Source organism: Halichoerus grypus, chromosome 2 (assembly GCF_964656455.1).
Source record: "Halichoerus grypus chromosome 2, mHalGry1.hap1.1, whole genome shotgun sequence".
Classification (NCBI taxonomy): Eukaryota; Metazoa; Chordata; class Mammalia; order Carnivora; family Phocidae; genus Halichoerus; species Halichoerus grypus.
The window spans coordinates 184,176,637-184,239,954 of record NC_135713.1 but is presented as its reverse complement, the minus strand read 5'-3'; the positions used below and the strand labels follow the sequence as shown (position 1 = coordinate 184,239,954).

Below are 63,318 nucleotides of genomic sequence, written 5' to 3'. Positions count from 1 at the left end.
AACCCTGGGGTTGGGGGGGTGGGTTTTGCGTATGTGTGGTGTGTGACAGCCACAGCCCCAACATCCAGTTTCAGACCTCTGTCCCAGGAGTCGTGGGCAGAGGCTTTCCAAGCATTCTTTACACGTGGCATAGAGCTGAGGCCCAGGGCCTCCTCTGCCACTTTCGACTTGAAACGCTTGGCGGGCGCCCAGCCCGAAGATGTGTCTTTAATTTCTGCAGCATGACAGTGAGAGGAAGAATGTGCTTGGGGTCTCCTCCCAGCCTGGCTGGGCCTCCTTGGGCTTGAGACTTGGGGGGGGAGGGATGAGGGAGGGCGCTGAGAGAGGGGAGGAGACGCCACCTCATCTTTAGGAAACTCTGAAGCTCTGGCTTCTTGTGGAATGTTAGACTTAGTCGGGCATTTGGAGTTGGGGGGGGAAACAAAAGCCAAAATCTCCCCCCTACACACCCCCAAGCAATGGTAAAGTCATCAGCACTAAGGGAAAAAAATTCCTCAAGAAGAAAAACAGAAAGAGGAAAGTGCTGAGCTCTGAGTTCTCTCCCTCTCCAAATTTCCCCAAGTGCCCTCCCTCCATGAGAGATGAGGCAGGCCTGTGATCCCCAGTGCCCCCTCCCTCGGGAGCCCCCCACGCCCCCAGTCTAGACTCTGTGATGTGGGACTAGGGAGAAGTAGGGCACTTGGTGGTGGGGGGGTGGAGATCAGCCCTTTCCAGCCGCTCTGAAGTTCCCCTGCCCTCCCTCCCCAGTCTTGACCTTCCAGAATGCTCATCTCCCCCCACCCTGGCCCCAAAGGGGGCTGTGGAGAGAGGGTCCCTGGGAGAGGGTTGAGGAGAGAGAAGGAGAGGGGGTCTGAGAGTGTGGCTCTCAGGGATGAGGCATGAGGACAGCTTGGTCTCCACACATCCCTGTCATGGAGGTCTGCTCTGGTCCTGTTGAGGGTCCCTGGGGGCAGAGTCAGGGGCAGACCCCAAGTGTGTGCAGTCGTCTCTCCCTTCCTTTGCTCAGCATCACACTGGCTTGGCCCTTGGGTCCTCAGCTAAGTTCCTTAGCTTCCAGGCACAGCTCTGCTCTTTCTCAGCCTCAACCCAAGTCCCTCAGGCTTCAGAGATGTCCCTCTGTCTCTTCATCTTTTCCAGGTTTTCAGGGAAGATGAGGAATGAAGTTCGTCCATGTGGAGTGTTAGGTAGGTGCCTATGAGACATCCAGGCAGAAAGGCGGGGGCAACCCTTGGGTGTCTGGGTCTAGAGCTCAGAGGAAAGACAAACATGGGCCCCCAGGACGATGGTGTGGAAGAACTTGTCTCCTGAGCTTGCATGGAGGGAGGACAGATGAAGGGCCGGGACAGAGCCTGAGGACCCTTGGGGGCTGAAGGGGTAGGAAGGGGAGCAGGAGCCCCTCCGCACAGGAGACAGGACAAGAGTGAGAGTAGAAGGGCAAGGAGAAGAGGGATGGTGGGTGTCATGTAAGGGAAGAGGAGATTGTTCTAGAAGGAGGGAGAATTAGGTGCTGCAGAGAGAATTAGTACAATAAGGGGCAAAATGCTCCCTGGGTTTGGCAGCACGGTGGTGATGGATTAGTGCCCTAAGTTTCGGTGGAGTGATGGGTGAGGAAGCCAGACTGGAGGGGGCTGAGGAGCAGGTGGGAGGCCAGGAAATGGGGTCAGAGTGCACAGAGCTTGGAGGAGGAGTTTAGCTGTGAGGGGAGGAGAGTGAGAAGATGCCCCATCCTCCCTCCTGTCGGTCTTTCTTTCCCTGCTCTCCCCCACCCCCACTCCTGTCTGTCTGTCTGTCCCCTGCCCCCCTCCCCTTTCTCTCCCCTGGGACTCTGGTCCTTTCTCCACCCTTCCCTTGCCTGAGCTCTTCCTCTGGGTCCCCTGTGCTTTTGGCTCCCCCTCCTCTCGGGTACAACCTCACATCCAGGCCCAGCCAGCAGCTCATTCTTTTCTAGAGTGTGCCCTCAGGCCAGGCTCTTGAAGAGAAGGCTTTATTTCTAGTCCTGGCAGGGTCCACCCCATTCTTGGGGGTGGGCCGCGCAGTCCAAGAAGGGGAAAGTGGAGGCAGAGGAACCAGGGAAGGGGCTGGGACAACCCGGAGGAGAGAGGCTGGAGCGTGATCCATCAGTGACAGCAGGACTCCCCAGGCCCACTCCAGCCACCTCACCAGGTCCCCAGCGGGTCCCAACTGAGAATAAGGTGCTGGATGGGCTCTTGCTTCTGCTCTGTGGTGCTCTCAAGTGAGGAGGCAACGCCCATCTTTCCTGCCGGGGCGTGAGCTCCCGGGTCAGGGATCTGGCAGGGGCTTGATCGCATCTTTAGCCCTCACCTGGTCTGGGGGCAGAGCAGGTTTCGTTGAATTGCTGTTTACCTCTTTCTGGTTTGGTTCTGTTCTGTACTTGCTTTAGCCCCGTTCTCTTTCCCCACTTCCCTACTTTTCCCTATTCTTTTATCCCCCCACCACACCCCCATTTCTCCTGTTCATGTATTTTCCTTCCTTTTCTTAGATCTTTTCCTCCCCTCTCTTTCCTCTGCGTTGTCGGTCCCATTGTTCCAGCCCGCCCACCCACACTCTCCTCCTCCCTCCTTCTCTTTCTCTCATATTCTCTTCCGGTATCTCTGGCTCCTCCGTCCCTTCCTGGGGCTGTCTTCCGATGCCTCGATGCTGTGATGATGCTGCCTGCAGGCCTCCACCCGGGGCAAGCCGCTAGCCTAGGGGGCGGGGCCTAGGGGACCGAGGCTCTACCACAGCCAGATGTCAGGTCCAAGTGCCTAGGAGGTGGGTGCAAAGGCTCCTTTGAAGCTTGGATTTGAAAGGAAAAAAAGCAAGGGGTAGGGGGAACCTCTATGAGATAGAGGCACCTGTCCAGAGCCCAGCTGATCCCTTCATCTCTCCCCCACCCTCCACCACCCCCCCCCACCCCCCGCCGCAGAGAAGCCTTGGCCACAGGTGTCTGGTGTCTTCCTGTTCTACCTCGGCCACAAATTCTTCCTGGCAAACCTAGGATTCTGGAGTTTCTGGGGGTGGGGTTGAGGGGGCATGGGGGATCCCAGTCTTCTCACTTGCACCAGTCCTGGGCAGAGCACCCCTTTGGACAGAGTGTGGCTTGGACAGAGAAAGGATCCAGAATTGCTCATTCAACCATATTTATCTGTCAGGCACTTTGCTCGGGGGCCTGGCCAGTCAGTGCCTGCCCTCATGGAGCTTATGCCTGGTAGAGACAGACTTGAAATCACATAAATAAACACGTCATTGCAGCTGTAAAGGTCATGAAGGAAAGGAACGTGGCACTCTCAGTAGCAGGTACCCCAAGGAGTCTAGACCTGGGGGCCCAGTAAGGCTGTCCTGAAGAGGTTGGCAGATGAGCTAGGGACACCTTAGGTAAGGGGTAGGTGGCAGGGTGGGGGTTTGCAGTCAGTGTCATGGTAGCACATATACAGAGGCTCTGGGGCAGAGGGGAACATGGCAAGTTCTAGATGCCCACGGAATCCAAGAAGGCCAGGGTGACTAGAGCACAGGAAGCAAAGGCCGGAAGGCCAACGAAGGCACATCAGAGGGTTCAGTCCGGTCCGGAGAGGTCTGGGCCCCAGTAGAGGGTCTGAAGCAGGGAGGGGCGGAGTCAGGTCTGTGTTTGTAGAAGATGGCCGTTGTCATTCGTGGGGGTGGGGTCTCTGGTAGAAGTCAGCCGCTGCAGGGCTGAGAGACACTGGGAGCCTGGACCTGGTTGAAGGGGATGGAAACAGAGAAGAGAATAGATTCAGGAGCACTTTGGGAGGCAGATTTTATAGGCGCCGGGGTGGATGGATGTGGGAGTGTGGCAATGAGGAGCAGGGATGACTCCTGGTCTTCTGAGAGGCTGGATGGTGTGGTTCCCTGGAAGGGGGAAGATTAGGTGAGGGCCCCGTGTAGGGAAGAACATCCTGAGTTTGGTGCCTATTGCAAACACTCTAGTCAATTCTATTTGCTGGATGGTTCCTGCGGACCTCCTGGGGCCAGCCCTGTGCTGAGGAGAGCTCTGGGGACCACAGTTCCTGTCCTTAGGGAATGGGAAGTCTGGATGGGCAATAAAAGAAAGACAGAAATGTCTCTCACCCAGGGCAGTGCTGGCTGCGTGATTTTGTGTAAGTTTCTCCATCTCTCTGATCCTCATTTCCCCAGTCTGTGGAATGGGGTAGTAGTGAGACCACCTTGCTGGCCTGTGTCATGCTTGGTAAATGGAAGTCTCCAGGGAGATGCAAAGGTGATGAGAATGCCAATAGGAGGTAAGTCAGGTTTCAGGGAGGAGCTGCTTTCGAGCTGAGCCTTGGAGGTGAGTGACAGATTTTGAATGCAGGGCTGGAACGGGAGGGAGGGCACCGCCAAACCTGGGAAACCTCCCCCTGACTCCAACAGAGACAGAGGTGGTGGGGAGAAGGTATTGGGCAGAGGAAACATGGAAGATAAGGCTGGACAGGTAGGCAGGGACCAACTTCTAGAGGCCTGGAATTCTGGCAGAATATTTTAAAATCTATTTGGTGGCCATAGAGAGCCAGTGACTGCTTTTGAGCAGGGTATGGTTATGAGCCTTTTGCCAAGGACTTGCTCAGAAAACCTCTCCCTCAGTGGCAGCAGAGCTCAAGTTAGAAGGCTGGAGCCCTTGGGGGAGAGGGGGAGATGCAAGGAAAGTGTGTGGAATCTATGGGTCTCAGACCATCAAGGAAACATGGCTTGGGAGCAGGCAAAGAGGTAGACCAGATGACCCCTCCAAAGCTGGTGTTCCATTGCTGCTAGATTTGGGAACTTTACATTTTTTTAAAGTGGGAATACAATACAACAACTGATGTTCAGGTAGAATGAAACTTTGAGCTCATTCTGCCCTGTTCTCCCCGCCCTCCCCCTCCTTGCCCAGATGAGAAAACTAAGGCTCAGAGTAGGGAATTGACCTGCTTGCAGTCACACAGCTGAGATGGAGGGGTCTGAGGTAAGATCCCTGGTGCACTTCAAGATCCTGAGTAGTGGCGGCTGCTGAAGAGCTGGAGGGGCCAGGAAAGGACCTGGGGTTGGGGTAGGGGGTTGACATGTGCAGGGATCCCACATGATACCAGTCCAGGCCTGGGGAGGACAGGGCAGGAGAGTTGCTCCCCGACTCTCCGCTGAGCCGTGTGGCCGGAGGGGGAAGGGAGCCTGGTGGGCAGGGTGGAGCTGCCACATGGAAGAGGCTTGATGGGAACCATCTGGCCTGGCTGGAGTGTGGGCTGCAAGGAGGGGAGGAGCCGGGAGACAGGCCGTGGTGGGCGGGTGGATGGCGGGTTGGGGCTGGGAGTGGCCGGCCCGGAGGCCCCTACCTTCCAGACTGCTGCAGCCCAGATGCCTTCACAGCCACAGCCTGGCCCATCCAACCCGCTGACCTCATTCCCAGCTCCCTTCCCTCGCAGGCCCCCCTCTGCCTGCCACGTAGACTAAAGGCTTTACTGCCTCTTCTGCTGGGGGGAGGAGGGACTGGACACAGGCACCCTGAGCCCAGAGCTCTGCCAGGTCAGGCAGACCTGGGAGGGAGCAGTTGTATGCCCCGTACCTCCAGACTGCTCTGGGCCTCAGTTTCCCCTCTCCAGAGAGGAGGCCCAGCAAATGGAGGGGTCACAGGAGGAGCATGGCAGTGAAGGAAGTTGGAGTGGGTAGGAACATGGGGGGGGACTCCGTGGAGATCATCAATGCCATCCCCCTGCCTCTTTAGGGTGGGAAGGTGTGATGCTCAGTCCCGGGAAGGGGTAGGTGCAGAACGTTTTCCTCCTCTCAAGCCATTCTCCAGAAAGAGAGTTCCCTGAAGGCCGGGGAAGGGGGGTGTCTGGGGTAACAGCCAGCCTTCATTGTGCCTGCTGCAGCGGGAGCACCATCTGTGGCTAGGATGGAAGTGGGGAGGCCCAAGGTCGTCCTTCCCTAAGGCACCTCTCAGCGACCTTCCCTGAGCCTCTCCAAGGCTCTGCTTCTTGCCCTTCTGCCTTCCCCTCACCTCCCTGCCCCCCACCCCCCCCCACCCCCCGGGGCCTGGGTCTTCTCCGGCTGCCCCAGCTGAGCAGAGGGCTGTCCTGCCCCCTTTCGAGGCGTTCCAGGCCCGTGAGTCATCGGGAATGTCTGCTCTGGTTGCAGTTTCCCTTCCCTGGCTGCGGACCCTCTTTCCCCTCCTCCCTCAACCTAACGACGGAGGGTGCTCCTCCCAGGCAGGGGGCTCTGGAGGAGGAGCAGGGAAGCCATATGCAAGAGCCGGTGAGGCCCTGCTCAGAGAGTCCCCCCCCCCATTCCACTTCACCTCTCACGGATAGAATGTCCTGTCCTTTCTGCCATTGCCCAGGTGGGGGAAACTGAGGAGGGACAGGGAGGAGAGGGCCAGAACTTTGGTGGGCTCAGGCTCCTCCCCGCTCCATTTTAGGCCTCAGCTTTGCCAAACTGGGAATGGGCCCAAACCTCTTTCTGAAGGGCCTTCCCCACGTTCGAGGCTGGGTCAGTAGGAAGCTGGAGAGGCCACGGCTTCTGCCAGGGGCTCCAGGGGTGACACGTCCCAGCTGGCTGGGGTGGGGAGTCCACGTCTGCAGGAAAGGGGGAGGCCCGATGTTGGACTGCCCCCCCCCAGGGGCCCTGCACCCTGCGAAGCTGCTGCCCGCCCCTGTCCTCTCCTGTCTTCTGGGGCAGCACTGGGGAGACTGAGGGCAAGCGCAGAAGTTAGGAAGAGTTCCCAATCTTCTCCCCCCAGAATGTGTCTCCCTGGCCGCCTTCCTCCTCACCTTCCCCCTCCATCCCCACCCCCCAGCCTTGGATTAGTTGTCTGGAGACCAAGGGTCTCGTTCCTGACTTGCCCAGGGACTGGGCATTTCGTTCCTGAGCCAGCTTCCCCATCGGCGGCGCGGCAGTCTGGTCAGAAACGGTCCCTGCCGGTGGTGTGGGTCTGTGAATCTGTCTCTTCCCGGTCAGACGGACGCTCAGGCACACCGCCTCACACGCATTCACTCACACGCTCTGGCAAACACACTTTCACACATCCGTGTGCGTGTGCACAGGACCCTCTGCCTACTTGGGTCTGGCCGACGCCCCATTTCTATTTCCCTCTCTCTGCTGGCCCCGCATTGCTTCTCTCATTCCTATCAGCCCCCTCCCCACCAGCACCCTTTTACATTTTCCCGCTCCTGGGTCTCCTCCTCCCGAGGTCACTGGCAGGGCAAGGGCAAAGCAGGAGCAGTGGGAAGGGAGATCTGACCCTGTCAAAGCCGATCCACGCCGCCCCCTCAGGTCGCTCGCCTCCTTGTGAGGTTCTGGGTGAGACGGGGTCTGAGAGGGGGAGGAATGGAGCGCAGAAAAGCTTGCTTTTGTCCAGCCAGCTGGGGACCTGCAGAAGCCTGTCCCCCGCCTCTCTTTCCTGAAACTCACTGACATTCACTTTCAAAAATATCTGTCCCATCGACATCCTGGGCCTCCTGTAAATGTGATTATTTTAGCAGCTTGCGCTGGCTGCCATGCTTCAGGCTGCACCCTTCGAGGAACTTCTGCCTGAGGGAAACTGGTCGGAGCTCAGGAAGGACTGTTCCAGGGGATGAGCTATCTGTTGGCCAGGAAAGACGTGGGAACTGGGCAGCAGAGCGCACCCCTCCGACCCGGTCCAACTCAGGAATAACCACAAACATCTGTACCAGGCTGGGCCGTAAGCACTTTGCACGTTTGAACTGTGTCCTCCTCACAAAGCTCTCTGAGGGGGCTGCTATTATTGTCTCCCATTTCAGAGGAGGAAAGAGAAGCACAGAGAGGTTAAGTCATTTGCCTGGAGTCACAAAGCTAGGAGGTGGCTGAGCTGGGATTCACACCCAGGCAGCCTGGCCCCAGAGCCCCGCAGGCTTCACCACCACCGGACAGGTCCAAGAGACCCAGGGTGGATGCCAAGGGATGCCCTCCTGCCTTGCCCGGAGAAGTGGCTATTTGCACAAACACGCACACTCCATCTGTGCACATGTATGGGAAGGATCGCCGTGCCAGGTTTGCTGGTGGCACCTCACACATCATCTCATCGGATCCTTCTGACAGCTCTGGGAGGTCGGTCTTAACACCTCTCTTGTCCAGATGAAGAACCCGAGACCCAGAAGGATCGAGGCATGGCCCCGAGACACCCTTCCTAGAGCTAGGAGAGAACTCAGGTGCCCCGAACGCCAGATCAGGCTTCTTTCCATTGCCTCATGTCTCCCGTATTTGCAAATCCATGCAACCGCCAGACACGCATAGCCACGTACCACAGACGGGAAAGTACCACATACAATACGGGAAAGAAAAGGGCGCCTGGGTGGCTCAGTTGGTTAAGCGACTGCCTTCGGCTCAGGTCATGATCCTGGAGTCCCTGGATCGAGTCCCGCGTCGGGCTCCCTGCTCGGAGGGAAGTCTGCTTCTCCCTCTGACCCTCCCCCCTCTCATGTGCTCTCTCTCATTCTCTCTCTCTCAAATAAATAAATAAAATCTTTAAAAAAAAAAAAACACAATACGGGAAAGAATGACAGCCCTCGGTCGTGCTTCAAGAGGCAGTTGGCTCCTCCTCAGGGACAATCCCCCAAGGAAGGTCTTATACCCATTCTGTATAAGGGGCTTCTAGAGAAGCCCCTTGCTGGGGACGCCCCCAGCCAAGAAGTGGTGAGGCTGTGACTAGATCCCACGCCTGCCCAGCCTGGCCACAGAGCCGGAACTCTTCCCCACTGCTCCCCATCGCCGCCGCCCGCACTGTGATCCAGCCCAGAAGCACCCCTTGCACACACCACACCCACACTGAACGTGCATGCAGGTAACAGAAGCAGGAAAATCATACACATGCTACAGGCTGAGTTATTTGCTGTTTTCTGCATGCCTGACACTGTCCTAAGGGCCCGATAGATGTTAGCTCACTGAATGGCCACAGCAATCCTATGACATGGGTTTTGTTAATGTCCTTATCCTCATTTTTTTTTTAATTTTTTTTTTTTTTAAGATTTTTATTTATTTGCGAGAGAGAGAATGAGAGACAGAGAGCATGAGAGGGAGGAGGGTCAGAGGGAGAAGCAGACTCCCTGCTGAGCAGGGAGCCTGATGTGGGACTCGATCCCAGGACTCCAGGATCATGACCTGAGCCGAAGGCAGTCGCTTAACCAACTGAGCCACCCAGGCGCCCTGTCCTTATCCTCATTTTACCGATGAAGAAACTGAGGCTCAGAGAGGTTAAGTAACTTGCTCAAGGTCACACAGCAAGGAAGTTGTGAAGCTGACATTTGACCCGAGGCTCTCAGCACCATGCCTTAGCCCGTTCTCTAAGATTCGCCAGGTACGACTCATTCAGCGAGCCAGGAACCACTGCGGGCTGCCCTGTTGTGCCCAGCGCCGGGCAGGGCCCTCGGCACATCGAGGTGAACGGGTCCTCCCCGCGTCCTCCACCTGCCCCTGCCCAGCACCACACAGTAGATGAGGGCTGTGCCTGATCTCACTCTCCTTCCTTCCCAGGGAGCCTCCTCCCCAGCCAGCCCCGACATGTGGATTTTGGCTCTAGTCTGCATTTGACACTGGGGCGGTGCCAAAGCCTGAATGAGAGCACAGAGGCAGGAAGATGCAAATGGGGTCGGCCAGCTGGGGGCCAGGGCTGGGTCAGCTGGGGGTCAGGGCTGGGGTGGGGAGGGCAGGCGCAGGGGTGGGGTGGGGCGGGACAGGGGCTCTCTGCTTCTGCCTCTATTTTGGTCTTATGCTCACATCTCTTCTGTATCTCCCCATCTCAGATCTTCTCCTGGCGTCTCTGGCTGATTCTATCCCTATCTGTCTTTCTGGGTGTATTTCTCCCTTATCCCTCACCTGTCCTCTCCTGTCCCTTCACTGCTTGTCAACTGCTCTCAGTCCTTGTGAGGACAATGGATCAGAGGTTCGATTACCCACCATCTGAGCGGATATCCATGTCTGAGCAGGACCCACTTCCAGGGGACCCATCAGCTCAGTCCCAGGACCCTTCCTACTGGTTTCTTTCTACAAAGGGCACAGTCCTCTCCTCTTCAAGCCTTCCTCCCAGGCTCTCCTGTCCCCGAAGACCAATATCTGAAAGTCAGCCTAGACATCACTAGTCGGCATGTCTAGAATGTACCCTGCCTCCCCCTTCAGACTGTGTCCCTCCCATCAGACAGAAGGCTCCCAATGGTAGGGACTACATCTCCTCATTTAGACTGAGGGCTCCCTGAGGGCAGGCTCTGTGTTTCCCCACCACACTGCGGTTCCTTGAGGTCATAACTCAGGTTTCCTCCCTCAGACTGGGGGCCTGTGTCTCCTCCTTCCTCTGGCTTCTCCTGGGCTTAGCTTGGGCTCTGCTTTGGAGAGTATTTAGCTGGGATGAACGGACCGAAGCACAAACCAGCCTCTCGATCTCCCTTCAAAGTCTGTTCAAACTTTAATGTTTCAATCGTCCCGTCTACTCGGGTGAGCCCAACTTCAGTTCCCTCCTTCCCAGATGGGTCCTTACTTTCCTGGAGAAGCTGGAGATAAGGAAGAACAGGAACATGAATATCCAACATTCCACATAGAAATCTGTGGGCAAGAATCCTACCCAATCACTAATGTTCTGATATCCCAACCCCACCTAATAGCCAAGTTTGGCCTCTTCCTGGGAGCCTTCCTGCCTCAGCAAAGCCCATCCTTCTCCTCATCTCTGGAAATATTTAGAACTCCTCTGTCTGATGGGCTCCCAATGCAATTTTTAAAGACAACCTTTTTTATTTTGGAACAATTTTAGATTTACAGCAGAGTTGCAAAGGAAACATAGAGACTTTCCATATACCCCTCATGCAGTCCCTCCTAATGTTCATAGCCTACAGCACCATGGTACATTTGCCAAAACTAAGAAGCCAGTGTTGGTACATTACTAATAACTAAGCTCCAGACTTTATTGGGATTTCACTAGTTTTTCTACTAATGTCCTTTCTCTTTCCCAGGATCCCACCCAGGATGTCACATCGTATTCGGTTTTGTCATGTCTCCTTGGTCTCCTCTGGCTTACGAAAGTTTCTCCGTATTTCCTTATTTGTCACCAGCTTGAGGAGTTCTGGTTAGGTATTCTGTAAAATTGCCTAGTGTTATTTTTCAGCAGCAAAGCCTTTCCGCAAACAAAACCTTGTGCAGAGCCCTAGCATATGCACAGATGAAGGTAGAGCTGTTCTGGTCACAGCAGTGAAGGGAAAGGGCGTGGATGAACCTGAATATGACTTGCCATGCAGCCCCCTGAGAACGCTAAGAAACCCTTCAGGTGTCACGGAACCCCGTTTGAAAACCGTTCATTGAGGCCAAGCTCTGCTCGGGCCATGCTTTTGTTCTGTAAAGCCCTGGACAGGTCATTATAGACTCAGGCTCACATACTTCCGGTGACGGGGCCATCACTACCTTTCAAAGAAGCTCTGGTGGCTGGAGAGGCCTTTGAAATCTGCCCTGCCCCAGCCTCTGCTGTAGGCACCCCCGGGGTGTGCTGCCCAGATGCTTGCCACAGGACTGAGACACCCATTTCCCCCGCAGATAGCAACGCGGGAGGCTGCTGGCTCCCCAGCCCTCTCCAAGAATCACTGTCAGCCAAAGCGATGTTCTTCGCCAGAGGTCATGCTCCCTCCGCAGAGGCAGTCAACCTATGACCGGTTGACGTGAGGGTACAAAAGCCCCAACCCCTTGTCTCAAGGGGGCCAACTCCTAAGGGCCACCTCAGCTCCAGAGCTCTTGGTGGGATCGGCTGAGGCTTCTGTTTGGAGTGTGTTGCAGTTAACGATCTCCCTCTGCTAAGTCCTGGTTCATTCACTCCCCGACAGATTCCTGCACATAAATTTCCATTACAGAGTCCATTTCCCAGGGACTTGTCCTAAAGACAGTTGGTACCAGGAATGGTCCAAGGAAGCAGACTTTATCTTTTTAAGATTTTCTTTTTTTTTAGGTCATCTCTCCACCAAACGTGGGGTTTGAACTCACAACCCCGAGATCAAGAGTCACATGCTCTACTGACTGAGGCAGCCAGGAGCCCCAGGAAGCAGACTCTCTAATAGGATTTGGGACCTGGATCAACTGTGGGCCAACTTCACACTAAGTAAAGTAGAAACGTTAGAATTGCCGTAGCAGACACACAGGGATCGGAAGGCGCAGGGAAGTGGGCATGCTAGAATGGACATGTCCTGTAAAACCAGAGAGTCCCAGATAGCTGCTGGAGGACCTCAGTGGACACTACCAAGTAATCCCATTGCAGCTGCTGGGCCAGGTGGGATAGCTTTACTAAAGCAGATGAGCTCACCTTGGGTGTATGGTATGTGGTCATTGGTCCAGCAAGTGCATTCTTTCTCCTCCCTATCCGGAGCAGCAGAAACAATTTGCATTCACTTGCGATGGATGACGGTACACATTTGAGGTCTTGTCCCAGAGTATACTACACTCCCGCTCTCTGTGATAACAGTCTGAAGGGACCTGGATCATCTGGACATTCTACAGAATATCAGATTGATCTACTATTTTGATGATCTACGATTAACATCATGTAGAGTGGACCAGAGAGCAAGAAGTGGAGGAAGCTTTCCTAAGACACGTGCATTCCAGGAGATGGGAAGGAAAAAACGCTGCCAAAGTGTAGAAGCTCATGACATCAGTGAAGTCCTTAGGGGTTTAGAGGTCTGGGGCATGTGTGGACATCCTTCCAAAGACAGGGAGAAATAATTGCATCTTGTACTTCTCAGCACAAATAAGAAAGCACATCTTTAGGGCTTTGCTAGTGCTGGAGAAAACATATTCTGTATTTGGGAATACGGCTCTGACCCATTTACAGGTGACATGAAAGGCTCCCAAATTTGAGTGAGACCCAGAGCAGGAAAGAGCTCTGTAACAGTTCCAGGCATGGCCACTGGCACAATCGGACCCTCGGACCCTATGGTACCAGAGGTATTTGTGACATCAGAAAAGACTTTGACACCCCAATAGGAGAATCACAGTGTAGCCCCCTAGGGTCTTGGAGAAAGGCCATCTGCATTGGAGGGTTATACACTGTTTGAAAAACAGCTTCTTTTATGCCACAGGGCCCCCAGTCAAGGCAGAGTACCTAAGCAGGGACATCAGGTGACCATGTGGCGGGAACTGCCCATCACGAGCTGGGTTCTGACAGACACTTCCTGTTTCCATGAGTCTCCTTCAAACTGAGCTGCCCAGGTTCCTGGTCATTATACTGCTCTAGATCTCTCTTGGATGTCTGCTGATGTGTCCATCAGTGTTCCTCCCACGAAACATGTCACTCAGCCAAGGACACTCACTTCCAGCAGGAGGTGGCCAGAGACCGGTGGCCAGGACACCCCCACCCTCCATCCCATGACTCAGACAGTAGGCTTGCTGGCTATAGAAATTTTCCTAAAGTGTGGTCCACGGACCATCGGCGGGGTGGGGGTTCCCCTAAAAGTCTACAAGCGGTCTGCAGGTGGTGGAGATCTCCAAGGAAGAAAGGATGGAATTATTTTACTCATAACATTCAAGTGCAAAGTTGATTAAGATTTTCACAGCAATCCCATTATGTCCTTAATAGTTGTGACATTTTTCAACATTGTGCATGAGCTACAAGGTTTGCATTTCGTTGATCCATCTTGGCAGTTTGTCTCAGGCGATATATTTTCATGTCATTTATGGGTTTTGGTTATTAGTTTTGTGATGTGTAATATCCTCAACTCAAATAAGTCAATGGCTCAAAAGTGGCTAATGAAAGCTTGAGAAGAGTGATGAAAATAGTAATCCAAATACTACAACTGAACACAGTGTTATAAAAGTAAATAGTGAACAAGAATTTAGTTTGAAAAAATGTAAATCTCTAAGAACCAGGACACATGTGATGATTTCGCACAAGCAGCTGAGAAAGAAAAGTGTAAATAATGAGTATGATGTTGCATATCCAACACCGGACTTCACTGGACCATCTAACCAGCCCATCTTAATCCCCAGTGTGTTATGTGTTATGAAACTTTGTCAAATAGTGGCTTAAAGCCATCAAGGCTTTAATATCATTTTTAAACAAAGCACAGTGACCTTTCTGGTAAACCATTAGAGGGTTTTTTTTTTTTTCCCAGAACAAAGAGTAAAATAAGCTTTCCAGGACTAAACTGATGGATTTTTTTCCCCCACTAAAGGCAAGAAGAAAAACAAAATGACACAGGCAGCATTTAAAATTGCACTCCTCTTAGTCAAACACAGATACAAGTAATGTTATCTGAGAAGCTTGTGAAAGAACTGTTTATTCATGACACATGTTTCTCAGAGAGAAAGCAGAACCAGCTTTTGGCAAACTTCCTTTATCGAATGACAGTGTTGGACATCACATAGTACCAGATACACACATTATGAAAAAATAATTTGGTTTTAATAAACCCAGCCATCATACACTCCTCTCTAAAAATTGAACATTTTTGCTCCTCTAAGGTTAGGTTTGGACTATTGAAAATGAACGTATCGCCATCTGAGCAAGCTGTTTAAGATCTTAGAACTGGTCTGAAGTGGCATGATCAATGATTTGAAGAAACAGTTTCAACTCATCTCTTTTTTCAAACGTTCGTATGGGTCTGTGTGTGTGACATTGGCTTAGATCAATGATGTGCAGGGGGGCCTGGCTGGCTCAGTCGGAAGAGCGTGTGGCTCCTGATCCTGGGGTCGCAAGTTTGAGCCCCATGTTGGGTGTAGAGATTACTTAAATAAATAAACTTAAAAAAAAAAAAAACATTTAAAATCAATAATGTGCAGAATCCAACCACACTCGGCATGTGTGTGGTTCATATATCTGAGAAAAGCATTTGATAACTTTTAGTTTTATCACTAAAAATCCTTGCTTCAGGAAAAGATTCTTTGCTTACATGAATTATTTCATGAATCATGATATGAACTGAAAAGATGGTTTGAGGGCGCCTGGGTGGCTCAGTCGGTTAAGCATCTGCCTTCGGCTCGGGTCATGGTCCCAGGGTCCTGGGATCAAGCCCCACATGGGGCTCTTTGCTCAGCGGGGAGCCTGCTTCTCCCTCTACCCCTCTCCCCTGCTCATGATCTCTCTCTCTCTCTCTCTCATGCTCTCTCTCTCTCTCAAATAAATAAATAAAATCTTAAAAAAAAAAGAAAAGAGAAGATGGTTTGGCAATCACTACTGAGGGAGCACCAGGAAGGACACCCTTCCAAGGAAGAAAGAAGCTGTGCCTGAAAGCCAGTTTCTGTTTCCTGATTTCCCCCCACATTTTAGCAATGTCAGCTATTGTCCCCCAATATCCCTTGTCCCCTTCTCTCTCAATTTTTAGCAGGATGCCTGACCACTCAGAATAAAAACTACATTTCCCATCCTCCCTTTCAGCTAGATGTGGTCATGTGACAGTGTTCTGGCCAATGAAATGTGAGCTGAAGTATGACTTTCAGGTCTTTATAGGGACTGGGCATGCCTTTCCATTCCACTTTCCTTCAACTCCTGATTGGAATCTCATGTCATGGTGAGCCACCTTGGAGCATGCCAGTGAGGGCAAGACCTAAAGGTAGCAGAACAATAAGATAGAAAATGGCTGTATCTTTGGACAAACTAATGGGGAATGACCACCTTCCCACCCTGGACCACCTATCTCTGGACTACCATCCAGAAGAGCAATTGATTGCTGTCTTGTTTAGGCCCCTGTTATTTTGGATCTCTGTAATGAATGGCCAAACCAAAATCCTCTCCAATACAGAGTTGAAGGAAATAGTCAAAATCGTGACTATGATCCAATCTCATTCACTGACCATACTTCTTTTCAGCATCTTATGCCAAGACAAGGGCAGCAAGTCCAAGAGTCTACTCTTCCACCCTGAGAGATTCTAGCTTTGGAGGAAAAGGTTCCCACAAGAAGTTTTGAAAAGAGTGATGAGATAAAACCATTTTCTCGTGTCATTGATAATGCCACTTAAGACCCGTTCTAGGATTTTTTTTTTTTTACACTTTATTTATTTATTTGACAGAGAGAGACACAGCGAGAGAGGGAACACAAGTAGGGGGAGCAGGAAAGGGAGAAGCAGGCTTCCCGCATAGCGGGGAGCCCGATGCAGGGCTCCATCCCAGGACCCTGGGATCATGACCTGAGCCGAAGGCAGACGCTTAACAACTGAGCCACCCAGGTGCCCCCCGTTCTAGGATCTTAAGCGTCCTGCTCACATGGCACTCTGTTCCATTTCTGTATTGCCCAGACATCACCAAACTATTATGATGTTCATGGTTGAGGGTCAACTTAGCCACATTTCTTAAAACCAAACTGCAGTGTGACTGCTCCATTATGAGAGTTTGATTCTGTCTCAACACTTGGTGATTTTAGTTTCTGAGCAGGAGAATGGAATCAATGACATATTATTAAGATTAATATAAAACCGGGGCGCCTGGGTGGCTCAGTCGTTGGGCGTCTGCCTTCGGCTCAGGTCATGATCCTGGGGTCCTGGGATCGAGCCCCACATCAGGCTCCCTGCTCAGCGGGAAGCCTGCTTCTCCCTCTCCTGCTCCCCCTGCTTGTGTTCCCTCTCTCGCTGTGTGTCTCTCTCTCTCTGTCAAATAAATAAATAAAATCTTAAAAAAAAAAAGATTAATATAAAACCACATCCAAATATTACATCAGAACTTAAAGAATTCTTTCTAGAGTCAAATTCAACCAAAGAGAAGATTACAACTCTGTCTGCTACTCTCTCTCTCTCTAGGTGAAATACTCAGTCTTCTAACTTTTAGAAGCTTTGTCCCTGTTGACCTAGTGTCCAGAAGAGTGGAAAACAGTCTGCAGGGAGAAATGGCTCTGTGATTTCTGGATTCTTGTTTGGTCCAAATCCACAACCATCTGACAGCCACCAAACATGTGCTGCCATTTCTAATGACCTGTAATTGTGGTTTAGGATTTTCTAATTTAGTACAAATAAGGAGTAAGAAAAGAAACTGACAGGATGTGAAAACCCTTATGGCCTCTTTTTGTCAGGGCATAGATACACTGGTGGAGATTTTCAGAAGGTATCATCCCTCTCATGATACAAAACAGTTATCTTTCATATTACTTTTACAAAGTTGCATTTTTATTATTTTAGAAACACCACGTTCTTTTAAAATTTGCTTAAACGTGGTGGTTGGTGTGTGAGTTCAATGCCTATTAGGGGATTGCTGATGTAAGAGTGTGAGAAACATTCTTCCCTATTGCCTAAGACTGCCGGCACATTCCAGGGCAGATAAAGAAATCCCTAAAGCGAATGCAGGGAGGCCCCTAAGACCTGGCAGCCCAGCTTGTCCGGTGCAGGCCCGCGTGCCAGCTGGACCGACCATCCCAGTCTCTCCCAGTGGGTCACAAACTCCCGCTCACACAATGCCCCATCTGCTCCGCTCCGAGTCCAGGGTGGGAGGTATGAGTGTTCCCATTTTACAAAGGAGGACCCAGAAGCCCTGGGGAGCTTGCCTCGCAAACCCACCCAGCTTGTGGAGGAGGAGTGAGGACGAGAAGCTATGACTTTTTATGCTCCCCAAAAGGCTCTTTCTTGCAAAACCACCTAATCTACAGACTAAACATGGCTACGGTTTACTTGGGACTTACTGAGTACCAGGCCCCTTGCTTATGTTGCTCCAACCTTTACAACAGCTCTGTAAGATAAACAGATCGTTAGCTACACTTTCCAGACAAAGAAACTGAAGTTCAGAGAGGTTGGGTAACTTGCCCTGGGTTGCATTGCTGGGGAGTGGCAACACTGGTCTCAAACTGAGGTCTGACAGCCAAGAGCGGGCTTTTAACACCCCGCCCCCAGGCCGACATCTCTTGAGCTGGGGGTTCTTCTCCCTCTAAAATCTGGATCCCTGGGCTCGGACCCGCGCTGCGCTCTCCTTGGCCCTGGCCCGCCACCTCTGCGAATCCTCCTCGCAACAGCCTCCTATTCCTCTCTCGCTCCCGTCCAAGCCCTTCTCCAAAAGGCCTGGGTGGTCTTCTGGGCGCGTGTCTGCTCTTTCCTCCCCGCTCTGCCCCACCTCCCGCCAGTGGCCCCCCTCGCCTGGGCAGGGCCCTAGCCCTCGGTTCCCCAGGGCCCTGCCTCCCCAGCTCCCACGCCTCCAGCTCCCCGCTCCCAACGTGCGGGCCCCTGGGCGCTGCCCCCCTTCCCCGCCCCATCCCTCCTGCCCGCGTCCCGCCCCCCTGGGTCCCTCCTTCTTGCGTCCCCCGCCAGATTCCCTCTGCCTGCATCCTGCCCAGCTGGATTCCCCACCCCATCCCCGCCTGGATCCCCTGCTTGGCCCTCAACCCCCCACCCCCGCCTGCATCCAGCCCACCTGGATCCCCCTCACCTCCCCGCCCTCCCTTCCTGGGTCCCCGAGGGCCCGAGGCCCGGGGAATGGCCTCCCGCGGACCCCTTTCACCCCTGGGGGGATGGCCCCTCCCAGTGAGCTCCCCATGGCCCCACTGGGCCCAGCTTTCCTTGGTTTGAATCTTGTGCCTAGACGGCTCCCTTGGCTCATCACTCACACACACACACACACACACACACACACACACACACACACACACACACACGGTTCCACCACCATCACCCTGCTCTGGCCAGTCACTGTGCCCAGTCACTTCTGTAGACTCGTTTTCTTCAGTGTCTCTAGAATCCGGGGCCCATCCTGCCTGTCCCTAGGCCCCCAGTGTCCGGCCTGCATTTCGGAAATGGGCACCCACCGCCCCCCAGGCCGGCTCTCAGGCAACGCGCCCCGGGCCCGGCTGCACACAGGGCTCCCGGGCCCTCGGGGTGAGGTCCAGGAGCCCCGGACCACCGGAGGCCCGTAACCTTGCCCACCCTCCAGGGCTTCAGGGGTGATTTGAGGCCGTCCTGCCTCCTGGAGCATTCTCCTCGCCACCTCCTGGACTCCTCATCCTTCAGAGACTCACCCTGGCTACCATCTCTGTAGGAAGCCGGCTGTGACGCGCCCACATCGGGCTTCCGCAGGACCCACACTTCCCCTAGAGAGCCCAGGCCCTGCCTGGCGGATTGCCCTCCCCCATCCCACCCTCCCCACGGAGCAGCTCTGAGAGGACTGGGGCTCTCTGTCCTGTTCATCCTGGCTCCGCGGTAGCACAGGGCCTGGCGTGTAGTAGATGCTCAGTGAATCTGGTAGAATAGTGGAGCTCTTGAGAGCTTGGGCTCAGACTTCCAGTCCCAACACTAGCCCCTCCTTTAACAGCGGTGTGACTCAGTTTCCTCATCTCTAAAATGGAGATAATGATAGATCTTTCTGATGGGGTTGCTGTGAGAAGTTAAAGCACTTAGAACAGTATCTGGCATAAGTAAGCATATGTCATACGTACGTGTCTCTTCCACCAAACAGCAGGCTTCTTCCGTGTGGGGTCCAACCTAATTCTTTCTCAATTCCGGACTCCTCAGGGCCCTGCCCAGTGCATGGCATGGGGCTATACACTGAGTATTCTGTGAAGCTCCCCTACCCTGCCCCAGTCAGCATCCTGACCCCTGACAGTGTTCCCACTTGACTCCCCTCTCCTGAAAGTTCATGTGCCCCTGAAAGCCTGGTCCCCTCCCCAATCACTCAAAGGCAGTCCCAAAATCGAATGGGAAAGTTTCTGTCTTCCAACACACCTCCCATACCAGGGTAGAGGTGCCACCCCTCAGCCCCAGCTCAGAAATTCCAAAGTTCAGAGAGCTCTAGAAAGAGCTATGGACTTGGAGAGAGGAGCCCTGTCCCCTAGTCCTGGCTCTGCCACTGAACAGCTGTGTGACTTTGGGCAGGTTGCTTTAGCTCTCTGAGCCTTACTTTCCATACCTGTAAAACGGAAATCATCTGCCCTGCCGTCCTCATAGGGTTGTCCCAATGCTCAATTGCACAAACCAGAGAAAAGTTGCTTTGTAAATGGAGGCTCTGTGAAGAAATGCAAAGCAAAGTCACCACAGGGTTGGAAGTGGGGAGCAGGACCAAGTCTGCGAGTGGCTCTGGTCGGGATTGTGCCAAGGGCGTGGCCACTGGGCTGTGGGCTGGGCAGCAAGCTCTGATGAGGTGGAGTGGATTGGGGATAAAGTCTTAAGCCCCGAAGCTTTGCCTAGAGTCACTGAAGGACTTCTGTTTGGCAATTGTCTCCCTACCACCTGCTCACCACTTCTCCAAAGGTACCTTCAAGTGCGCCTGAAGGCCCCACACTCCCACTGAATCCTGATGCCCAGAGGCCCTGTCTTGTCTGGCTAGCAGCTCCAGCTCTCTCCCTTCCTCCCCCTGAACTCTAGCCCAGCTGAATTAGGAACTGCTAACATTAGTCATGATTATTTTAGTGGTAAGTGCCAAGGGCCTAACTCAAAGTGGCTTAAGCAGAAAATTAAAGATATTTGGCTTACTGAACCCAGAAGTCCAAGTACAGCTGGGTCTGTAGGCTAAAATGAAATCAGGAGGACTTGGTTTCTCTATCTCTTCTTTTTCCTTTCCTCTAAAATGGCTTTCTGTGCCCTGAAACAGTCCGGCTCCATGTGGGGGTCTCAAGCAGTCCCAGGTTTATTTTCCAAAAGTTAAGCAACCCCAGGAGAAAAACGGCCTCTTTCACAATAGTTTCAGAAAAAAATCCCAGTGTTGACCTATATTGGGCTGACTTGAGCCCTAAACCAATGACGGTGGCCAGGCAGATGAGATATGTTAGCTGACCTGGGCACGTGCCCACACCAGCAACACATGGACCGAGTGTGGGGGAGGGGCAGCTCCCCCAAATAAAATCTGGACGCTGTTTCTGGAGGAAGGAGGAATGAATGCAAGGGAAGGCAGACGCCGTAGACGTTGAAAATATCCCACCCCTTGGCTCCTAGCATATATACACGCACATACTTTTTCCATACACATAATTGTTATAAGCTTTTTTTGTCACCATTTTTTTTCTTCGTGTTTGGAAATAATTTCAAATTTACAGAGAAGTTCCAAGAATAGCACAAAGACATTTTTTTTTTCCCTAAAGCATCTGAGAACAAATTTTCAACATGATGTCCCATCACCCCCGAATAGTAAAAATCCTGCAAACAGTGATGTTCTCCTAAATAACCACGAGGCAACCACAGAAATTAGAGATGCATTATTGTAATTTATTCATATTTCACCATTTTCCCCAATAATGTCATTGGTAGCCAAAAGATCCAATCCAGTATCACGATTTAGATTCAAGATGTGCATCTGGGGCAAGAGCATCACAGAAGGGGTGCTGGGGTCTCACTGCACCTTTTTGGGTGATGCATGATTTCACCTTCTCCCGTTACTGATGATGCTCATTTGATGGTTTAAGATGTTGTCTATTGTAAGATTATCTCTTCTCCTATTTTAATTAATAAATTTTCTCACGGGGGGGTGCTTTGTAAAGTACTATGCAAACTCTCATCCGTCATCCAACTTGGACATTACTTTTAGTAACCATTGCTCTCTCTTGGCTGAAATATTGTTATTATGATAGTTGCCAAATGGTGACTATCTAGTCCCACCATCCCTTCTGTTATTCTACTCAATGGAAAGCCTCATCTTTTCTTCATTCATTCCTTCATTTCATATCAGTATTAATATTATTTCTTTTGATGTTCAAATTGTCCAGACTCTGCCAGTGAGAACCTCTTCAAGCTGGCATCTGTGTCTTTTTGATTTGTCCCCGTTGTGGACTGAATTCTGTTCCCCCAAAATTCTTATTGGAGCACACGAACACTCTCTCTCTCTCTCAAAAATAAATAAATAAATAAATAAATAAAGTGCACAAATCTTAAGAGCATACTTCACGAGCTTTTACAAAGTGGAATTTTACCAGCACCTTATAAGTCTCCCTCATACACCATCCAATTATTGCCCTCCCCAAGATAACTAACTTCTAGCACTATGGAATAACTTTGTTTATTTTTAAACATTATGTAAATGGAAACACATAGTATATTCTTTTGTTTGTGACTGACTTCAGTGACTCAGTGTTATGTTTGTGAGATTTGTCTATGTTTTTTCGTGTAGCAGTAGATTGTTCTTTGGCGTGGCTGTATAATATTCCATTGAATGAATATACCACTATTTATCTACCCATTCCATTACCAATGGCTACTTGGATTCTTTCTCGTTTTTTACCATTAGGAGTAATGTGGCTAAAATCAAACCTGCAATGCCTTTTTGCTGCCTGTATGTGTGCACTTCTATTGGATATGTACTTGAGAGTGGAACTGTTGAATTATAATGAATGCATATGCTCAGCTTTAGTAGTTATTGCCAGGGTTTTTGTAAAGTGATTGGACAAATTCACACTTCTCCCAGCAATGTGAGAATTCAGTGACCACATCTTTGTCAACACTTAGTATTATCAGTCTTTTAAATTTTAGTCATTCTGGTGAATGTGTAGTGGTATTTCATTGTGGTATTAATTTGCGTTTCTCTGATAACTCTGTTGAATGCCTTTACATGTATGTATTAGCTATTTGTATACCTTCTTTTATGAAAAGTATGTTGTCTTTTCCCATTTAAAACAATCAAATTGTCTATCTTTTTCTCTCATTTTATAGGATAATTTTAATATATTCTGGATACAATATCTTTGTCAGATACATATAAATTTTAGAACAATTTCATCACCCTTCAAGAAAAACCCCAAGCCCATTAGCAGTCACTCCTCCCCACTCCAACCCTAGGCAATCATTAATTCTATTTTCTGTCTTTATAGACTTGCCTATTCTGGACATTTCACATAAATGGGATCATAAAATATGTGGTCTTTCATAACTTGCTTCTTTCACTTAGTGTAATGTTTACAAAGTTCATCCATTTTGTAACATGTGTCAGTATTTCATTCTTTTTTAATGGCCAAATAATATTTCATTGTACAGATGTACCACATTTTATTTATCTATTCATTAGTTGATGGTCATTTGGGCTGTTTCCATATTTGAGCTTTTATGAATAATGCCACTATGAACATTCATGTGCAAGTTTTTGTGTGGACATAGTTTTATTTTTAAGATTTTATTTATTTATTTGTCAGAGAAAGAGAGAGCACAAGCAGGGAGAGTGGCAGGCAGAGCAGGCAGAGGGAGAAGCAGGATCCCCGCTGAGCAAGGAGCCTGATGCGGAACTCGATCCCAGGACCCTGGGATCATGATCTGAGCTGAAGGCAGATGCTTAACCATCTGAGCTACCCAGGCGTCTCTGTGTGGACATGTTTTAATTTCTCTTGGGCATATACCTAGGATTGGAATTGCTGGATCACATAGTAACATTATATTTATCCTTCGTAGAAACTGACCAACTGTTTCTAACCAACCGTTTTCCAAAGAGGTCTCACCATTTTTAATTGTTACCAGCAGTGTATTAGGTTTTATTAAGGTTGAATTGAATCTGTTGGACAGTTGGGAGAAGAACTGACCACTTTACAATATTGACACTACCAATTTATGAACATAGTATATCCCTATTTCTTTTTTTAAAAAAGTCTCTTTTCTGGGGTGCCTGGGTGGTTCAGTCGATTAAGCATCCAACTCTTGATCTCAGCTCAGGTCTCGATCTCAGGGTTGTGAGTTCAAGCCCCATGTTGGGCTCCACACTGGGTGTGGAGCCTACGTAAAATAATAAATAAATAAATAAATAGTCTCTTTTTCTCTCCATAATACTCTGTAGAATTATAAACATATTTTGTCAGATTTTATTCCTAAATATTTAGGGGTTTTTTAATCTAAAGAATGCTATTGTCAATGAAATCTTTTTTCATTTTCTAATTGCTTATTGTCAACTTATAAAAATACAACTGGTTTTTGTGTATTGCTCTTGCTTCTAATAACCTTGCTAAATTTATTCTTTCTTCTAGCATACCTATAGATTTTTTAAGATTCTCAGCATACATAATCATGCCATCAACAAATGACCACAGGTTTCTTTTTTTTCCTTTTCAAATCTTACATCTTATTTCTTTTTTTTGCCTTATTGCAATGGCTAGGACTTCCCATAAAATTAAGTAGAAGTGGTGGTGGTGGACATTCTCATTTGTTCCAGTCTCAAAAAGATAGCTTCTAATACCTTACCATTAAGTGTGATATTTGTTATAGCTTTTTTTGTTTGATATGATCAGATTAAGAAAATTCCCTTTTATTCCTAGTTTGCTATGAAATTTTTATCACGAATAAATGTTGAATTTTTATTGAATGTTTTTTATATCTATTGAAATATGACTTTATTCCTTTATACTTTTCATGTAGTAAATTACATAATTGGCTATCAAATGTAGAGGCAACCTCACATTCCTGTAATGAACTCAAATTTGTCATGATGTATTATCATCTTTATGTAACACTGGATATGATTGCTATTGTTTTGTTTAGAATTTATATCCATGTTTTAACAGATATTATTCTGTAGTTATTCTTTTGGTAATGTCCTAGTTGGGTTTTAATATCAATATTATGTCACCCTCATCCAAAAAGTTAGGAAGTTCTCTCTCTCTCTCTCTCTCTCCCTCTCTCTTCTCTCCCCTGTAAGAGTTTGTGTAAAACTGGTGTAATTTCTTTCTTTAATGTTTGGAAAAATCCACCAGTGAAGCCATCTAGACTTACAATTTTCATTGTAGGAAGATGTTTAATTACTGACCAATATTTCTAATAGATACAGGACTATTCTTTATGTTGTCTTCTGTAAGACTGGTAAGTCATGTTTTTCAATGAATTTACCCATTTCATCAAAATTTTCAAGCTTATTGGCATAGAGTGATTAAAATATCCTCATAATATTTTAATTGTCTGTAAGATTTATAGTGATGACCTCTTACTCTTAATGTTGGTAATTGGTGCCCTTTATTTCTTTCATGATCATTCTTGGTCTTTATTATTTCTCCCTTCTATTTTATTAGGTTTGTTTTGTTAGGGGGGTTATTTTGTTATTTTATTTTATTTATTTATTTTTTGACTATTATAAAAGTTTATTTAACAAAAAAGTTCAATATGAAAATGCACATGGCCTGATTTTTATATTATAGTAAAACAGGTACTATGGAGGGGACATGTGGAAGCAGTTGATTTCTTCTGATGAACACACCCATTGTTTATACTCGCTCCAAGGCTTCTAACATGATGATACTATTTCCTCGTGTTACCACCATTCCCATATTGTTCTGTTGCCCACTAGTTGTCATCTCCACACATTCATCTATCACAAGATTCACAAACGGATCGAACCCCCACAACATTCCTTGGACATGTCTGCCACCATTTAATTTCAATGATAATTTCTTGTCCATAAATTTTTTCAACTCAGGAGGGTGAGCTTTGCTCATGGTGTCTACTCAGCGAGCTCAAAGATGCCTCCAAACGGAATTCGTGGCGTCCCTCATGTTCCCCCGGTAGGCCCGGCATCTATTTTGTTATTTTAAATGACTTTTCAGACTTTCTTCTTTTCTAATGTATGTATGTATGTCCATAAATTTCCCTCTAAGAACTGTTTTAGTTACATCCCAAAGTTTTAATATACTTCATTATAATTTATTTAAAATATTTTCTGATATCAAGCATAATTTCTTCTTTGAGTAACAGGTTATTTAGAAGTGTATTGCTTAATGTTGAAACATCTGGAGATTTTCAAGTTATCCTTTTGTTACTGATTTCTAGCCCAATTCCATGGTTGTCTGAGATCATACTCTGTATGATTTCCATTCTTTGACATTTTCCAAGACTTTCTTTGTGACCTAGTATAAGGTCAATTTTGGTAATTTTTCCATGCACATGAACCTGAAGTTATTGGCCACATTGATATATATATGGTATCTACCTATATGAATTTATATGTATCACTGATACAAATGTGTATATATATATATATATGTGTATATATATATATATATATATATCACTCATATTGGTTTAAGTTCTTTTTTTTCCTTTAACTTTTCTATAGTTGCTAAGGGAAGAAGTTTCCCTCTATTTCTAGTTTGCTGAGAGTATTTATCACGAATGGGTTGGATTTTGTCAAATGTTTTTTCTGCATCTATTGATTATGTGATTTTTATTCTTTAGCTCATTGATATTATGGATTACATTAATTGATTTTCAAATGTTCAACCAGCCTTGCATACTTGGGATAAATCCCACTTGGTTGTGGTATATAATTCTTTTTATATATTATTGAATTTGATTTTGATTTGATTTGATTTGATGTATTATTGGATTTATTTTGTTGAGAATTTTTGCATCTGTGTACATGAGAGATGTTGGTCCCTAGATTTCTTTACTTGTACTGTCTTTGTCTGGTTTTGCTATTAGGATAATTTAGCTGGCCTCATGGAATGAGATAAAAAATAATCCATCTGCTTCTATCTTCTGGAAGAGATTGTAGAGAATGGGTATAATTTCTTCCTTAAATTCTTGGTAGAATTCACCAGAGAGCCCATCTGGGCCTGGTGCTTTCTGTTTGGGAAGGTTATGAATTATCAATTCAATTTCTTTAACAGATATACGCCCTTTGAAATTGTCTATTTTTCCTTGTGTGAGTTTTGGCAGATTGTGTCTTTCAAGAAATTGGTCCATTTCATCTAGGTTGTCAGATTTGTGGGCATAGAGTTTTTCATCATATTCCTTTATTATCCTTTTAATGTACACAAGATATTTCACAATGGTTTCTTTCTTCTTCTCCTTCCTGGAAGCATGAGGGGATTTTTCTCTGATTGAACCCTTTTGGAGCTCTTGGAAGTAAAATTCACAGAAGTGTCGGGTTCCTCTATACCTGGGTCCCTCTGAAATTTTTAACTTTCAGGATTTCCACACTGAGCCTCCTGAAATTCATCAGTTATAGCTCAGGTTTTCCTACCTTGGCACTGGTCCCTGCATAGATTTCTGCTCAGGTAGGTTGTGATTCTCGGTATCAGCCTATCTGTCTATCAAGTATTGGAACAGGAGTTTGCCCTGTCATGGATCTGAGAAGAACTGTTGATTTTTTCAGTTTGTTCAGCTTTTTAGTTGTTTTTAGAATGGGATTATGACTTCCAAGCTTCTCACATGCCAGATGGGAATCATCTTTATCTTTTAAAGATATTTTCACTTGTTTGCCAGTTATTTTGCAGTGCTTCAAATATGTCATTTCATTGTTTTCTCATTTCCATCATTTCTACGGAAATATTAGACGTCAGTCTTATGTCTTAAAGATAGCATATAGTTGGGGCTTGATTTTTAAAGATCCAATCTGATAATCTGTCTTGGAGTATTTAGATCATTTACCGTGATGTAATAATCAGTATGGTTGGGTCTAAATCTACCATCTTGTTATATTTTTTCTTTTTTAAAAATTTTATTTAAATTCAATTAATTAATATATAGTGTATTATTAGTTTCAGAGGTAGAGTTCAGTGATTCATCAGTTGCATATAACACCCAGTGCTCATTACATCACATGACCCCCTTAATGCCCATCACCCAGTTAGCCCATCTCCCCACCCACCTCCCCTCCAGTAACCCTCCGTTTGTTTCCTATAGTTAAGAGTCTCTTATGGTTTGTCTCCCTCTCTGAGTTCATCCTATTTTGTTTTTCCCTCCCTTCCCTTATGATCCTCTGTTTTGTTTCTTAAATTCCACATAGGAGTGAGATCATATGATAATTGTCTTTCTCCGACCGACTTATTTCACTTAGCACAATCCCCTCCAGTTCCATCCATTGTTATTTGTTTTGAGTCCCATGTATTCTTTATTTCTTTTCTTTTCTTGCCTTTTTAAAAATTAATTGATTATTTAAAAATATTCTTTTGATCTTTACAAATGCCTTTACAAATATCTATATTTCTTTTAAATATTTTTAGTGGTTGTTTCAGGGCAAAGGGAGCATATGGCCCCTGGACTGTTTCTTATGGCCCATGAAATAATTCTTTTTAATAACAAACTTTATTTTTTAGAACAGTTTTAGATGTATAGAAAATTGTGAAGAAAGTATGGAGTTTCCATATATCCTGTGTTCAGTCTCCTCTATTATTAGCATCTTATGTTATAGTATGGTCCATTTGTTACAATCAATGAACCAACACTGATACATTATTATTAACTAAGGTCCATGCTTTATTCAGATTTTCTTAGTTTTTAAAAAACTGTGATAAAATAAGGGGCGCCTGGGTGACTCCGTTGGTTAAGTGTCTGACTCTTGATTTTGCTCAGGTCATGATCTCTGAGTTGTGGGATTGAGCCCCACATAGGTCTCCACACTCAGTGCAGAGTCTACTTGGGATTCTTTCTCTCTCCATCTCCCTCTGCTCCTCCCCCTGCTTGTACACTTTCTCTTTCTCTCTCTAAAATAAATAAATAAATAAATAATAAAACCTAAACAAAATTGTAATAAAATACACAAAAGAAAATTTACCATGTTAGCGATTTTCAAGTGTTCAGTACTGCTAAGTAGATTCACATCATTGTGCAACAAATCTCCGGAAATCTTTTCATCTTGCAAAACTGAAACTCTATACCCATTAAACAACATCTCCCCATTTATCCCTCTTCCATCCCCTAGCAATCACCATTTTGCTTTCTATGTTTATGAATTTGACTACTCTAGATACCTTATATAAGTGGAACCACATAGTATCTATCTTTTCATGACCAGTTTATTTCACTTAGCCTAATGTCCTCCGGGTTCATCCATGTTGTAGCTGTGTCAGAATTTCCTTCCTTTTTAAGCTTGATTAATATCCCATTGTATGTATATTCTACATTTTGTTTACCCGCTCATCCATCAGTGATTGCTTGGGAGATTTCCTTAGTTTTCATCTAATGTCCTTCTGTCAGTCCAGAATCCAATCCAGGATGCCACGCTACATTTAATCATCATGTTTTCTCAGGCTCCTCTGGGCGGTAACAGTTTCTCAGACTTTCGTTTTTCTTTTTTCTCTTCATTCTTTCTCTCTTTTCTTTTTCATTCATTCATTTTTTAATAAGTTGGACAATATTGAAGAGTACTGGTCAGATATTTTGTATAATATTCTTTTTTTTTTTTTTAGATTTTTATTTATTTATTTGACAGAGAGAGACACAGCAAGAGAGGGAACACAAGCAGGGGGAGTGGCAGAGGGAGAAGCAGGCTACCCGCTTGGAGCAGGGAGACCGATGCGGGGCTCGATCCCAGGACCCCGGGATCATGACCCGAGCCGAAGGCAGACGCTCAACGACTGAGCCACCCAGGTGCCCCTGTATAATATTCTTTTATTTGGATTTGTCTGATGTATTTCTCATGCTTTGACTAGGGTTGTGGTTTTTTTAAGGAAGACCACACAGGTGAAGTGTCATTTTATTTATTTATTTTTAGAGATTTTATTTATTTATTTGAGAGAGAGAGAGAATGAGAGAGAGAGCACAAGAGGAGGGAGGGTCAGAGGGAGAAGCAGGCTCCCTGCTAAGCAGGCAGCCTGATGTGGGACTCGATCCTAGGACTCCAGGATCATGACCTGAGCCGAAGGCAGTCGCTTAACCAACTGAGCCACCCAGGTGCCCCTGAAGTGTCATTTAATTACATCACATCAATAGTACATACTATCAACATGACTTACCATTGTTTAGATGCATCTTGATCATCTGGCTGAGGTAGTGTTTGTCAGGATTCTCTAACATCACCCTTTCATCCCTTTCCATATTGTACTGTTTGGAGGGAAGTCACCATGCCCAGCCCACATGTAAGGAGTGGAGAGTTATGATTACCTTGAGAACAGAGTATCTACATAAATTATCTGGGGTTCTTCTGCCTGGGCAATTTGTTAAGAATAGTTTTTACATTTTTCAAAGGTTGAAAAATTCAAAAGAAGAATAATATTTTATGATATATGAAAACTGTTTGAAATTCAGATTTCAGAGTCCACAAGTAAAGTTTTATTGGAACACAACTCTGCTCACTCATTTACGTATTGTCTACGGCTGCTTTTATATGACAACAATAGAGTTGATTAGTTGTAACAGAGATTGTATAGCCTCTGACGTCTAAGATATTCACTATTTGGCCCTTTACAGGAAAATTTTGCCAACACTTGATCTAAGGTTTATAATATGGATCTTTAACTTATAACTGTTTTCCTTCAAATAACATTATATCACGTCGTGTAAAAGTTAGAAACTTAAAATAGTATAGTCCCATTTTCCCCTCTAATACTTTGTGTCATTGTTGTTATACATTTCATTTCTACATGTTATAAACGCTATAATACATTTTACTCTTTTTTTAAAGTCAATTGTCTATTAAACAAATTTTTAAGTGTGAAAAATATATTTTATATTTAACCACATATTTTCCATTTCAGATTCTATTTATTCCTTTGTGTAGATCCAAATTTCCATCTGGCATCCTGTTCCTTCTGCCTATAAAACTTTGTTATAGTGCAGGCAGACTAATGATAAATTCCTTCACTTTTGTGTGTGTGTGGAAAAGTTTTTATTTCACCTTCCTTTTTAAGATATTTTCACTAAGCTTAGAGATTTAGGTTGATACTACCTTTTTTACTCACAACTTAAAAAATTATAGTCTATTGTCTTCTGGCTTGTGTAGTCTCTGACAATAAGGCTGTGATAATTTTATCTCTCTGTATGTAATGTCTTTTTCCGCTCTTGTTTCTTTTAAGATTTTCTCATTATCACAGACTTTCAGCTACTTGATTATAATGGACCTCACTATCATTTTGTGGTGAGTGCTGAGATTCTTGGATCTTTGTTTCTAGATTTTGTCAGATTTGGAAAATTTGGGGTCACTATTTTTCCATTTTCCCCTCTCTTTCAGCACTTCCACTATAAGTATGTTAGAGCACTTGATAGCCTCTCATAGGTCACTGGTTCTCTTATGTTTTCTGTGTGCTTCTTCTTTTTCTCTCTGTGCTTCCTTTCAGAAACATTCCACTGATATGTCATCATATGGCTCCAAGTCTACCAATCTCTTCTTCTGCACTGTCTAATATGCTGTTAATCCCATCTGTTCAAACTATATTCAAAACACATTTAGATTGTGTATGTTTCATCTCTTCAATTTGTCAGTCTTAGGGTTGTTTCCTTGAAGTAATGTGCCTCTTAAAATTTATCTCTGTTTTTAATTTTTAGCAAGTTAGCTACAAATGTACCTGAGTATGGTTTCTTTGTAATTACCTTATTTAGTTTGATTCTTATGTCAAGTATAGAGTATTTTTGGCTAGTATATTTTGGCCAGTAATAGTATTTCTACCCCATTATCTCTCTCTTCTCCTTTTTGGGTACTCCAGAAACATATGTTAGAACTTTTATTGTGTTGCATGTAACATTAGTGTTATTTTCTGTGTTCTCCGTCTTTTTTATTTTCTGTCTGTGCTTCAATCTAGGTATTTCCCACTGAACTCTCTTCCAGCTCACCAATTCTCTCTTTTGCTCCATCTACAATGCCTTTAGATCTGTGTAATAAATTCTTAATTTTAGTTATTGTATTTTTTCCATTCTAGAATTCCATTTGATTCTTTATTGTTCATTAATCCCATTTCTTTTATGAAACCCTACAGCTTTTTATCCATTTTGTTACACAGTATAATCTTATTTTAAAAATGTGTCTTATGAAAATAGCCAAATTTGAGCATCAGAAGACCTTCCAGTCTACCTAATACATGATCTCTGGAGTTCTGAGAAGCAAATATATAAAGTAATTTAAAACAATAAGGCTTATGTCTGTGGGGGTGTGTGTGTTTGTAAAGATGACAGTGGAAAACTGAGGACTTGCTGATGGTTGAATGAGAATTGGGGGTGGAATGTGTGTCTATAAAAGGCTAATCAGTTCTGAGCAATGATGAAAAGGATTTACTACTGACCTTTATAACTGTGAAGGTTTTTACATTTGATCTGAGCTCAGAATTGAAAAACAACAACAACAACAAACAAACTGTCTGATAACTCCAACATCTGGATCTCCTGTGAGATTGTATTTTCTATGATCTGTTTTTCTCTTAGATTTCAGGCATTAGTCCAGTTTCTTCACATACATGATAATTAATTTTATTTAATTTGAAGCAATCTCAAACTTATAGAATGGTCCCTAATATAGTACAAAAAACTATGTCCCTGACTCATCTGGGAGTAAGTTGCCACCATCTCCCAAACACTTCAGTGTGTGATTCCTATGAAGAAGGACATTCTCCTGGATAACCACAATGCCATCATCAAAGTCAGGAAATTAACACTGGAACATTACTACCATCCAACCCACACCTCCCATTCACGTTTCACCAGTGATCCCAATAATGTCCTTGTAGCAAAAGGATCCGGGACAGAATCACATGTTACACGTGGTTCTCAGATATCTCTAGTTTCCTTCAATATGGAATGCTGTTTCAGTCCCTCCTTAACTTCGATGACACTCTTGTAGATTATAGGTCCCCGTTGTTTTGTAGACCGTCTCTTAACTTGGACTTGTCCAATGTTTCTTCACAATTAAATTCAGCTTGAGCATTTCATGTAGGAATGTCGCAGAAATGATACTACGTCTCTCTCCCATTGCACCCTATTGGGTAGTGCATGATTGTCATTTGTCCCATTACTGTGATGTTCACTTTGACTACTTGATTAAGTTGGTGTCTGCTAGCCTTCTCCACTGTAAAGTTACCCTTTTCCCTTTACAATTGATAAATATTTTGTAGGAAAGTACTTTGAGAGAGAATATGTAAATATCTCATTCCTCAACAGACTTCCCATGTATTCATTTATTTATGTCAGTATGGAGTCATGGATTCCCATTTTATTCAATAAGTTAGAATCTATTCATATCGTTAATTATTTTGGTGCTCAAAAGAACCATATCCAGCCAATGAAAGTCCTTTCCAGCCGGCTTCTATACTCTTTTGACATGTCTCCATCATTCTTGGAGTACTTATTTTTAGAAGAGCTTTATTGAGTATAATTCACATACCATACAATTCACCCATTTAAAGTGTACAATTCCGTGGTTTTTAGTACATTCGCAGATGTGTGCTGCCATCACCACCGTCAATTTTAGAACAGTTTCATTGTCTCAAAAGTAAACCTTGTAACCTTTAGCCACCTTCCTCGTATCCTCCTGTCCCCACTTCAGCCCTAGGCAACCACTAATCTACTTTCTGTCTCTATACAGCTCCCTATTCTAGACTTTCCTGTGAATGGAATCATATAATATTTGGTGTTTTGTGACTGGCTTTTTTTCACTTAGCATAATGTTTTCAAGGCTCACCCAAGGTGTAGCATGTATAATTATTCTATTCTCCTTTATGGCTGAATAATACTCCATTGTATGGATTTACCATGTTTTGTTTGTTTTCATCAGTTGATGGGCATCTGAGCTGTTTCCACCTTTATGTGGACATGTGGTTTTATTTCTCTTGGATATGCTTAGAAATGGAATTGCTGGGTCATATGGTAACTCTATTTAATCATTTCTGAGTACTTCTTTATTTTCTGGCACAAGATGATTCAGTCTGTCTTGTACTTTCCTTGCCCCAGCCCTGTAATCAGCCATTTCCTGAAAGGAGTCCTGGTTTCTTCTGGTGGACAGTGGTATTTAGAAATCAAGACTTGAGCACAGCATAATGTATAGAGTTGTTGAATCACTGTGTTGTACACCTGAAACTAATGTTAACGTTGTGTGTCAACTATACTTCAGTTAAAAAAAAGGAAAGAAATTAAGACTCAGGTGCTAGCTATGCTCATTATTATTAAGATGTCACTGCTCCCAAGCCCTCTCAGTGGGTGAAGAAGCTAGGAAATATATGCATGTATATACATAAATATACATGCATTGACACACACAACATAAACACCTATATACACACTTACATCATTCTACATTACATCGTAGGGTTCATTCTAGTTTTCTGCCTTCCTATATTTCTAACATCCTTTGCCAACGTTGAGAAACATGGTTCATTCCCTCAATAGATTTCCTTATTGGATTGGTCCCACTATGGGTAACCAATGGCCCATTGCCCCTGCTCCTTATGTGGACCCCTCCTGAGCCCTCCTGGGCTCCAACACGCTGCCCCAGGCCACCACCACCACCCTCTCCCCCACATGGACGTGCTCTTCACCTCAACAAGCTCTGACATCCCACACCCTTTGGATGCCCTGCCCCCCCCCTTTTCAGGAATGCCCTTCTCATCCCCTGTGGACTCCCCTTCTCAGTGCTTGGCCACTACCTTGGTCAAATGCCCCTTCAGGGTCCAACCAATCTCCCTCACAGAGCTGGCCCCCACGTGGATATCTTCCTTATCTTGTTTGGGCTTTAACATCTCACTCCAGGTTGCCTTCCTCCTTGGATGCCTTCCTTTTTCTGCTTGAGCTCTGACATCTGGGTGAGGCTATCTGCTTGCATGATTGAGCTTTGACTCTCTTCTTTTTTTCTCTCTCTCTCTTTCTCTCTCTCTCCCCTGCCTCACTGCTGGTCCTGCTCTGGCTGTCCCCCCAAGCAGAGAAGCCCTCCTTACTTCACTTGAGCTCCAAAACCATTGTTGGACCACTGCATTCCCCATCCCCACTCCCACGCCCAGGGACATCTACCTTTCTTGGCCTATCTAAAGTCTTCTGGATGGAATTGTTCTTGAAGGGAAGGGAACTGAAGGGAAGAGGAAAAGAAAGAGGAGGGCAAGGAGAAGGAGGAGGAGGAAGACAGTGGCCTGGTAGTCTTTTATCGAAAGGTGGATGTTGTGTGTGACAGGCTGTAGGGGCTCCAGTGGATGTCATCTTCTTCCACAGAGAACCTCATTTCCTTCTGCAGACAGAGTCCCTTCCAGGTTCCCAAAGGTAAGCCAGATTGGAGCAGGTTGAGGAGTGAGCTCACTGGCCACTGACACAGCCCTTATAAGAAGTGTGCTGGCAAAGGAGGAGAGGGCCAGGAAGGTGATGTGAGGGTTCAGGAGCGCAGGGTGGTGAGAGACACTAGCCTGTGTCTGTGGGCAGATGGGAAGGAAGCCCGTCCAGTGGGAGATGTGGGCAGCACCCGGAGAACCAGGGAGGGGAGTGGGGGCAGGAGTGCGGGGCCCTGAGCCCCAGGGAGGCGGGCTTTGACCAGGAGAGGGGACCACCTCATAGGGTGAGGAGAGGAAAGGCTCAGGCCTCCCAGGTGTCCAGGACTTTGGCTGGGACCCTGCCTGCATCTCTGTGCATCTCTGTGGGGCTGCTATTTCCTGGAGTGGCTGAGGTAAGCTCCCTGCAGAGAAGGGTAGCCCAGGGTGGGGGAAGGAGGGAGAGGGAAGGGGATGCAGTGGGAGGAGAGTGATTCAGTGAGGGGGGTGTCAGGGAGGGAGGGGAGCTTGGGGGCAGGAGGGAGCTCAATGAGGGGAAGAGCCTGGGGGACGTTATTAATTGGAAAGGGGGCTTGGAAGTCCCATCTCTTTGTCTAGACAGGGAGCACCTGAGAGCAGTAACTGTCCCTTCCCCTCTGATACTTGTCCCAATGTACAGCCTCAGAGTGGGAAGTGAAGAGGTGGCCTCTTTTCTCATTCTTTTCCAGGGTGGGGAGGGGGGGCAGCGAGAGTGTGAGCCCAACTTTCTGCCTCATGGTGGGTGTGGGGAAGTGAGGGTCCCTCCCCACCTCTCTCCTCCCCTCCTTAGTTAGGCCTTTGGCCCCAGGATCCTGGAGCAGCCCAGTGTCCTGGGTGGGGAGATAAGAGTGGCGGTAGGGAAGGGGCTGGGGGCTTTCTCTCTGCCTCCCTCCATCCCCCACGGGTCAGGCAGGGGGACCAGGCTGGATTTGTTTCCCATTTGCTCTTGGCTCTTCTGGTGGAAAAATCGAAGCACTCCCCTTGGTACAGCTGAGGCGGAGAGGAGAAGGCTAGAGCGTGGCTGGGACATTGGGGGCAGGCGGGGCCTGGCTGGGAGACACTGCCCCCCCTTCTCAGCCCCCTTGTTCTACGTGGCTCTCCAGGCCCAGGCTTCAGTCCTACAAGGCTGAGATGGAGGGGGTGGGGCCTGGGAAGAGGCCAGCCCTGGCTTGGGTTCGGCCTCAGGCCCATAGTACCCTCTCCCCAGGCTTATCGCCAAAACAGCCTCCAAAGGGTGACTTAAAGTCCCCTTGGGGTCCTAGAAGGAACCACTGGGCAGCTGCAGCAAGAGGGTGCCTGGTCAGGATAGTCCAGGGCTTTTTCCTAAGGGGGAGGCAAGCTGTGTGCTCAGAGGGTCCCCCAGGCAGCCCCTGGGCACGTCTGGACACCTGGAGACTTGGGAGCCTTTCTGTCCATGAGCCATGTCACCTTCACGACCACGCCAAGCAGCATTAGTCATCCCCATTTTATAGGGGAGGAAACGGAGGCTCTAGGAAGTCAAGGTTTGCAGGGCCTCGAAGTGGCAGAGTCAGGATTTGCGTCTGGCTCATTGGATGGTGTTCTTTCCCCAGCACGGGAAACCCTGGAAAGCCTTCCTCCCCGGGGCCCAGAGCCCCCTGAACAGCTCTTGGTGGGCTGCCCCATCGGGGAAAGAACCTGCGGGAAGCCACGAGGTGCTTTGGGCTGGGCCCCAGCCTCTACACAGCCTCGCAGTCTCTCCCACTGACCCCAGCGCCTTATCTGGCAGAGAGGAGCCCGGGGAGATCTCCCACCCTCCTCTTGTGGAGCTAGCGCCACCCCCACTCCCCACTCCATTTTTCCAGCCACCCCTGTCCCTCACCCAGGCCCCCTCTCCAGCCTGATGGAAAGGGGACAGAGAGGAGCCCAACCACTTTCCCTCTGGAATCTGCTGCCTCGGCTTTCGGCTTTCGGATGGAGAAACCATCTGGAGTGTATTACGGGTGGTAGAGAAAGCCGAGAGCAGGAAAATGTGAGTTGGCCCCCGAGGCTCCCGTCTACAGGAAGAAGGGGCTCAGTGCTCTTCAGAGGATGGGCCAGCAGCTTCCCCACTTCCCCAGTCCCTGGAGGGGGCAGATAAGATGGGCCCGGGAGAGGATGGCCTGCGGAAGACAGTGCCCGGGCCTCTGGACACCAGCCTGCTTATCTTACCTACCCTCCCATTTCACAGATGAAACTGAGGTCCAGAGAGGGATAGTAACTTCCCCAGGATCACACAGCAAGTCATGAGGAACAAGATGGCGGGGAGAGCCCTTCCATATCTATTTACATGTCAACAGATTGGACATCCCCAGAGTTGGGGTGGGGGGCAAAAGTTGGAACAAGGAGGGGGACAGCCTAGAGGCTGGAGGATTTTTCTCTCCCTCAGTTGCAAATGAGTGAAGTGAAGGGGCAAAGGCCAATGAAAACAGGAAGGAATATCCTTCACTCTTTCAGGGTCTCCACTCCTTGCCTCCCAGTCCCACTCCTGCCCCACTTGCTGCCCTCCCCTGTGCCTCGTGGGTCCTGGGGGTGAGGGTCCTCCAGGCTCTTCCTCGGGGCCCCAGGAGCCCCTCCCCTGCGCGGGCCCCAGCTCCAGACGTGGCAGGGCCCGCAGGAGTGCGGTTTCTCAGCTCCCCCCAAGTGCTGCGCTGGCGGCTCCCGAAATAAAAATCAAATGTGGGCTTGGCAGAGGGAGTGGGGCGGGAGAGCCGGCAGCGAGTGGCGGCAAAGCTGGGCTTCATTCTTTCCATTGTAACTTCACCTCCTAACCTCTGGCATTTTAATTATTCTCCTACCCGCTCTCTTCTGCCGGGGCCAGAGGGTGAGCTCACCCTTTCCTCCAGCCGGCGAGGGGGCGGCCGCTGCCTGGACCCCCAGCCCCCAGCCTGCTCCCTGGAAGCTGGGGTGGGGGGCAGGCCAGGGGCACGGGCTTACATGCGCCCTTCTGCCTCTGCCGGTCCCTGAGGGGGCCTGGAGAGGGCCAGCCTGGCACCCAAGTTTCCATGTGTGAATCACCGGGTCTTCACACCCACTGCCCCACTGAATGGTGGCCACGGTCTTCAGCCAACGCGTGACCGGCCCACCGCCCATTGTGTGAGCGCTGCAGACATGCTCAGTGCATGCAGAGCAGGGCTTAGGACCTGGGCCACAGCTCCTGGTCTGCACTCTTGCTAAACCCACGAAGAGGGCAAGAACAGCTCAGGCCTGATCATTTGCCTCATCTCCCCAGAGTGTCCATTTCCCCCCCCAATGGTAAGTGATTTAAAGCATTATTTTCATATTAAAACATACAAGGACATAGCATGGGGTAGGGAGTAAAATGGCCTCTGAATTTTTTTACAAGTTCTCAGAAAAGATCTCCACTTGGGACTGTCCACGACGCCAGGGAGCAGCATCTCCCCCCACCCTCACCCCCCGGACCTGGCCTCAAAGTAGGAGGAGACACTGGGCATATCTGTGTGTGGCCAGTTTGTTCGGACCCCAGGCTGAAGATGCTGCTGGGTGAGGTGGGCAGCCTCGGCCCATCCTGGGCGGCAGAGGCCCAGAGCGGGAGCCCTCTGCTGAGTCTCATGTTTCCCAAGGAGGTCCGTTTCCACAGAACAAGCAGCACAGTCCCAGGGCAGCCTCCCCTTGGACCCCAGGGCCAGCACCCCAACCAAGGCCTCCTGCTCATCGCCAGGTCCTGGGAGCTCCCCCACCCCACTGCCTCACGGCCCCGCTCTGGGAGGAAGCCCTCTGCCTTCGTCCTTCTTGCCCTGTCAGCCTCCCCTGAATGAATGTCCCACCGACAAGCAATTCCTGGGTCTCCACGAGCCTGTGCCCGGCCTTGTCATGGGCAGTGATGGTCTCTGCCCCAGGAGAGCTTCCGGAAGCAAGGAGTGCAGTGCAGTGCCATGCGCTCAATGCTGTGTGTTGGGGGCGGGGGAGCTCCACGCTGCGGCGGCCCCTGGGAGAGTAGTCCTGACCTGAGCTCGGGGAGCAGAGCATCAGGAAAGACTTCCCAGATTGGAGCCCTGAGGGGGAGCGTGGCTGGCCTCGGAAGCAGCCCCTGCAAGGGCCCAGCATGAGAGAGACCCCAGTACAGAAGCTGCAGGTGTAGAGGCTGCAGGGGGAGGGCGGGGAGGTGGGGAGCAGGGGAGGAGGGAGATGCAGGAGTGCTTAGGGTGGTGGGGGGTCAGATGACATGATCAAATGTGCATTCCAGGAAGATTTCAGGAGGACTGGCTGGAAAGTGATCAGAATGGAGGAGGGACGGCCCCTAGGAGGCTGCCACCAGAGGGCCAGGTGGGAGATGACAGCAGCCAGGCCCAGGCCAGTGGCGGCAAGGTGGAAAGAGGAAGCCAGGTTGATTTAGGAGGCAGAAGTCACAGGACTCGGTGACAGATGGGCAGAGGGATAAGGGCTGGCTCCTGGCTTTCTGGTTTGAACATCTGGCCGGGTGGTTTTCTGCCCAACGCGGGGACTTGGATACACCTGCGCAGCATCCAAGTGGGGCTGCTCACCAGGCAGGCTGGAGATGTGAAGGGCCCCTGGAGAGAGTGCAGAGAGGAGGCCAGGCCCAAGCCCAAGGGAAGACAGAGAAGACAGAGTCTGCTGAGGAGCTGGAGAAGGAGTAGCCAGAGAGGGAGGCGGGAAACCAGGAGAGGAGGGGGCCCCCAAAGCCCCGAAAGGAGGAGGTCTTCTTAAAGGCCAACAATGTCGACGGCCACAGAGCAGGCTGAGGCCCGAGAAGGGACACGTGGTCTAGGGACCAAGAAGCCTTTGCCTTTTTCAGAGCCTTGGTCATGCCTTCTCCCTGACCCCAGCCTCCCCAACTCTCTGTTTCCAGATCCCCCATCCTCTCCATCCCCCAGCCTACCCCACCCTTCATTGCCCCTCACTCTTCCCCAGGTGCCCTCTTCCACCTCACTCCTTCTCTCTGACCCAAGGCTCCACATCTTTCTAAGAGGAACGCCATGCCCCCCCTTCCCCACTTGGGTCCTGGCTGCCATCCCTGTTTCCTGAAATCACCCACTACCACCACCACCAATAACAACAGTATACACCATCACGTACACCTCTCACCAGAGAATCACCCAGATCCAGAAGCTGGGCCCGAGAGGAGCACACACCCCACCTCCAGCCTCCTGGGTGGCTCACAGTCTCCAAGATTAAACCCTGGTGGGCTGCCAGGCTCCAGGACAGCTCCAGGTCAGCCTGGCCCCCAGGGGCTTCTGGCCTAAAGGAGAGAGAAGCGATAACCCCAGCGGACCCATGCAGATTGAGAGGAGAGGCCCAGAGAACAAGCTATGGGGGTTTGGATCCAGCGGAGGGACCCTAGCAGACTTCACAGAAAAGGTGACTGACTCTGCCCGAGGCCTGAAAGGACTAGCAGGATTTGGTCAAGTGGCCATGGCAGCAAAAGGAACCACAGGAGGAGGGGAGGCTGAGAAAGGGTGCGCACGTGGAAAGGGGCCCACGTTTGCATGGCAGCCCGTAGCTCAGGGTGGCTGCTGGCCCCAAAGAGGGGACAGGAGGCTGTGAGCTGAAGGGGCCAGAGCACGGGGGTGTGGGGTACCAAGGGAGACCTCCGACCGTGCCCACCGCTGCATCTTGACCTGGGGCTCTCCAACCTGGCGCTGTTTTCCTCCTCATCCATCCATCCATCCATCCATCCATCCATTCATTCATTCATTCATTCGGGAAGTAGTTATTGTGCTCCTACTCAGTGCCAGGCAAGTGCTGAAGACACTGCAGGGCCAGAATAAAGTCCCTGCAGTCCCAGAGTTTAAGTTCCAGGACGAGACACAGACTCTAAAGCCATAAACAAGTACAGACTAAAAATGAAGATCATGATAGGGGTTGCAAAGCCAATAATGACCGGCCACTGGGAGTTGAGCCTGTGACCCAGGGCTCCGTGCGGGCAGAGCTTGTGACTCCTCCATCACACCGGGAGCCCCGCACCCCTGAGGAAGGACAGAGAAGGGAGCATCCGGGAGCAGGAGCTGAGCCGCCAGGACCGGCTGCTTCCCCAGCCCCACGAGCCCCCAGCAGGGCCCTCTCCGGCAGGCAGCACTCACGTGCTAACTGCTGCCGTCACCCCTTCCTTCAGCTGCCCTGCTCTGGGTGCCTGGTGGCTCGAGGAGGGCTGAGGCCCATGAGCCCGAGCCCCGGCTAGCAGGTGCAGGGGGTCCAGGGAGGGCTCCGCAGACGGACCCAGGATCCGAAGGTGGCAGCAATCTTGGAAAGGAGCCCCCATTCCCAGACAGGCCTGAGGGGGAAGGCTTCTCTCCCCACTCCCCTCTAACCCCCCACCCCATTAAACCCTTAAATTAACCTCAGCCCCACCCAAGCTGGAGAGAGTGCCCCAAAATAAATCTTAAATTACATGCTGCCTGGGGGCAACCACAACTCTCCTTCTTCCCTCTCCAGCAAGTAGATCCACCCTGCCCAATGCTGGGGGCCTCCCCCCAAAATGGCTATTTATACAGCTCCCCTCTTTGCTGTCTGGCCCTGCTGTCGTTGGGTAGGTGAGGCCCAAGCAGGCTACACCGCTCTCCCAGGAGGTTGAAGTGGGTGGGGGAGGCTGTGAGACTCCCCAGGGTCTGACCAGGCATGGGGATATCATTTATAGTCCCTGTCAGGATACTTTGGGGGTGCTGCTAACAATTACACCCAAGCAAGGGCATAGATCTGGATCTTGGGCACACTGGGCATCTGGTCACCCAGGAATGCAGGTTTCTCAGGAATGAGAGAGAGAGAGAGAGAGAGAGAGACGTGCTTTCACTGCCTGGTTGCCAAGTGAGCAGTTCTGAAGATGGGCAGCCCCTTCCCCCACCCCAACCTGGCAAGGACAAGACTGCTCTGGCTCCAAGGACCCCAAGCACTGGGGGATCCTGGTGGGGGGGCTGGGCAAAGAAAGTGGGAAGCTGGACATGGTTATTTTGAGACCACAGGGCGAGGCCAAGGACCTCCCTGGAAAAGCCACCTGCCATTCTGGGAACTCAGCTCCGGATTGGAGCGGCTCCTCTCAAGGAGTACAGAGAAGGGAGGGGAGGGAAAAGGCAAGAGAAAAGGAACTCGAGAAGAAAGTGGGAGATAGAGAGAGATGTGCACACACAGAGGAACAGAAGGAAGGAAAGACACAGACCCAGAAACACCAAGGTGCGTGACAACACGGAGGCCGGGAGGACAGGGCGGGCACCGGCAGCCCCCGTCCTCTCCTGCGTGGCCCCTGTGGGCCTGGATGCCTGGCCCCTGGCCCCCTGGGCCCCTCTGCCCTGCTCTCCAGGAGGGTGGGTGAAGGGCCTCCAGGCTGCCCAGGACGGAGACTCTGCTGCTGCTCCTCCCTGCCCCACCCCTGCCCTGGGCTCCCTCCCTTCCACCCCCACTGCCTGCCCCTCAGAGGGCTTCGTGGGGGCTGAGGCTTCTCCTACCTCTCCATTGCCCCGCAGGTGGGGGCAGCAGTGAGTTCCGAAGGTGGACAGGTACATAAGTGCCCCCTCTCACCCTTAGCCTCAACCCCAGAGGAGGGGAGGGGATGGGTGCTGAAGGAGGGGGCCGAGGGGGGTAAGGAAGTGGGGAGGCCAGGAGAACCCGCCCCAGAGGAGCTGGCTTGCAGGCCTGAGTCCCAGGAGGAGAGAGTGAGATGGCCCAGGGTTCGGGCGGTGAGTGTGGTACGGCTGTGTCTGGAGGATCAGGTACACATCCAAGTTCATACCTCACACATGTGATTTAGGGGACAGGGCTCACCCACAGACTGAGAAGAGAGCAAACAGGACAGCACAAAAGGAGCGGGCCAGGGGGCCACCCCTGAGGGGATATTTGCATTCACAAATAAAATGGGTGCCAAAACTGTGCTGAGATCCTAGAGGAGCGGGTAGGTGAGGGAGGGGGTCAGGAATAGAAGATTCCACCAGTGCTGCCTGGGAGGGGTGAGGACTCCTACAGCATGGTGGGTGCCAGTTACAACAGCCCCCCCCCACCCGCCTTATAGGGGCTAACATGTCGTCTCGCTATTAAACTTGTTCATCCGGCCGCTCACCAGGTCCCCATAACCCCTACCTGCCCAGAGCACCCTGTTTACAGGGCCTGGAGCATCGGACCTGCCGTTCAGCTGGAGGAGGCAACCCAACCCTCAGCAGAGCCTGGAGCGGAGAGGCAGTGCCCAGACACTTAGTGCCCTGTTTACTCTGGCATGGGCAGCTGACACAGGTGGGGCTCTCAGCGAGCGGCCGGAGGCTCGGCCAGCGGACCCACCTGGAGGCCAGAAAGGAGGCCAGCGCTGCAGAGCTGGGGGGGGGTGTAGGGAGGCACATCAGCACAGCTGCAAACCTGGGGCGCTAGCCCCCCCAAAGCTCAGCGGCCGCTCAGTGCTGCAAGAGATGGTCTCACCGGCCAGGCGGGGGCCCAGGGAGTGGGGAGGCCGGAGGAGGTGGAGGAAGCCCCAGGACTTTGGAGCCCTGCTCCGGTGTGCCCCCGGACGCCTCCTGACTCCCCAGCTCCGAGGGACTGGCCCACCACACCCAAAGGCACATGGAGCTTCACTTAAGCACACACCGTCCCCGTGCCCCGCCCCGCCAGTCACCACACAGATCCCGTCTCCACGTTCTCTCTCCATCACACAGACCATAGAGACCAGGCCCCACAGCCCACCGCACCCGGCATGCACGGGGTCTTCTAATACTCAGCTCACAAATGCAGCTTGCGGGTGTCAGACACATGATGCTCACCCCGATACCCCCTACCCCTCATAGAACCTACACTCCAGCAGCGAGGTCACACACACACACACACACACACACACACACACCTCCCAGCACCACACCCCCAAATGAGCCAAGAGGGGTCTAACATTTCAGTCCTGAGCTTCTCCCTGCCTCTCCCCCATCTCTCTCCTTCCCCTCACCTCCTCTACCCACCCCCTCCCCACTGACTGCCCCCCCGCTTCTGCCTCTGTCTCTGGGTCTCTGGGCGACCTCCTAGCTGGGCCCCTTGCCCTGGAGCCTCATTCTCTCCTCTCACCACCTGCACACAGGTTGCACACCGGGCAGCTCCGGGCAGCTCCAGAGCCGAGTCTGGGGGCTCCAGAGGAAGGGGAGCAGGAACTGGCAGTTGCCGGGGGGGCCTCACTGCCCCCTGCTTGTCATCCCCCCCCCCACATGGACTGCTCACTCCTCCCCATTCCAGGCTGAGTCATCCCCACATCTGGAGCCTCAGCACATCTGGAAGCGCTGAAGCCTGTGCAGCCAGCTCCACGTGGACACCCCTCCCCCAAACTGCATTTCACTCCCACCCCTCACAGAAGCTGGGGTCCGGCCCCCCCATCCCCACCTGGGCCGGGCCCGATCACCTAGCAGGCAGGCAAGCCCCCCCAGTGCCAGTCTCAGCAACCACCAGCTCTCTCTCAAGCTGCAGGCCCCTCGGCCCCTTGGTGCCCACTGCACTGGGCAGGCAGGGCGGCGCTGGCCTTGGGGGAGGCAGGCCCCAGGCTGGGGGAGGCAGGCGAGCCGGGCAGTGAGGAGGCAGCGGTTTGGCCCAGCAGGCAGAGGGAGTTTATCCTGGCGCTGGGCCCTGAAGCCAAACATCCTTCGCTAACCTCGCAGACACATCAAAGCCGGCCAGGAAGGGGCCCTTCAGTAGAGGAAACCTGCAGTCCTGGCGGCCTGACAGCCTGGCTCCGGGCGTAGGACCACCCTGTCCCACTCAGCAGCCCGGGCTCAGCTGGGCCACAGCCGGCCCGGAGCCCCGGGGCCGAGGAGGACGACGCTTCTACCCCCTCTCCACCTCCCCCAGTGCTGCAGACAGGCTGGGCATTGGCCCTGGGGAGGGGGGCACCACGGGCACCCAGGCTTAGCGTTGGCCCCCAGAACCGGGCTCCCTCCCAAACTTGCCCCTTTGCACCCAGCAGGCGGGACTGGCCGCTGGACCCGGGGTGCTACAGCCTGGAGGAGGAGGGCGGCCTCCACTGTCCGGGCCCTGACTTCATCCCCCAGCTCCCCTGTTCGGGGAAGGGACCTCTCCACGTGGATGAGAGAGGATGGAGAGGGCAGGGGGCTTCAGCGTTGGGAGAAGAAGGGAAATAGCAGCCCAAGAGGAGTGGGAAGACGAGAACTGGGCTGCAAGCCATGGGGCCTCTCTCCAGGGATGGCAGGGGCCGCAGGCGGAAGAGGGGCTGGGAGGCGCTAACAAGGGAGGGAGGAGGTGCTAACAGGGCCACTGGGGTGAGGGGGATCCTGGAGGCCGCCCCCTAACGGCTGGCCTGGTGATAAGGCAGGGAGGGGGGCCACCACATCAGCAGGGGAGGCGGGGAGGGGTGCATACCCGCATGCACATGCATGTTGTACACACAGGCAGACCCACTGCACGCGCACAGAGCTGGGGCCAAGTCTGCCCTGGGCCGAGGGCCAGATGATGTGGCTACTGAGAGGAGCTATGGCTTGCGGAAGAATGTGATCTCTGCCCACCTCACTTCCGCCGCCCCTCTGCTTGCCCTCATTCTTTGCCTGACCCCCAGGTCCCTAAGAAGTGATCCGCTTCAGGGGTGTCTCAAGCCGTGTCTTCTCTGCACTTCAGCCTGAGCCCCCAGACCCATGAGAGGCTCTCCCGCCGATGCGCCCAGCCCGCGGAGGGGCTCCTCTTTCCCCTGGCCGCCGGAACTCCCAGCTTCTTTGGGACTGGGAAGTTCTTCTGAAGTCTGACTACAATCCCCCGTAACATCTGGATCTGACACAAAGGCACCCACAAGCAGGGTGCAGGAGGGTCCTCTTTCAAGGGGTCAACTAGAGCAGAGCTAGAAAGTGGGAGATACTAGGGGATTCCCAACCCCCTTTTTTTTTCCCTCTGGCTACAGGGCTCTACAACAGTCAACACAAGGCTGGGGGTGGGAATGGGGCTGCCGAGAAGGGGAGGAGCAGGGAAGCCTTGGGGAGAAGGAGCCCCAGAGAGAGGGGACCAGGGCTGGCAGGGGGTGGGGGGGTGGGGGGGTGGTCTGGCCTCAGCTGCTCCCACCTGGGGCTCAGCGGCTCTACTCCAGCTGCCAGCCCGCTAGATCAACCTCCCCGCCCCTCCGCCCCACCCCTGCCCCGACTCTCTCCCACCTCTTGGAGGTGTTTCTCTCTCTCTCCACCCCTGGCTGTGCCCCGGAAACCTACACTTTGGAAGGATAATGGCTCCCAAATGCCGTTTTTGTCGCTGCTAAGCCTCTGGGAAGGTGAGTGTTAGTGGAGCTCCTCTAGCCGCTCATTAGGATAATAAGCTCCCTGCAGCGTTAACTGTCAGGTGGCCCGCCTCCCTCCACCCTCCTGACCGACAGGTTGGTGGCTCAGACTTGGGATCAACTCTAGAAGTCACCTCCCCACCCTGTGCCCATCACCACGAGAATGAGTGAGGGACCGGTGGACTTCAGTTTCCAAAGCAGTGCTGGGAAGGAGGCTCAGATCCTGGTCCCATGGCCAAGAATTCCTGTTGGCAACCCAACATGCATCCTGCCTCCTCCTGGAAGGTGGACAGTGAGCCAAGCATTCCTTGCAGCTCGCTCCGTAGGAGTTGCTCGATCCCTAGGGAGACATCTTACTCACTTAGAGGGTATGTGTCCACTTGAGGGGGTCGGGAAGCAGAAGATATGGATTCCCCCAAAACACACAGCCGGTGGAGATGAGAAGCCCAGTGAGCCTGGGACAACCCCCCTCCCCAAAATGAGAGCCCCCCACCCAACCAAGGATTTTGAGAATTCATTCCCTATCCCCTCAGAGAAATCTGGCCCCTGACCCTGGGAGGCCCCCAACCAGTTTCAATTCAGTGACAACAGAGTCAGTGTTTACTTGGAACAAAGTGTCATGGGGAAATGAAAGATGAATCAGAACTGGGCCAGCCCCCTCAGCCTGGTGGGAACACTAGAACATGTATACACATCTTCTAGGGAGAATGGCCCAGGGCCAGCCGAGAGGCCCAGAGGAAAGGCCTGGGTGTGAAGATCTGAATCCTGGAAGGCTTTCTGGAGGAGACGGTATCTGAGCTGAGCCTCTCACATTGAAGAATGTGTGAGAATTTCTTAGGTTTCAGGGGGGGGCCTGGGGACAGGCGTTCTAGGTGGGGAGAACTGCCCACGCAGGGGGAAGAAGGGCAAGAGGGGGGCCGCAGGGGTCTGCTGGGTGGCTGGCAGGACACAGAGAGCACCCACTGCAAGGCAGGTGGGGGAGCCACTGTGCATGAAGGCGGTGACAGGGGAGACACCTGCGACAAGCACAGGCGTAGTCCGCCCGGGCTCTGAGCCCGAGGGAGAGGGGGGCACCCGCCAGGAAGCCAACCCAGGCAGTGCTCAGCCAGCAGTGGGAGAGCAGAAGCGGGGGACAGACCGGGAACAGAGAGAATTGCTCAAATCTCTGGTCCCAGCACCACCGCCACAACCGGTCCCCCGTGGCTCCCTGACATCAGGTCACTCTCTGAGGCAAGTCACGGGCCCTGCCCTCCCTTACCTGGCTCTTGCGTGGGGCCCAGACTCACTTCATGCGCAGCAGAGGGGGCTGCGCTGCAGTGGCCCATCCAGAGAGAGGGTCTCAGACGGAAGCAAGGCCCGTCACTCCTGGGCACCTCACTCAGCCTCAACGGGAAATGGAGAGAAGGAGCTTTGGGCCCCTTTCCTCCGCCGGGAGTTAAACATTTATTGCTTGTTATGATTAAGCTAACATTTATTTACCATCACCGTATGCCAACACTGGGCAGTTTATGTCATCCTCACGATGACCGCTGTGACAAGGGGGGTGGTGTTCTCCACCCCCAACCCCCTCCACAGAGGGTCTAAGAGGCAGAGAGAGGGTGAGTTTCTTGACTAAGATCACACAGCGCACCGCAGTAAGGGACACGCTTAACCAACACAACACTGTCCCTCCCTGTATGCAGAGCGGGGCTGAGGCAGAACAGCATTCCTCGGACTTTGAAAAGAAAGATCCAGCCCCACGGCCATAAGTCATTATGGATATCAGCGTCCACCACAGCACCGGGGAGGGCCTGAGAGGCACAGACCTCGGCCTGGCTCTTCCGCTCACTCAGGACTGGGCAGACCTCCCACCCCAACCCCCTGTGAGGAGTCCCTCCCTCCACCGCAGCAAGCAGGCAGCTTTCTCCTCCGAGGCTGCCTGTGGGCGTGGGGTCGTGAGGCCTGCATGGTTCTGGTCCTGACTCAGCGCCAGCGTCCCCTGTGACTTGGCCTTCCCACCCCTCCGGGCCCCGCGTGGCTTCTCTGAGAAGGGGGCAAGTGGACCAGCTGACCTCCAGGACCCTTGCAGCTGGGCCCTCGTAGGATGCAGACAATCGGCTCGTTCTTCGGTCTTCAGCGACTGGGCGAACGGGGAGGCAGCTAGCGAGTATGAAGACATTCCGACTTCGCTGCTCTTGGGAAACCCCAGATGGAATCTGGCGCGGAATCTAGAGGGACCCACGGACTGCCTGAGGCCTCCGGGCCTCCCCTCCCGCGTGCCTAAGCACACACGTCCGCGCATACTCACACTTCCCTCCGTGGCCAGATTCAGTGTCGGACAGAAGATGGTGTCCCTGTGCAGGAACTCCCTGCCTCCGGACAAGAACGTCCCCTGTCTCCTCGGCCTGGGCCCCCACTGTGCCCCCCACCCCGACCTCACCCATCAAGAATGCTGGGGCCCCGGGAGCCACGATGGATGTTGACAGTGAGGTTTGGTGTTCTTGGCTTGACTGAGCTGGGACCGCCCACCTCCGGGTCCCTCACCCTGTCCCCAACTGCAGGAAGGCGCAGAGAAAGGCAGGTTGGTGTCACGAAAAAAAACTGGGGACCAAGAGGCAGGTGCCAGGGGCTCTCTGGACTCTGCCCCGTGAGCCTCCCTCTCCCTCTGGGGAGATGTGGGACAGGGCATGGAGTAGCTGTTCTCAAATGTCTGTGTCTATGACATTTTTAGGAACATGGGTAGGGTTGCCAGGTTTAACAAATAAAAATACAGCACACCTAGTTACATTCGAATTCCAGATAAGCAACACATAAATTTTAGTGTAAGTATGTTCCAAATATTGCGTGGGAATATTTAATATATTCATACGAAAACATTATTCAGTTTATCTGAAACTCCAGTCTAACTGAGTATCCTGTATTTTGTCTGGCAACGGACCACAGATCTGTGTCAGGTGGGTGCCAGAAAGCCGGGGGGGAGTAATGCCAGCCTCCTGCCCTCCACCTGCCCCTCCTCAGGGCCCTGGCACCTGCCTGGTCCCTTCACCTCGTCAGTCCTCCCAGCCTTCCACGTCCACCCCTCAAACTCCTCCATCCCCTTCTCAGCTCCATCATTTCACTCCCCAAGATACCCTCTTCCCCTAAGCTCACCCATCTTCCTCTCCCCTAAAGGCCACGCCTCTGTAGGACTGCAGGTCTCCACAGGGTGGCAGGGGATCCCAGCCATGGGTGTTGGTGCGACAGGGGCAGGAGGGAAGCCCAAGTGAGCAGCAGCCTCACCAAGGAGACAGCAGTGTGGGTGTTGCTGGGAGAAGGTTCCAGCACTCTCTGTTTTAACCCCCTTGGGAGAAGGGCCAGCTGGGGCCAGAGCCAGCTGCATGGGCAGGAGGGAAGAGATGCCCATGACCTTCTCCAAACTCAGAGTCACCAGGAACTGGAAATAGAGGCCATTTTGTGCGGCCAGACACTGATTTCACTTGGATCAGGAGAATGGAAGATTCTGTCCTTAGGGGCAAAAAAAGGGCCAACAGATAATGAGAAACAGAGACAGGGAAAGAGGAACAGAGAGAGACCAGGGAGTCGGTGAGAAATACAGTCAGGGAGACACAGGACCAAATCAGAGACAAAGGAAATAGAAACACACAGAGAGAGAAACAGACTCCAAGGGAGACAGTGATTCACAACAGAGAAGGGAAAACAAGCAAACACGCAGATGGAGAGGAACCGCGTGGACACAGCGATGGGGAGAACAAACAGGAGGACGGACCGGGAGGAATGGGGAGAGACAAGGAGAGGTTACACAAGCCAGAGACGAAGACAGAGATCAACAGAAAGCGGTGAGAGAAAAAGAAAAGACAGCCAGAGGAGGAAGTCGGTCCATCCCTACTAAGTTGGGGATCTTTTTCAGTGGCAAAGTCAGATTTGAGACGCGGCAAGAGACGCCTAACCAGCTGGTTGCTGAGCCTCTCCGGGAGCCCTCCCCTGTCTCCCCCGGCCGGGAGCAGCACCCCACCCACCATCTCCCCTGCGTCCCCTTCCCAGGGGTCCGGGCTCCATCTCTCCAGCTCCGGCACGGGGCCCACACGTCTCCTCCGTGTTTGGGCATCTGGCTCTCGCCCGGCGCCTATGCCCCCCCCCCCCAGGCGGCCTTCCACCCCGCGCACCAGCCAGCTCCCTCCCCCAGCGGGAGCGCGGGGAGACCCGGCCCCAGGTCCCGTCGGCGCGCCGCCCCGCTCCGTGGGAATCCGACGTTGGGCGATGCTGCCACCTGCCGGCCGGATCCGGGAAGCACAGCGCGCCTGGAGGGCTGGGGCGCGGCCGCCGAGGGTCGGAATCCGGCCCTCCCAGCTGGGACCGCCTCCGCGGGGTCTTTCCAGGAATCCGGATGGGCCTGCTCGGCCGCGCCCCTCCTCGCCTAGCTTCCGCTTTTCCCCCAGCTGCCGAGCCAGGGGGCAAGTCTCTGAACCCTGGGCCTTAATTTCCCCTAGAGTCAAATGGAGGCAGTGTACCAACACATCCTCCCAGGATTGCAGGGGACCCTGGGGGGGACACGAATGTACTAATGCTGTGCTCCTGAAATCAACCAGGCCGCCGGTCCCTCTCTTCTTGGCCAGAAAAAAAAAAAAAAAAGGTGACCCGCCCCTCCCCCGTACAATGCCCTCAATCCACTCCCGGGCCTCCGCCTCCCTCTCCCTCAACCACTGTGCCCCGCAAGCCCAGATGGGAAGGGGCTTGCAGTGGGCGGCTCGCTCTGCCCGCATCCTTTCCCTCAGCGCCCGCCACCCCATTCCCGGCCCAGCGCAGCACTGCCTCCCTCAAGCCCGGGGCCACTTAAGGGTGGAGCGCGGACTGGCAAGGAGTAGCTCTAGAACTGATCCCACATTTTTTTTTTTTTTTTTACCAGTTAATCTCTTCTACCTCCCAACTCCCTAGACCCAATCCCGATCTTTTCCCCTCTCCTCCCCCCTCCTCCCCACCCCCTTCCTGCCCCAAGTCCGGCCCTTCGCGGGTGCATAAGCTCCGCCCCCATCCCGAGGCGGGGCCCCATAGGTGGAGAGACGTGGGAGAGGTCGCGGCCCCGCCTCTCCCCTCCTCCCCCTACACACGGAAGCTCCTTGGCCCCCGTGCCAGGATGTCCGACACCTGGGTCCCCGGCCTCGTACCCACCTTGCTGCTCGGCCTGCTGGCTGGCCCCCAACAGGTGAGCGCTTGGGAGGTAAAGCTATAGAACTTTCAGGGCCCTACCCTTGTGGGTCAGGGGCCTACTTCTGGAGCTCGGTCACCACCTTCCATTGTCAGGATTTCCTCGTGACCGTACGCAATTAGCGACTTCCTTTCTCTTTTTGCCGGGGAGGTGGAGGTGGGGGCGGCGGAGGGAAGCCCTGAGAAGGCCTGGGTTCTTACGCCTGCGGGGGGGACCTTGTAGGGACCCGGCCCCCGCCCACCACCATCTGACACCTAGTGCCTCTCTGTGAGTGGGGACTTTGACCCTCCTATTAGCCTGGGCTCGTCCTTCCCGCTTCTTCCCGCTGCGTCAGAAAGCGGGGACTACCGGGAACTGAGGGCTGGACGCCTGACCAGCCTGTCACCCTAACTCCGTTCCTCCAGTGCTGGGTGACCTTGGAGGAAGCTCTGGCCCTCTCTGAGACTGTGTCTCAGCTTCTGCCTTAGGGGAGAGAAGGCTCCTTCCACCCCTCCTGGGAGTGGGAGTAGGATTCCAGCCTGTGCAGGATTTGATCTGGCTGCTTGACCCAAGGCTGGGTTGACCTCTGAAGTCCATGATTCTCACCGGGGCGCAGGCTTTATGCGCCCCCTCATTCCTCCCGTTCCTCCATTAAACTCTGAAAATGTTGAGGGAGATCTGTCCAGTCCTGGGATGGGAGATCATGCTGGCAACTCACATGGGCCTAGAACAGGGATTTTTCCCTTCTGTTTAAGAATGCGACATCCCAGGCCCCCTCCCCAGAACAGGGCACAGTCACACGACTGTGTTGCCTCGCGGGACTCTGCCCCCGAAGCCTTGGCGCTACTCCTCAGCCACTAGGCAAGCTGCTGGTGCCAGCACTAAGCTGAGCATCCTCTTGATTGCTCCCAGCGACTTCAGGCGGCAGGTGCTGATACATCCCCGCCGCACGGGTCAGTAAGCTGCGGTTCTCCATGACCACACAGACACTCAATAAGACCACACGGACGCTCAATAAAACTCAGACTGAGCCACCGCAGACAAGACCACCCCCCAGGTTAAAGCGGGGGAAGAGAATTTTGGAGATCAACCCTCCCAAACAGCACAACTCAGGATTAATTCATTAAAGCTGTTTGTTTTCAGTCCTTCTTAGTTGGGGGCCTGGAGAGCGGGGAGAGACGGGGTCTGGAATCTGGAGGGGGAAGAGGGTGCCCCTGAGTACCTGGACCCCTTGGCCTGTCCCCGTCTCTGCAGTTGCCTCCGTGTGCTGTGAAGCTCCCACCCTTGCCGGGCCAGGTTTCGGGGGTTCATTCCTGCTCTAGTCCCCAGGGGCCAAGGCTTGTGGCAGGGAGGCTTCCGGGTGGAGCGGAATCAGCCCACCTGTTACTGGCTGTCGTCGTAGGTTTTCTTGGCTTTACTGTTGTTAGTAATTGAAAGGTGATTGAGTTATTTCAAGTGAAGGTATGAAGACGTGGTAGTCTTGCCAAAGTTGGCATCTTATTCTTAGGCGGCCGTTGTTCGTCCCCCGAGGCTGGGACGGCGTGACAGGTAACCTCCCATTCCCTCCCGTGTTCCCACCCCTGCATTCCCCACCCCAGACCCCTCACCCCACTGTCTGGGAGGAAATGAAACCGGGTAATCAGCGAATGCTCTTTCATTCATTCTGCAAATATTGTGGTGGTTGGGTTTTTCACCAGTGATGACAGACAAAAATGCCTGCCTTCCTGGAGTTTACATTCTTCTGATGAGACAGACAATGAACAAGACAAAGGGACACATACAGTATGCTAGATGTGGGTAGGAGCTGCAGAAAAGCGTGGTGAGGGGTGCTGTGGGGGAGTAGATGTAGTTCTCAGTAAGATGGGCAGAGAGGGAGGGGCGGGCGCCAGCCTTGCAGGTACCTGGGGTAAGAATGTTCCAAGCAGGGCTTATACACATCATTGCTATTCATCCGGTTAAATTCTGGACCAATACCCTAGATTCCCTGCAGAACTCGTGCAGAAGAGGAAGGGAGGGAGGGTGAAGCTGGGCCCGGAGAGGAGAGTCTGGGTGGCTCCCAAGAGCAAGGAACCCGCCCACCCCACCCCAGGCAGAGATCCAAAAGATGAATGGGAGTTTGGCAGACCATGAAGGATGAAGGCAGGAGGAAGAGGGCCTGCCCTTGCACGCATGTGTAAAACAGCCAGGAGTGTTCAGGGAACTCCCAGGGGGTGTGTGTGCAAGAGGGCAAGGGGGAAGAGGCTGGTCGCTGGGGGTCCAGGCACCAGGGAGCCACTGAAGGGGGCCTCCAACGAATTTTTGGATGATCAGATTTGCTGGATAGGAACTTGCCTGCGGTATGGGGAGTGATTGGGGTGAGCGGGAGAGAGTTGCTGGTGTCCCTGATTGTAGGTGAGGCATGGAAAGGAGGTAGACTGGAGGGGTGGTCAGAAGCGTGAGCTTACAGGTCTGGGGGTGAGCTGGTGTGCGGAGAGAAAGGAGAGCTGGGTGGCGCCCGGTGTCAGCTGGGGCTCCAGTCACAGACCTGGAGTGAGGTGGACAGCAGGCTCAGGGGAGGATGCTGGGCCATTGGGAACCCGCTGCAGGCTCTCAGGTACCGGGGCTGCAGGTGGGTAGAGATGCCGCCCCCCTGGTTTATGACCCCCCTAACCTCTGCCTCTTTTCTTCCACAGGCTGCAGCCAAATGTGGACTCTTCTTGTAAGTCTGGGATTTGGGCTATAACGTCCAGTGTGGGGAGGAGACACCCCAAATCCTTCCTTGTCTGCCTTCATGGGGGAGGTGCAGAAAGTCACCACTGCCTTTCTAGCGGAGGAGGGTTTCCCACTCCCCCACTCCCCGCCCACTTCCTCCAGCCAAGCGGGGCGGAGCCGCACTTGTGGGCGTGTCTGAAGTCTAATCCCCGCCCCTCTTTCGGCCCTCTGGCTCTCAGGCGTCTCTCCTCCGAGGGTACCCCCCTGGGGGGTGGGGCGTGCAAACGGCCTGTGTCGATCTTAATATATAAATGCCAAAAGGCCTGAGCGCGATGAGGAGGGGCTGAGGGGGGTGGTCCCTGAGCAGACGAATGTTTCCATCAAGTAAGCCCTGGATGTTCCAGGAACACCCTCTCCTTCCCACCTCTTAGTCCACGGGCGCCAACCAAGGGCCCCTCGAGTTAGCTCCCACTGCTCCCCTCCCTGTCCCATCTCCTTCGAGGGCTCTTGCAGCCGCTGCAACACGCCACGTCCACACCTGCCCAGTGAAGCCGACAGGACATTCATTACACCCATTTCATAGATGAGGAGAGTGAGACCCAGAAGGGGGTGTAACTTGGCACAAGGCGTGAGATGAGCCTAGAATCCAGCTCCTGGGTCCCAGCCCCAGCTCGCCCACGGGGCCCAAGGAGGGCCCCTACTCCCCACCCTGCGGGGGCGTGGCTCCTGCCCTGAGGGTATGGGTGAGTTTTGGGGAGGCTGGGATCTTCTTGCCACCTTGGTACCAACAGACCCTCTTTGCCCGCCCCCCCCCCCCCAAGCACCTGCCCCAAAGGATTCAAATGCTGTGGTGACAACTGCTGCGAAGAATATGAGCTCTTCTCCGGTCCCCTGAGGTGAGCCCAGGGCCGGCTCGCCGGCACACTCCACACTCGTCGGGGGGCGGGGCGGGGGGCGGGACTTCCTGCCCAAGGGGTGGTCTAGGTTGGGGTGGGAGGGGCGGTGGGGACAGCCCAGGCACTCAGGGAGATGTCGGTGGTTCCTCATCCCAGGATCTTCGTCATCACCTTCCTCATCATCCTACCCCTTTTGTGCATCTGCTGCCTGGCTAAGCGGTTCTGTCGCAGCTGTGGAGATCAGGAGCAGGACCCCTCAGTGGATCACCAGGGGCCCCCGGAGCCGCCCTCCATTGCCCCCCCAGAGAGGGTCAGGACGCCCACCTCTGAGCCCCCGCCCCCCTACAGCGAGGTGGGTGTCTCCGTCCCACTCCTTGCTGTGTTCCTCAGCTGGCCCTACCTCCCTATTGTCCAGATTTTTCGAGCAACAGGTAACAGTTACACCTCCTTACACCAGACCTCCGGACCTAGAGAGGGCTCTGCAGCCACCGTTGGGTCGCCCCTGTCCAGCCAGCGCTTGGGTGGTGATGGCTGGTGCCGGGCCTTTGAAAAGTCTCTGTGTCCCTTCTTTTCCCTGCAGATTATTCTGAAGCCTGTCCTGCCCCCCACGGAGCCGCCCCCTCCCTACAGCTTCAGTCCTGAAGAATATGCTGGGATGCACCGACAGCCCAGGGGCATCGACAACCCGGCCTTCTGAGCCCCCACCTGCCTGCAACTTCAGCGTCAGCCCCTCCTCTCCAACGCCGCCTCCATTAAGCCAGAGACTTGGGACCCCTGTGATGCCCCCACCCATCCTGCCATGTCTCGGGCTGTTCTTGGTTTTAACTTATTGCTTTTCCTGTCCCGAGAGCTGCTCTCGTCCGGAGAGCTGGTCTGGAGGGTCAGCGTCCCCCCCACCCCCACCCCATCCACGTCAGAGGCTGCCAGGAGGAACATGTCAACACCCGAGGTGCCTGACGGTGGAATGGGCTGCTCTGAGAACCCTGTTTCTGTGGGGTATACACATCTTGACTGGACAGCCAGCTCCGAGATATTCTAGAGGGCATTCTTGTTCAGTGGGATATTGGACTGCATGGGCTCTGAGGTCTACCTGAATAGAGAAGACCCCATTGTACCCCCCCCCCAACATGTGTCCTCACTAAATTTTAGCTGATTGTCACTTGAGAGTCTGCCTCTGGCTGTGTGGGGAGGTAATGGGGAGTGAGCCCAGGCGCTGCTGGGGGATGGTGGGGGGGTGGCGGGGGGTAGGTCAGTGCACCCAAAATCCCACCATTGATGTGTTGATGATGAGCCTGGGCACACGGTGCATCTGTGAACCACCCTCTAGGAGAGAATCTTTGCAGATGCTTTGACCGAGACTCAGGGCTCAGGGTGCTAAAGAGCCTGGGTGGGGAACTGGGGATGGTGTGAGAGTGACTGTTCTTTTCTTCCCCATCCCATCCTCCCACTGCTCTGCCCAGGGGATGTGGAGCTTAGCTCCCTGCCTTTCTCACCATGGCGGTGGGAAGGGGGCAAAGGAGAGGGGTGTGGGGGAGCCTGGCCATCTATGGGGCAGGACCTCCGGAGACCTTGATCTGCCCCACCCTGGAGTCTCCTGGAGGGAGGAGTGGAAAGGACAGATTCTCCCTACTCTTCCAGCCCCTTCTGGTTCCGGGCACTCCCACCCGAGCTCATCTGTGGGGTTAACCCCTAAGAGGAAAGAAGCATTCACTGTTGCATGACGGGAGAGAGTCTTCATGGGGGCATCAGTCCCCATGGGGCCTGCAGCAAAGTGTGGAGCTGGGGGACTTGCATGGGGAACGCAGAATGAGAGACCCCCTCACCATGCTGGTGTCTTGGGGCTCAGGCAGGGCTGGGCTCCTCCACCATGACCCTGCCTTTGCCCTGCTCCCCTGCAGCCCACGAATGCCACCAGCCCAGCCTTCCTTCCCAGACAGGGGGCACAGCAACAACACGGGTCGAAGCTCCTGGGAAGATCGGAGGTAGGACTGGCCCTCTGTGCGGGTGGGAATGCCTCCTCCAGCACTCTCTTAATAATACCCAGCCTTAGAGTGTCACGACCCAGGCAGGTGGCAGGGCCAGGGGCAGGGAAATGGCACAGCCAGCCCCGAAGATGCTAGGAACAGGGGCTGCCTGGCTGGGGCTGGGGACAGAGCTCCAGAGGGGCAACAGTAGTTAGGGACAATATTGTGTCGGGAGTTGGCAGTTAGGAGAATGAGCACAGTCACGAGAAGTTTCCCTTGAGTTTCAGGGATTGATCTGGGGGAGCAGAAGGAAAATAGGTCTGCTTTGTGCAAGTGTGGCTGTCCCCAGGTAGAGAAGTCCCAGGGCTGATGCTGCCCTCGCTGGGGAAACACCTGGGCGGGAGGACGTTAAGCAAAGGGCTTTGCAGACGCGGAGGAGGAACCCCTTCAGCTTGGATGCCACCTTCTTTTCATCAAAGATGGCATGAGGCCTCTCAGCCCCCCACAGCAGCAGAGTGGCTGGAGAGATAGTCAGTGGTCATCCAGAAACCGAGCATTGCTGGGACCTGGTGGCAGACACCGCCAGTTCTAGGTCTCTCTGCTTGTTGGTGGGAGGGGAAATAGTGTGACTCTGGAGGGCAATCTAGCAGCATCCTTTCCTGCCATGGATCGTTACAAAGCTCCTACTATGTGTCGGGCACTCTGCCTGGCACTGGGTAGCCGTTCAAATTGAGAATGCACATGACCCAGCAGTTCCACTTCTGGGAGTGAGCCTTCAGAAAAGCTCAGACAGAGGAACTCAGAAAGATGTCCATTGCAGCATTGTAGCTGGGGGGGGGGGGGGGTGTAAATCAAAACACCCTACGTGTCCGTTGACGGGAGCCAATTAAATATGTCAGGTCCATCCATAGTGTGAATGCAGTGCAGCCTTTAAAAAGGATGAAGGAGATCTGCAGCACCAACCTGTCACAACGCTCATCACCTACTGTCACAGAGAAAATGGAGGTTGCAGAATAATAGCTTATGATCTCAATTTGTAAATATATACTCGATCATGCATATTTATATACATATATATTTTTCCTTTGCAAATGTATGGAAAAGATCTAGAAAGATACGAACCAAACCACACCCCTGCCCCACTTCTAACAGTGGTTGGCACTGTGGGCTGGAGGGACGGAGGTAGCCAATTGTAAGGGAGGTTTTTTACTTTGTATGCTTTGTCGTATTTTTTTTACAATAAGCAAGCATTGCTTCCTCGAATCAAAAAAAAAAAAAAATTCTTTAATGGAAATAGAGGCAGCTTTAGAAGTTTATGAAGACTCACCTTGTGGACTTTGACCGACAGCTGTTCACATATTATCAGCCCTGCTATGAGGGAGAGGCGGGAAGGGCCCCGACATTTGGCACACATATGACGTATGCAGTCAAGGACGAGATCGGCAGCGGGCGGGGGGAAGCCTGGCCACCTGCCAGACGTTTGAGGACCTGTGATGCCCACATGTTAGCCGCTGCAGCTCTGTGACTGGCAGGCACTCCGGGCGTCTGGCTGGTTGGTTGGGTGGATGACAATTTCACAGTGACTGAGAGCTCATCCTTTGCACTTGGTTTAACAACCTGAACCTAGTGAAAGAATCACCAAATGAATGAACGAATGAACGAACGAACGAACGAATGACGAATGATGAACTGAGTGGGAGAACGAATGACAGAACAAGTGTGCAGATCTGCCACTGGCGTTTGTAAGGGCCCGTGGGGCGTGGTTAACAAGAAGGCGCTCCTTGTGGCTGTGGGCTCCTGTCTGCAGGAGACTCTCCCCAGAGGATGGGGAGTGAAGGGGAAAGCTATGGGGCAGGGGGCAGGCTGGGGGATGGGGGGAGGGATGACACCAACAAGAATCTCCCTTCACTCTGGGGCTGAGATTCGGAACGCTGGCTTCCGACCTGGAAGTTTCTGCACCCGGCATCTCCGGGTCTCAGTTTCTCTGTACAGTGAAGAGGTCCCCCCTTCCAGCTCTGGTAGGATGTAGCTCTCAGACCCCCACATGGGGAGGGCTAAGGAGGTAAGAGAATTCAGGATCCCCCTTGACTGCAACAGCCTCGCCTCCACCCCCATATCAGCCACACACTCCCGCGTGTCATCCCTCAAACCTCCCGCCCCCTGAACTTCACCTCCTATTCTTCCAGCTCAGACACTGCATTAGCCCCGTGGCAGCAATTCTCTGAGCCCAGGAGCCCTCCAAGGCTTAGCCCCCCTGCAGTGCCATCCACCACGTCCTCACTGGCCTCCTTACCCAGCCTGGAGTCCTTGATCCAGCCTGATCATCACTGTCCTGGTTCTAACCCCTCGACCCCCTTCTCCAGCCATCGTTCTCACCCGGCAAAACCCCAGACTCTGGTTGGGTCCAGCTTTTGCTCAAGAAGCAGCACATCTGTGCAGTGGGACTCACTTTAGAATCAAAACTGCAGATCCCAAGCAGGCCCTCAACTCCTCCAACATGCCTTCGAAGTTTCCCATCCTCACTCTTGAGATGACCGATTTACACCTTCTACTCTCTGTGAATCTTCCACACTCCCAGCCTCGATTTCAGCTGGTGATGGTGCCGCAGACCTCGGAGACAAAAACGGATACAGTCACAGAGAACCACCTGCCACCTGACGTCCCCCCGCTGGGCTCCACCCCTCGCACCCTCTCAGGACCTGGTTCCCAAAGTGATGTTGCATCAGCCATTTTTCCCTCATGAGTGGACCTTTGTCATTATCCTCTGGGCATAAGTACGCCTCATTGCCCATCTTAGAGAAGCCCTGCCCTGAGACCCCCATTCCCGGGCCTGCTGTTCCACGCCCCTCCCCCGCCCCATCCCCATCCCATCCTGCTCCAGCCAGCCCTTTGTCCCCGTCACTGACCTGCAGTGGCTCTTGTCCACATCACCACTGACCTACATTTTGCCGAAGTCAAAAGTCAATTCTCTAGCCTCATGTACTCAGTCTGTCGGTGACATTTGCCACAGTTGGTTGCTTCCTCCTTCTCGAAAAACTTTCTTTTCCGGACTTGCCTAACACCACCCTCCCTGGGTTTCCTCCTACTCGCCCACAGCTCCTTCTCGGGCTCCTTCGCTTTCCCCTCCTCCTCCACCATCTCTGAATGATAGTTGGCGTGAGGGACCCAAGTTGACTTTGGCTCCGTCCTTATCCTCACTCCCTCCCATAGTGGCTCTCATCCGGTTCTGTGCTTTCAGAGACCATCTACTGTCCGACGGATCTCAAATCTTTATCTCTGGCCAAGGCTTCTCCCTTGAACTACAGACTTCTGTCTTTAACTTCCGTTCAACTACCCGACACCTCCACTTGGACACCGAAGGAACATCCCACAGCCGCCGCTAGGTTCTAACTTCCTTCCACCCCGCCCCAAATCCGAGTCCTTCCCAAGTCCCACCCTAAATAGATAGATGGCAGCCGGCCCACTGCTCAGGCCAAAAACCAGTGATTGTGACTTCCCTCTGTCTCTTACCCTCTCATCCTGCTTCCAAATTAGACCCATATGACTTTTCACCATTTCACTGTTCTAGCCCTAGACTGAGACATGGTCAAGTCTAGCCTAGGCCATCCCAGTGACATTCCAACTGGCATCCTGCCTCCGCTGCTCTTGCGTCCATCTTGCCCCTGCTGTTCATCCTACACACTGAAGTCAGGGAGATCTTTCTAAAGCCCAAATAGGACACTTCATTCCCCTGCTTGGAAGCCGCTGCTGGTTGCCCATTGCAGTCAGAATAAACTCCAAATCCCTGACTGTGGCCTGCAGGACTTACCAGGTGTGGCCCCTCTCATACCCTCCAAAATCACCTCTTCTCCCCCTCCCTCCTCACTGCATTCCCTCTCTCTGAGCCTTGACTGTCCCAAATCAGCCTGGCTCAGGGCCTTTGATGTCCTTTCTGCTTAGAATTGTCCCCCTTCCCTCAGCCTCTCCCCCACTCTTCACATGGCGACCACCTTTTCATCATCTTCATTCCAGTTCAGCTGTCACCTTCTCCAAGAAGCCTTCCCTGACCACCCCACTCTATTACACTCACAGCGCCCCACTCTCCTCCTTACCATGCTTCCCAGTACTGGAAGCCTCTTGTTTATTGTGTGCCTATGTGTTTACAGTCTGTTTCCCCACTCTGGACCCAGCCTCCTCAGGGACAGTGTTTTGCCATGTTCCCTGTCCCATCCAAAGTCTAGAATAATGCTGGTGTGGTAGTCGTCACTCTTTGTTGACTGACTCACCCTGTGGCCACCGTGCTCATGGCCACCTCGAAAGCAAAGCTCAGAAGTTCCTGCGAGAGGGGCGCCTGGGTGGCTCAGTCGTTAAGCGTCTGCCTTCGGCTCAGGTCATGATCCCGGGGTCCTGGGATCGAGCCCCGCATCGGGCTCCCTGCTCAGCGGGAAGCCTGCTTCTCCCTCTCCCACTCCCCCTGTTTGTGTTCCCTCTCTTGCTGTGTCTCTCTCTGTCAAATAAATAAATAAAATCTTTAAAAAAAAAAAAGGTTCCCGCAAGAGAAACACCCAGGTTAAGGAGCTCCTTGGATGTAGTTTATTTCACCATAAAACCCGTTTTCCTTCTCCTAATCCCTGTGGAACTTCAGAATCCTATCATCCTACGGAAATTTGAGAGAAATGTTGATGTAGTCCAACCTCGTCTTATTATAGATGAGATGAACAAAGTCCGGAAAAGAGACGTGACTTATCCAAGGTCACACAGCAGGCAGGACCAAAAGTTGGATTTAAAACTCAGTCTCCTTTGGGCGCCTGGGTGTCGAACTCTTGATTTCGGCTCAGGTCATGATCTCAGGGCCGTGAGAGGGAGCCCCGTGTCAGACTCCACACTCAGCGGGGAGTCTGCTTGAGGTTCTCTCTCTCCCTGTGCCCCTCCCTCCTCACTGTGCACGTGCACATGCCTTCCCTCTCTCTCTCTAAAAAATAAATAAATCTTAAAAATAAAATAAAACTCAGTCTCCTCAAGGTGATAGAGATAGAGAATGAATTAGCTGGTGCCAATGGTCAGGGGTGATGTGGGGTTGGGAGTGGGAGGGAATGGTTGTAACTATCAAGAAGTGGCAGGAAGGATGTCTTTGCCCTGGCAGAACGGCTCTGTACCTCATTTGCAGTGGTGGTTACAACAGGTCCACGTGGGTGATAAAATGACAAACACATACATTGTCCCAGTGTCAGTTTCCTGACTTAGAGACTGTGGGTGAGATGTACCCACTGGGAGGAACTGCGCAAAGGGAACCTGGGACCTCTTCCTACTATCTTTGTCACTTCCCATGAATCTGCAATGATTTCAAAATAAAAAGATTATTAAAAAAAATCAATTTCCTGGGCGCCTGGGTGGCTCAGTGGTTAAGCGACTGCCTTCGGCTCAGGTCATGATCTTGGAGTCCCTGGATCGAGTCCCGCATCGGGCTCCCTGCTTGGCGAGGAGCCTGCTTCTCCCTCTAACCCTCCCCCCTCTCATGTACTCTCTCTCTCTCTCATTCTCGCTCTCTCAAATAAATAAATAAATCTTTAAAAAAAAAAAAATCAATTTCCTGCCTCCACATTCAAGAGTTTTTTTACGTTGTTAAAGATTGTTAGGTCAAATTTAGGTTCAGTGTATGTGCCCAGGGTCCAATACAAAGCCACGTTTATTGCTTTTGTTAATTTGCAGTTCATTTAAACTGGTAATTTGGGCATGGGGGTATGTAATTCGCAGACGCTCCACCGCAGCGGTGAATGCAAAGTTGAATCGATCTTCTCCCTCCTTCACACCTGACCATGACTCTCTTGTCACCAAATGTGTTTCCTGCTCACACAGAGACACAGAGACAAGGGGAAGAAGACCTCAACTTCAGGGATGTTTCCTGGTCATCTGGGTGCACCTCCATGGGGCATGAGATATAAATATGTGTGTGTGTGTATATACACATAGTCACCAATTTCTATAGTTTGTAGACTTCTGAACTAAAGCATAATATAAATAAGTCTTATTCTTCTATCTCTTATCCCCTTATCAGCTTGCTTGTGCCGTTCGGTTGCTTTTGTTGTGGTTTTGTTCATTTTTCCAATTTTTTTTATTGCGGTAAAAGATACAGAACCTGAAATTTACCATAACCATTTTTAAGGGTACAGTTCAGTGGGATCAACTGCATTCGTGATGTCATGCAGCCATCACCACATCCTTGTGGGGACTCCATCCAAACGCATAGCTCCTTTCATCTGTAAAACTGTACCCATTGGATAGTAACTCTCCATTCTCTCGCTCTTTTCCCCCAGTCCCTGGCAACCACCATCCTGCTTTCTGTCTCTGTGACTTTGACCACTCATATATGACTAAGTGCCTCATAAAAGTGGAATCATACAGTATTTGTCTTTTGGGTCTGGCTTATTTTACTCAGTATTTTACTCGTCAAGCTTCATCCATGTTTTCGCGTGTGTCAGAATTTCCTTCCTTTTTAAGCTTGAACAATATTCCATCGTATGCATATACCACATTTTGCATATCCATTCATGTGTTGATGGAACTTGGGTTGCTTCCGCATTGTAGCTATTGTGAATAGTGCTGTCTTGAATTTGCTGTACACATAGCTCTTCAAGACCTTGCTTTCAATTCTTTTGGGTATATACCCACAAGTGCAATTACTGGATCATATGATAATTCTATG

General features: G+C 51.6%; 1 protein-coding gene, 2 long non-coding RNA genes, 2 other non-coding genes and 1 pseudogene across 9 annotated transcripts; 3 read left to right on the top strand and 3 right to left on the bottom strand.

Annotated features, from left to right (window-relative positions):
* Positions 1 to 3,123: 3,123 nt before the first annotated feature.
* LOC118537298 (uncharacterized) lies at positions 3,124 to 48,161 on the bottom strand. Of its 4 annotated transcripts, none has more exons than XR_004918069.2 (3): positions 47,976 to 48,161; positions 19,772 to 19,867; positions 3,124 to 3,714 (listed from the first exon to the last, which is right to left on the bottom strand). It is a non-coding gene; the product is annotated as an uncharacterized LOC118537298 (long non-coding RNA). The 4 variants fall into 4 exon arrangements; XR_004918063.2 differs by lacking the exon at positions 47,976 to 48,161 and adding an exon at positions 20,335 to 20,399; XR_004918057.2 differs by lacking the exon at positions 47,976 to 48,161 and adding an exon at positions 20,117 to 20,193.
* LOC118537282 (small nuclear ribonucleoprotein G pseudogene) lies at positions 24,754 to 25,324 on the bottom strand (annotated as a pseudogene).
* Positions 31,492 to 31,571, top strand: LOC118537682 (small nucleolar RNA U2-19). The gene has a single exon (XR_004918248.1). It is a non-coding gene; the product is annotated as a small nucleolar RNA U2-19 (small nucleolar RNA).
* On the top strand, positions 31,722 to 31,791 carry LOC118537675 (small nucleolar RNA U2-30). Its single transcript, XR_004918241.2, has one exon. It is a non-coding gene; the product is annotated as a small nucleolar RNA U2-30 (small nucleolar RNA).
* A 2,786-nt stretch (positions 48,162 to 50,947) lies between the features above and the next one.
* Positions 50,948 to 55,831, top strand: TMEM92 (transmembrane protein 92). The gene is made up of 5 exons (XM_036094672.2): positions 50,948 to 51,103; positions 53,758 to 53,783; positions 54,598 to 54,672; positions 54,829 to 55,024; positions 55,253 to 55,831. Exons 1-5 carry the CDS (start codon positions 51,035 to 51,037, stop codon positions 55,367 to 55,369), a joined length of 483 nt encoding a protein of 160 aa, XP_035950565.1. The 5' UTR covers positions 50,948 to 51,034; the 3' UTR covers positions 55,370 to 55,831.
* Positions 55,832 to 57,464: 1,633 nt separating this feature from the next.
* LOC118537135 (uncharacterized) lies at positions 57,465 to 59,935 on the bottom strand. 2 transcript variants are annotated; one of them, XR_013445414.1, is made up of 4 exons: positions 59,543 to 59,935; positions 59,086 to 59,246; positions 57,964 to 58,259; positions 57,465 to 57,621 (listed from the first exon to the last, which is right to left on the bottom strand). It is a non-coding gene; the product is annotated as an uncharacterized LOC118537135 (long non-coding RNA). The 2 variants fall into 2 exon arrangements; XR_004917960.2 differs by lacking the exon at positions 57,465 to 57,621 and having other exon boundaries at positions 57,921 to 58,259.
* Positions 59,936 to 63,318: the final 3,383 nt, after the last annotated feature.

Excerpts from the sequence above, each read along its gene's own strand:
- TMEM92 (XM_036094672.2), top strand. The coding sequence starts at position 51,035 with ATGTCCGACACCTGGGTCCCCGGCCTCGTACCCACCTTGCTGCTCGGC. Across the intron at positions 53,784-54,597 it reads GCCAAATGTGGACTCTTCTT|CACCTGCCCCAAAGGATTCA; the intron begins GTAAGTCTGGGA and ends CCCCCCCCCAAG. Across the intron at positions 54,673-54,828 it reads CTCTTCTCCGGTCCCCTGAG|GATCTTCGTCATCACCTTCC; the intron begins GTGAGCCCAGGG and ends TCCTCATCCCAG.